Source organism: Micromesistius poutassou (assembly GCF_964030765.1).
Source record: "Micromesistius poutassou genome assembly, chromosome: 2".
Taxonomy (NCBI): domain Eukaryota; kingdom Metazoa; phylum Chordata; class Actinopteri; order Gadiformes; family Gadidae; genus Micromesistius; species Micromesistius poutassou.
This window is the reverse complement of record NC_140272.1, coordinates 12,709,815-12,778,409: the sequence shown is the minus strand read 5'-3', so window position 1 is coordinate 12,778,409 and position 68,595 is coordinate 12,709,815. Positions and strand designations below refer to the sequence as shown.

The 68,595-nt window shown below is 42.3% G+C and overlaps 6 protein-coding genes across 10 annotated transcripts; 5 read left to right on the top strand and 1 right to left on the bottom strand.

Moving 5' to 3' along the window:
• Positions 1 to 4,816: 4,816 nt before the first annotated feature.
• Positions 4,817 to 12,367, bottom strand: wdr1 (WD repeat domain 1). Its single transcript, XM_084464074.1, has 15 exons — positions 12,262 to 12,367; positions 11,603 to 11,724; positions 11,426 to 11,516; positions 11,173 to 11,320; positions 10,004 to 10,184; positions 9,446 to 9,523; positions 8,699 to 8,779; positions 8,180 to 8,413; positions 7,933 to 8,020; positions 7,463 to 7,619; positions 7,283 to 7,370; positions 6,980 to 7,090; positions 6,716 to 6,889; positions 6,158 to 6,302; positions 4,817 to 5,705 (listed from the first exon to the last, which is right to left on the bottom strand). The coding sequence occupies exons 1-15, from the start codon at positions 12,353 to 12,355 to the stop codon at positions 5,599 to 5,601; spliced, it is 1,899 nt and encodes a 632-aa protein (XP_084320200.1). The 5' UTR covers positions 12,356 to 12,367; the 3' UTR covers positions 4,817 to 5,598.
• Positions 12,368 to 19,643: 7,276 nt separating this feature from the next.
• Positions 19,644 to 26,289, top strand: idh3b (isocitrate dehydrogenase (NAD(+)) 3 non-catalytic subunit beta). Of its 2 annotated transcripts, none has more exons than XM_084464019.1 (11): positions 19,644 to 19,702; positions 20,306 to 20,479; positions 20,583 to 20,703; positions 20,915 to 20,975; positions 21,083 to 21,215; positions 21,343 to 21,476; positions 21,587 to 21,689; positions 21,833 to 21,979; positions 22,420 to 22,514; positions 22,863 to 22,923; positions 25,895 to 26,289. In XM_084464019.1, the coding sequence occupies exons 1-11, from the start codon at positions 19,661 to 19,663 to the stop codon at positions 25,970 to 25,972; spliced, it is 1,149 nt and encodes a 382-aa protein (XP_084320145.1). In that variant the 5' UTR covers positions 19,644 to 19,660; the 3' UTR covers positions 25,973 to 26,289. The 2 variants fall into 2 exon arrangements, with proteins under 2 accessions (XP_084320145.1, XP_084320144.1); XM_084464018.1 differs by lacking the exon at positions 25,895 to 26,289 and adding an exon at positions 24,314 to 25,582.
• A 438-nt stretch (positions 26,290 to 26,727) lies between these two features.
• Positions 26,728 to 52,019, top strand: ptpra (protein tyrosine phosphatase receptor type A). Of its 4 annotated transcripts, none has more exons than XM_084464415.1 (22): positions 26,728 to 27,087; positions 34,948 to 34,994; positions 35,262 to 35,343; positions 35,893 to 36,354; positions 36,467 to 36,481; positions 38,443 to 38,539; positions 38,834 to 38,907; positions 39,450 to 39,586; positions 40,918 to 41,008; positions 41,436 to 41,512; positions 41,627 to 41,663; positions 41,767 to 41,864; positions 42,143 to 42,262; positions 42,617 to 42,919; positions 44,637 to 44,786; positions 44,905 to 44,998; positions 45,260 to 45,336; positions 45,571 to 45,705; positions 46,484 to 46,609; positions 47,161 to 47,312; positions 48,015 to 48,150; positions 48,564 to 52,019. In XM_084464415.1, exons 2-22 carry the CDS (start codon positions 34,974 to 34,976, stop codon positions 48,636 to 48,638), a joined length of 2,559 nt encoding a protein of 852 aa, XP_084320541.1. In that variant the 5' UTR covers positions 26,728 to 27,087; positions 34,948 to 34,973; the 3' UTR covers positions 48,639 to 52,019. The 4 variants fall into 4 exon arrangements, with proteins under 4 accessions (XP_084320541.1, XP_084320544.1, XP_084320543.1 ...); XM_084464416.1 differs by lacking the exon at positions 26,728 to 27,087 and adding an exon at positions 27,731 to 27,828; XM_084464418.1 differs by lacking the exon at positions 36,467 to 36,481.
• A 1,490-nt stretch (positions 52,020 to 53,509) lies between these two features.
• gnrh2 (gonadotropin-releasing hormone 2) lies at positions 53,510 to 54,227 on the top strand (the record flags this gene model as incomplete). The annotated part of the gene is made up of 3 exons (XM_084463816.1): positions 53,510 to 53,647; positions 53,964 to 54,047; positions 54,189 to 54,227. The coding sequence occupies 3 exons, from the start codon at positions 53,510 to 53,512 to the stop codon at positions 54,225 to 54,227; spliced, it is 261 nt and encodes an 86-aa protein (XP_084319942.1).
• Positions 54,228 to 54,792: 565 nt separating this feature from the next.
• zmat1 (zinc finger matrin-type 1) lies at positions 54,793 to 60,658 on the top strand (the record flags this gene model as incomplete). Its single annotated transcript, XM_084464457.1, has 7 exons — positions 54,793 to 54,925; positions 56,393 to 56,493; positions 56,584 to 56,670; positions 56,948 to 57,086; positions 57,397 to 57,639; positions 57,770 to 57,860; positions 58,018 to 60,658. 7 exons carry the CDS (start codon positions 54,793 to 54,795, stop codon positions 58,961 to 58,963), a joined length of 1,740 nt encoding a protein of 579 aa, XP_084320583.1. The 3' UTR covers positions 58,964 to 60,658.
• A 1,294-nt stretch (positions 60,659 to 61,952) lies between these two features.
• On the top strand, positions 61,953 to 66,168 carry cd8b (cd8 beta). Its single transcript, XM_084463942.1, has 6 exons — positions 61,953 to 62,168; positions 63,844 to 64,182; positions 64,929 to 64,997; positions 65,301 to 65,393; positions 65,617 to 65,650; positions 65,803 to 66,168. The coding sequence occupies exons 1-6, from the start codon at positions 62,078 to 62,080 to the stop codon at positions 65,825 to 65,827; spliced, it is 651 nt and encodes a 216-aa protein (XP_084320068.1). The 5' UTR covers positions 61,953 to 62,077; the 3' UTR covers positions 65,828 to 66,168.
• The last annotated feature ends 2,427 nt before the right edge of the window (positions 66,169 to 68,595 follow it).

The following is a 68,595-nucleotide window of genomic DNA, read 5'->3' as shown; positions in this document are numbered from 1 at the left end:
GTTTCAATAGGGACCTTGCCATGTTTGGCTCGGTCCCTAATAATAGGAAAACGTAGAATAACAATGGTTGTCTCGCAGCTTCGCTGCTTGACCCCCAATTAAGCTGAATTATGACACAGCGACTCCAAACATTTCCAAAAGACCTGGAATTTTATTATTTCCATAGTCCACAATCATGCATTAATAGTTTAACGATTTTTTTTGTTTTGTTGATTTTTTGAAACTCATTCAAAAACATATTTGCACTGTGAGAAAATGTCAAAAACAGAGATTAAAGTGCATACAATTAAATAAAAATCTGATTATATGAGAATGTTGGAAACATCCCCATCAATATTTTTAAGACATGGACAGCTTCACAAAAAACATGTGAAGGCCATGCATACAGGCCACTTGCAACAATATTTTAAAGATTTTCTACTCTATTACTCACAACATAGGTTAACAAACTATTAATTGATCCCATTTCAGAACACTGCCTTCAGTAACTAATGTAAACATATTCGCACTTGGAGGAAATTCCCAAAACAGAATAAAGTGCAAAAAAAATCTGTAGGCTAGGCCTTTAAATAAGCAAATGAACTTTATCACCCTCATGACACATTCAAATCAACATTGTTTGTAACGACATGGGTTAACAGCTATATTAAAATCATGTAGGACTAGGCTACAACAAATAAACTGAAGCCTACCAGTTAGTGTGATCCCTGACCCTGCTTGGCTTGGCAGGGTGTCACACGCTTTTGCCTGCTTACACACGCTCACACGCCACACATCCAATTTCTCACGGACCAAAAAACCCGAGTCGCACCCCCCCCCAGTCAACATTGCATGTAATGCATTGTATGCATTACAAGATTCTACAGAATCTCACTCCGGCCAAAACCCAAAAGTTGGCAGCCCTGCAATAGTGTGGCTTGCTTTGCAACCATTTCAAGATTCAAGATGTTTTATTTGTTATATGCACAACAATTACAGACGCAGTCGCTCGCAATTAAATTTTGAAGTCTCAGGCTCCTTCAACAGTACAATATAAAGAAAAGTAAAAGTATAAAAGAAACACAAGTAAGAGAGCTAGCCTAAATAGATAAATAAACTACAATACTGGACATGAGTAGTTAGAATAAAATAAAAATATAATAATAACTGTAATATATAATAATAACTAAGGTATAAATATATGCAGCATAGAGTGAAATGTAAACAGAAATGTAAACAGACATTTTTATCAAGTTCTCTAGCATTGTTAACATTATAAGCGAGAGTTCAGAGCAAGCACAGTCGCATTGTTTACCGAGCATGGAAGTGTAACCCCCCAGATGATTCTCTATATGTGATCTTTAAATTACACTCCTCCTGCCATCTGGGCAACTATTTTTATTTAACAATTATTATTATTTAACAATTATTATTATATTTTTATTTTAGATTAGTTTGGCCCTTTTTGCCCTGATAAAGAAAACCACCATGATACCGTAATGCACTCATTCTTTGTCTTTGGATCTTTTGAATAAATGGATCAATAAATGGTGAATCAATTCACTACGACTCCTTTCAGCTGCCCACCCCTCCTTCTCCTGCAAACAATAAATAAATAAAATGGCTAATAAAACGTTTTGAGGTGGCGTTTTGAAAAGAGAAAACTTTCATTTTATTAGTATATGGACTAAAGATAATTATGAGCCTTTGATTAATATCCAGAATTTTTTTGCGGAGACACATTCCTGTTCCCCGCTTGTATTGGAGTGAACAGGGATATCTACTACAGGGATATCTACTTCAACTATGAATCGAGGGACCCATCCACAGCCCGCTAAAACAACTGCAATACCAGGCTTGTCCACTGAGCACTGGTGGATTGCGGAAGTAGGCACTGCTCCAGGGGGCGACTGTGTTTTTCGTAGGCGGAATCCGGAAAAAGTTCCGCCTCAAGCGCTAGGATTGGACAGGCAGCCTGTCAGGCAAACTCGCACACTGACTCCTAACCCTAATGGTGTGTTCACACCGCACTTTGTCCCATTTCGCCTATTCGCGCGAATAGGCGAATGTTGCCGTGCGACAAATCATAATCTGTCGCTGTGCATTTTTGTGTGCATTCGCGGGGCGAATTTTTTTTTTGCCTGACAACGGTCATTCATGCCATTCTCATCAACCATGGCCGAGATGTGTGTCTGTACCTGTTGTGGAAGAGGGAGAGCCCGTCGTTTATGGGTTAATAATATAATCCGGAGGCGCACACCGCTTTGTGCCGTGATATTATATATATCGTATATATTATATGATATAGATATTTATATATTATATGTAGATATAGAGCGGGAGTCGCAAACGGCAACAATCACTTTCTCCTCCAAGCTGCGGTTCACTGAACGGTTGAACGGTGATTGGCTGTTTTACGTTACTTCACCCAGGGAGTGAACTGATTGGCTGTTACGTGACGTCACCCAGGGAGTGAACGCTGATTGGCTGTTTTACGTTACTTCACCCACGTTACCCACAGGGAGTGAACGCTGATTGGCTGTTTCAACGCGAATGCCGCGAACAAGTTGAAATATTTTAACTTTATTCGCGGGGGCGAATTATTCGCGGCGCGAATCCACGTGAACGCGCTCGCCGTTCACGAGGAAAAATTTCGCGCTGTCAATCAAATCTTGTCGCGCGTATCGGCGAAAAAAAAATTCGCCCGATTCGCGTCTCCACGTTCACTTAACATTGAAACGTGTCGCGGGGCGAAGTGCGGTGTGAACACACAGTAACGGTGTGTTCACACCGCACTTCGCCCCGCGAAGTGCGGTGCGAAGAACAGCCAATCAGCGTTCACTCCCTGGGTGACGTCACGTAACAGCCAATCAGTTCACTCCCTGGGTGAAGTAACGTAAAACAGCCAATCACCGTTCAACCGTTCAGTGAACCGCAGCTTGGAGGAGAAAGTGATTGTTGCCGTTTGCGACTCCCGCTCTATATCTACATATAATATATAAATATCTATATCATATAATATATACGATATATATAATATCACGGCACAAAGCGGTGTGCGCCTCCGGATTATATTATTAACCCATAAACGACGGGCTCTCCCTCTTCCACAACAGGTACAGACACACATCTCGGCCATGGTTGATGAGAATGGCATGAATGACCGTTGTCAGGCAAAAAAAAAATTCGCCCCGCGAATGCACACAAAAATGCACAGCGACAGATTATGATTTGTCGCGCGGCAACATTCGCCTATTCGCGCGAATAGGCGAATGGGACAAAGTGCGGTGTGAACACACAGTAAGGATTAACCCAAACCCTAACCCTAACCCTAACCATAACCCTAACCATAACCCTGTCAGAGAAATGCGTTTGACTAACATTAGTTTAATATACATTACAATTGAAGTTTCCTACTTAATGTGTCCCTTAATGTGTTCCAAAGCGTACATTTGACATGTTGCAGTGTGGGCTCCATGGTGGATATATAATACTATATTGCTATTCATTGTGTTTATTTATTCATGACTGGGAACTGCAAACTGAATTGTCCACTTCTGGGATAAATAAAGTTATCTGAATCTGAATCTTTATTGAGAGACTCGCGATTCATGCACGCACAAGATAGCTAGCAAAGCCTTGCTGCCACTGAGAGTCCGGAAAAGCATGCTTCTGACTTAGAAAGACTCTGGTTCCTTCACTCAATTTTCACAATCGAAAATATATTACAATTAACAATTACAATTACAATTAATTTATTAAGTTATGGCTGATTTATGAAAAAATAACATGCAAATTATCCGCCATTGTTCAACAAATCACAAGTCCACCAAGAGGCCTAGAATTTGGTGTGCCCATCAAGGACCATGACCTTAGTTCATTTGAAAAGTTTTGTTTTGATAGCTAACAAACGAAACAGCACCACTCCTTATTACGGGCTAGTTACTTATAAGTTAGTAGTTACAGCCCACTGCAGTATGCTTCATTGTTAATCCTGATGATCATTCTTAAATAGTTGTTATGTTAAAGGTGTTAGGTGTTATAAAAGTTGTGCTTGACACAGAGAACCGGCTAGAAGGACTGGCTTAGGGCAAGGTCCAGTTCCGGTTTTGTTTTGTCTTACTTTTTTTTTTTGCACTACAAAAATTAGACATTTTTTGTTCATTTATGATTTGCTGTTGTCATATTTGTCACATCCCGGCTCCTAGGCTATGACAAATACGGCATAGGACCCAATAGATGGCAAGAAATTTATTTATTATATTAACTTCGACAACTTTTTTTTTTCTTTTTTGATTCCACTTTTTCTCCGATCAAGTTCAAGTTCATGTACTTGCATCTGGGTACTCACCGATACCGATTTGAGTACTTAATAATACCATTAGTTAAAAAACCGCCACCCTTTAGGAAAGATGGGGGGCGTGCTATTGCCATGGTTACGGTCCATGGCAACTTTCTGATTTTTTTGTACCGCTGTGCATAAGCGTTTTAATGAGCGATGGTGGATATGAAATGCGCCACACACCGTAGTTATATACTATAGGTGTCCGGCAAGCGGGTTTTAAGTAAATCGCTGCTCATCCGCCCCAGTGATGAGATGCACGTCCCTGATAAATACACATACAGACATGCTGGATAGATAGATATCGGTCCATTCAACAATTCTCTACTGTCACCTATTGAGCAGAAGGGGTATTTGAACGTTTAGTCTGATAATGTAGTCTATCCTTAGCATACTCCAATTGATTATTTGATTTAATGAATATACTCCCTTTCATTAAATATATCATATGTATTGATGAAAAGTAAAAGAACGGCAGATGTATATGGAAGAGAATGCATCAAAATTATTTTTTATTATGAACCATTTACACCTCTACGGAAGGCGATACATCATCAAAGCAAGATGAAAATATTGGGCCCAAACAAACAGAATTTAAAAAAGGTAAGCAACAATTCAAGAGATCCATTAAATAGACAGCATTTCAATTTTAGACAATTGTTTCATGTTTATTTATTCCTATTATTGCACCCTAGTCTTTCGGAAAGCACGCCAGATGAGAGAGACAGTATCGCGCCAAAGAAGAAAAAGAAAATGGAAAACAAAGGCAGAATAAGACCCCCACCCCTCCCCCCCGTTAACTCCCACTACACCTGCAGGTAACCGTAATTGACAGGCAAACACAGTAAGGGCCACCGTTCTGTACATTTTAGGAATGTCACCAAAATGTTCTCAAACCAGATTTAGCCCAAAAAACTCATATCGCTCAACTGCGCTGTGCCCAATACAGGCATATTCATTTTAGCTTGAACTAAGAAGGGCTGGCCAACGGAATGTTGTGCGTACACGTTCCCCTGGTTCTGTGAAGCCACAGAAAGAGCTTCATTCACAAAGTGCTTACCCCTCACTCAATGTTTACTCTTGTGTTGTACAGGTCACAACTTGGCCATTTCATTAATGGGAGCATATCACCCTCCCCTACCCCCCTACAGTAATGGCCATTCAGGAGGTGTTCGCAGACAGAGACAAATCATCATATCGATACTGAAAAAATATTGTATTAGACAGAAAGTTGTGAGTTCTAAAAAGGGATCTGAGAGTGTGCGTGTGTATTTCTCTCAGTACAGGATAGTCCACTGCTTGACACAGGCGTCGTATGAAGAGGTCACCAGGGTGTGGTCGTCCACCCAGGCCAGGCTGGTGACGTGATGCAACCGATGGGCATCTGTGGAAATCAAGAGAGAAACACATGGGTGACCAGGGGGAGGATTGATAAAGGCAACAACAATTCATCACATTCTATTTTCTTCTTCATTCTTCTGGGAGGACTTGCAGTAGCTTTGCTTATCCTCCAAAAGACTGGAGAAAAGAGAGTCTCACTTACTTCCACCTCATTAGAACATTTTTGCCCAGTCCCAAGGGATGTAGCAGAGGTTCCTGCCTGGTTACTTCCCTTACCACTGCGGCTACTCCGGAAGTCATTTAAAATAAGGGTGTTTTTATAGAGACTATAGATGCTGTCTAAACTAGCCATTAACTTTTAACACACACACACACACACACACACACACACACACACACACACACACACACACACACACACACACACACACACACACACACACACACACACACACACACACACACACACACACACACACACAAAGCCCCACCCACCTGGGATCTTAAGCCTCTTATCAGAATCAGAGATTGTCCAGATGTAAACCATCATGTCCATGCCACTGGTGGCTAAGTGCTCGTTGTCAGGGGCCCAGGCCACAGAGACTATTTTAGCATGGTGACCATAGAAGTCATCCTTGATCTGGGGAAAAGAAACAGGGAAGATTCAAGAAATGGACAAAACTCAGGAATCAAAACTAAATCACACTTTGCAGTTTGGATGTCAAGGCCATTGTCATATCAGAAAGCACTCCAGATGACACAGTATTGAGCCGGAGGTAAAAGAAAGAAAACAAGTTTGAATGCCCACCTAACTGAAACGTTAATCCATGTCATGCCAATCAAGCAACAGGCAACTGTAGTTCAGGCCATTTTTCCCCTTCCAATTTCAGGATTGTCGGAAAAACTCAATGACACTTTAACAGCCTAAAGTAAACAATTAATATGCTCCTTCCAATGTATTGTACGCCAACACCTAATAGCGTTTCCCGGCCATTGTATCGAGTGTGAAACGGATACAATTTAGCGACATAGGTCACAAAAGAGCCAGCGTACCGCGTAGTCATCTGCCACCGTGAAGATGCGGAGGACCTTCTTCTCGTCGGTGACGGCCAAGTGTGCTCCGTCATGGGAGAAGGCCATGGCGGTGACCCGTCCCGTGGCCTCCAGGGTGCGGCCCTCCTCCTTCAGACTGTTGCCCTGGACGGAGTACAGACGCACCTTGCCGTCCTGGGCGGAGCAAACAGACATACAGGGATTTGTATTCGCATTGTAGTTACGGCAGGGTTAAACTTCACCACCCCCAAAGTCTACACTTACGGCACCCCCGACAGCTGCAGTAGTGCCCCCAGGATGCATCGCTCCGGTCTCTGGCTCGTAGTCCAGCTTTTCCAGAGTGAAAACTTTCTTTTTGTCCTTCAGCAATACGATCTGTTCGCAGTAGAGATAGGACACATTTCAATTTAGAAACCAAAACATTACAATAAATACCAGCAACAATGAGACTGACCTCTTAATACTAGGTTTGTAAAATGAAAAGTACCGATGTGCTAGCTGGCATTATGGAAGTTGATTTGAGAAACGAGTGAGGTGAATTCAAAGTCACTGACTGAACTGGCTTACCAGGTCAATGCAAACTACCAGCGTTAAGCCCCCTGGTGCTATGGACACACACTTAGGCTGGGCGTCCATCTTCACCACATCAGAGGCACTAGAAAAATAAAGACATTATTTGCCGTAAACCCATTGGTACATTGATGAACCCAAGAACAACGTGAGCAGAAGTTTGTGTGCCCATAGTACCTGTATTCCTTGGTTTGGATGTCGGTAAAGCGCACAGTGTCGTCCATGCCGCAGCTAACCAGCTGGCCGGCCTGGTCAACCACCATCTTGTTCACTTGGTTGGTGTGGCCCTTCCCCTGAAGGCAGTCATTCTCTCCAGTTTCCGCATCCCAATAATGTGTAAAGTGTTAAAGAACATAAATAGGGGTAATTGCACCTCTTCCAACAATTAAAAACAATGTCCCTCACTATGAAGGACGGATATAAAGCTGGCCGTAAAAAAACAAAACAAAAAAAAAACTGTAAACATCCACAATCCGACACTACATTTGATTAAAAGATATATGGCAAAAGTGTATATCAGGATGGTCTCAGGAGGCTAACACTAATGTAGCTTCAGATACAATCAATAATGCCGATAGAAAACACACTGATAACCCTGTTTATTACGAGCAGCCCCTGAAGATGAGTGAGTGCAAATGAAAGGATATTGATGTGTCCATCGTGACTTGCAGAGAAGATGGTTGCCTTCCCGTCACTCTTGTGAACCGCCACACAATGGACGGATTTACTGTGACCCTGCAGGACAAATAAGTTGACCATACATTACGATGACTTGTATTCCTTTCGACGATTTATAACAGAAACTAAAGCAAGAGCTTTTAGTAATGTGAGCAGATATGGGCCTTTGAGCATCAGAGGCATCAAGCTATTAAGGACACACACACAAACACACACCTTGATGACGCGGAGGGGCTTGTCTGGGTTGTTCCTGTCCAGGTAGTTGATGTTCCCCGACAGGGAGACGCTGATAAGGTGGTCCTTCTGCCACAGGCATCCCAGCTGCTGGTCCATGACATCATTGCCCATGTTGAAGGTGGTGACGGCCGTGCCCGTGCTGACGTCCCATAGCTTCACCGTCTTGTCCCCCGAGGCGGAGATCAGCTGGGAGCTGTCGGGGCTCCAGGACACCTGGTGGTGAGGTTAACAGACATGTCACGACGCAACAAATAACATGGTGCAGGCCGCCGGCAGCTAGGGAAGACCAACCCCAAGACTTGCTCAATGTTTGTTTATTTGCAGGGGTTTCGGAACCGGAGGTGAGAGATTGGCATCAAAAGGGTTGTTGGCACAACATAGGCTCAACCTGCCTTGCGTTTTGCCATTTAGTTGCCAACGTGCCATCAGTCTGAGCTTCAGGTGAGGAAATTGTATTTTGGCAGTATAAGAAGTAGAAGAAGTAAAAAAGACACTTACGGCGTAAACTCCTCCATTGTGGGCTTTCTCCCCCCCAAGTGCACAGACTTTTTCGCCGGTCTTTCCATCACATATGAGGATCTGTGAGGACACAGAAAGAAATGAAAAATATACTATAGTGCAACGCTGTTGCCAGTAGTAAATGAATCGTAAAATCACAAATCGTTACTAAAGGTCTAGTCCAAAAAGGATGTGTTGTATAGAAACAACTTTGTGAGATAGAGAAAGAGATAGAGATAGATTGATAGCTAGATAGATATATATACACACACAAATTATTTGACCCATTAAGGTTTAACAATGATGGTAGGCTACAAGTCAGAAGTCTAATATCAAACTATCAATACAAATTTAAATCAAAATTTAGTAAGTAAGTAAATTAAATATTCTACAAAACATAAAAAAAACAGTTCATAATAACGAAAAATGATTGGGTCCCAGTTTAATTACTGCAAATTAATAATAGTTTATTCTGCCCGAGATATAATAATTAGTGTTATAGTAAACCTGCACCTTTGTGACGCCTGCTGGAGAAAAGGTCAACTTTCACTTAAAAAGTCGCTAAATTGCCTGTAACCTTTGTTTCAGATATAATTTCTAAATGTTAAGAGCACACATATTTAAAAATAGTCATGAAAGGGCAATGCTCCCCCACAGCAGTTCTAGTGTTTAGCGTAGGGCAGGACATCATCAGCACATCAGTAAAGCAGGGTAAGCACATCAAAAGGTTTAAGGTCTTCTACTTACCAGCCCATCAGCTCCTGCTGTGGCAAAACGGTTCCCATCAGGGGAGAATCGCACACAGTTGACAAACCGGGTGTGGTCCTGATAAAGGAAGAAAAACAATAAATATTTGGAAGGTGCAATTCATGCGAGTCGCCATTACTGTTTCCCATCCATAACAATGTAAAAGAGCTCCCATGTTTAAAATCCTACTTCTTCACTTGAAGCTAAACTGTCTTGTACTGTAAACATTTTAGGCAATATCAGGCCACAAGAGACAAATTTACTTTAAATATGTTTTCCTCTACTGTACACTCCTTTCAAGGGGAACAAGATCATAAAACACAGTCTAAAGCAAAAAAAAATAAAATACAGCGCAACACAACAGAGATGACTCTAAATCAATCAAAAAGAACAACTAAACTATCCTCATAAAATAAACCAGCAAAGATGTGTATCGACGAGGCTAAAGAGAAACCATCAAAGCTAGGGGAGTAATCCACGATTTCCCTATGATTGTTCAGCAAGAGTTTGTTTACACTGGCACACACCATGCCCCGCCCTTAAGATATGAGTCAACACCTTTAATGTGAACTTGAACTTGAATGGAGGCCCTTCGGAGAAAGCCACAGTCATGTCGTCACTGCCAGAGATGAGGCGGTAAGGGCGTGAGGGCTTGAGGTCCACAGAGTTGATGGATTTACTGTGTCCAGCCAGCTCACCCACTGACGACCCAGAGTCCCACAGGAACACCGCTCCAAACCTGAGAGGAAGGTAGAGGAAGAGGAACGGTAAAAACAACTCTATGGAAATACATGTCACTCCAACCATGTATACACTGTGCTATTACAATTTAGTTGTACAGTTCTCTCACACACCCCAAAAATGTTCTTAGGCTTGACTCCAGGACAGTTGCTTATCCAAGCAACTGTCCTGTTGGTTCAGGACAGTGAACCAACAGCACATGGTTCAGTCATGTGCAGCAATTCATACACAATCAAAAGCTAATGAACCACTTTGGGCTAGGGTTAGGTTAGGTCCCCCATCAGCAAATCTCCCTCATTTGATCAGCCTTGTCTTAAAGGGGACATATTATGAAAACAACACACATACAAACTTTGAAATAACTCCTACATCCTTTTTTGAGTGAGATATACATTTCTGAATATACCACGCCTACAGTTTCCAGATGAGCGAGTCAGACTCTTACGTAGGAAGCAGGCACATTTGAATATTACAACCCACTTCCCCATCCCCCTCCCATCAGAGAATAAATAAGATTGTCTGGACCAGCGGACCAGCGCTGGGCAGAGATTAGATGTCTAATTTGTCAATTTGTCATGTGATTGCCTGGCAGGGGGTCCGGCGGAACTGCCGGACTGCCACCGGAGCTCCCCCGGGGGAGGGAACTCCGGCGGCAGTCCGGCAGCTCAGCTTCGGGAGTACAATCCCTTTCTCCTCCATGTCACGGTTCAATCTGGACTTAAGAGAGTCAAAGCAAAAGTTCCATTCCCCCAATTCTTCTCACCCATGGCCGAGATAACCCCTATTACAAGTCTTTACTTATTGTGGAAGTACCAGAGACATCAGATGCAGTCTTTTCATAATATAATCCGGAGGCGCACATAGCTTTTGGCCGTGATATTAGATATTATATTATATAGATACCTATATTATTATTATTATTATTAAATGATATAGATATGTCACCTTTAACTGTTGTTTAAATGACTATATAATAACTGACTCACTTCTCGCGTCCCTCACCGACCACGGCCATTCTCTTGCTGTCCTCAGTCCAGGCAATATCACGGATCTTCCCGGAAAAAGGTTGGTACTCGTACTTCAGCAGGTGCTCCTTCTGGGTGGTGTCCCAGATACGGATCTTTCCCGACACATCTGCGCAGATTTAGTTTAGTTATGTTCTAGAATAACTAAGCAAACTTCCGATGATGGGGTTTGTTAACATTGGTGAGTGAGATGTACGGCTAGGTGGTAGCTTACCTCCAGAGGCTATGTAAAAGCCACTGGGTGCATAGCAGGCGACAGTTACTTGCTGTGCATGCTCCGTGTAGATGTCTGCTATAGATGGATTCTGTAGAAGATGAAAGACATTACATATCAGTAGGAGTGGAAAGACAATAGAAGTTGGTGGTAAGATAATATTAACTATTGAATTACATCAATGTTCCTGATGATAACAGTCTTTCCATTGGCATAGAGAAAGTTGTTCCCTTTGGGATCCCCGCCAAGTACTTTGGACACTCCCCTCTCCATCTGCGGGAGACTGGCAAACGTGTGTTCTGAAAGGTGGAAGTAAAGAGAATGACACATGTACTCATAAGCATGGCAATAGACATAGGGTCAACATAGTATAGTGATGCATTTCGAAAGTGATGCTAAGGCTTTATATTTCAAAAATTTTTGTAGCTGCTAAACATGGGAAAAATAATCACGACCAAGCCACTAAAGCCACGGCGAGGACACGAGTATGGGTATGCACATGTCAAAACAATGCGGACGTAGCCTCCGAGAAAACCAGGGGCAGATCTATAACATGCCATTGCTAGGTAATGCTAATGCCCAAATCCTGCGGGATTCTGCTATTCAGCAATGGTATATGTAATCGTACATCTGCAAAACACGAAACGACAATTTATCTTGGAGGGTCGATTTCATTCTATTGCACGAAATGTCAAAATTATCAATTGGGCGAGGTTAGTTACGTTAGCTGCCAAACTGCTAGCTGCCTAGACAGCTCATTGTCCCCTATTCTCCAAGAAACAACAGTGCTTTCTTTCAATATTCATTCTGTAAGATCACATATAATAAATACTTACTCGATTCATATGACATTTTCGCGATTGCTTTTTTGTTTAGGCCTCCAGATGAATGAACCAGTGCACACACCCCGGCTACAGACAGACTGATCATACAAACACGGAAGCCAGGGTAGCTCGCGGAATGCCTGTCTATGACCATATATAGTCATCTCGGCTCCTACGCGGCAGCTGCCTGCTGGTGAGGGGATGACTACGTGCATTAAATATACAGGATATGGTCAATACAGATCAGATCATCATCAGAACGGGTTGTTTCTCTTGTATGTCTCTATTTTAACCACGGTGATGTCCAACTGTGCATAATAATCAAACATGGAGATACCCAGCATCACCGTCACCCTGCCTAGGAATAGGATGGATATGGGGAAATCCCTTATGAGCTCAGTGTAATTTAGCCTAGCTTCTTCTTCTGTTATGGAGAAGGTCTTGAATGTGTTGGTGTCCCCTTGCCTTGCCTTGTCCCCTCGTATGTGCCATAATAAGAAATGAGTAGGTCGACGATGTCCCTTTATTGTCCTTAAATTCAGACGCTTTGTATTTTTGTCATTAGATCATAGCTGATCATATTGGTACACGACCATATTCTAGTCATGTGATAAACAACACGAACAGTTGTCGTAATGGTCTGATACCTTGATACCATGACACCATATATACGGAATATGGAGTCGCGATGACTGTTGTTTCCTGTCTTAACTGTATATAACAACTTAACGATAAAATCACGGTATCTTGTACTGCTGGTAACGCCAGAAGCGGTCCAGTCTTGATTTAAAACAGTTCAAACTATCACTCATGTTCAGGGGCGATTCTAGGTTCTGACTTTTGGGGGGGCTCAGCCCCCAGGAAGCCACAGGGGTATATGAAGTATATAAAGGGGGGGGGGGGGTTGAGTATTTCATTCCAGAGGAATGGATTAATAACTATATATTTATAACTTAACCTTTTCTTAACCTTCAATGTAGTATTATGTAGTATTATATTATCCATGATTTTTATTTTGACCTGTCCGAGATTCTGTGACCTTTATTTTCTTAGTTACTAGAAGCCAAGAGATTCAGTAAACTGATGCCTATATTGACTTGTTCTTTCCGTGCTTAGCTCGAAAGGCACTTGTAATAAAATATAGGCTAAATAACACCAAACTAACAATTTCTAGTTGAATTCCAACAAGGTCCACAGTCCACACAGAGAGGTAGAGAGACAGAAGACATGGAAGGAGGGAGGGAGAGAGACTGGAAGAGTTTTTGGAAAGGATCATGCCATTTAAAGATCCCATGGCATGCTACTTAATGAATGCTTTTATATAGCTGTTAGTGGGCCCCTAATGCAGTACTTGAAGACATTCAAGAAATTCAGCCTTGGTGCAGAATTACAGCAACTACGAGCCAGTCCCACAATGAGCTTTCCACAAACGTGCCGTTTTTTAGAGGAGGGTCAAGGTTGAGGGTGGGGGTGTGGCCCTGAGCAGCTTGTGGCCATGGTAGGTACCATCAGAGCCCATCTACGGAGAGCCTTGGCACTCTCTATTGAGCCCCATTGTATCGAATTTGTTGTTGGCCGTACACGCTAGCATTCTGCTAATGAATGCTGATTGGTCAGGGACGGACTTGCGACTGATTACTACCAGAGACCCCTCTTGATGGCATCTGAAGCTGAACCAGAATCAGAAACATTATCTTAAGGAGGACTTTCTGTCAAAGTTAATTGTTATATGTATATATATAATATATATATTATATGTATTATATATAGGGTTGGGTACCGAGAACCGAGAACCGAGTGGTACCGGGGGCAACATGGTCGGTTCTACCCAGACCGAATGACTACATTTCTTTCAGTGCCTCGTTTCGGTGCCGCAACAATCCTCTCGCCCTCTTGTGGTCGGAAAAAATGCAGAGCACTTTCCTCTCCCGCTGCCCAGCTGTAGCCATCGTGTCCAAAGTAAAACGCTCTAAAATATGGCTAAAATATTACTTTACTAAAACAAAAAATGAGCAGCACATGCAAGTGCAATACAACTATTTTGTATAAGGGGGGAAATACCTCCAATTTGATGAAACACTTAGTGTTTGGAATAACGCCATTTCAAATAACGGCGTTAGGTAATGCCGTTATTTTTTCAGTAACGGGGTAATCGAACTAATTACTGTTTACGCTACAACGCCGTTACTGAACGTTAAATGCGGTGCGGTACTATGAATTGATTGAATAAACTGTGTAATCCGAACGCACCCCTGGCTCCACACACAAACTGCTAGGAGACCGGGTGGGTTAACAATGAGAGAAGCGATTATGATTGGCTAAGGCAGAGTCATGTTTCATGGTAGCCAATCGGAGCCAGTGTTTTTACACACAAGCCAGGCCACGCGCAGTAGCGCACCACACACACACACACACACACACACACACACACACACACACACACACACACACACACACACACACACACACACACACACACACACACACACACACACACACACACACCAAACAGATTCGAAGAAGCAGCAGAGACGGCTAGTCCGGAGCAATCTGATGAAAAGTTGGCATTTTCAAGGTGGAGATATAAGCACTCAGTGTTTCACACACATTTGTGGCGCTGCGCCACAAATTGATTCCGCTTTTCTTATTTATTTTTACTTGAGCGCGATTTTTAAATGTAACTCCGCCAGCCCGTAGAAAGAATCAGTGTTGGCATGGCATTTCTATAAAAAAATATTAAAGTATCGATTTCGGAACCATTTAGGAACCGGCATCGGTTTACAGGAATCGAAATAGAACCGGAATCGAAATATTTCAAACGATACCCAACCCTAATTAGCAGTGACGTCATCATCCTTTTGAATGGATTTTTAGAACAGTTAAGTGAACTTTAAAAAACGCAATATTCAGAGTGTATTCTTTTAGCCCCCCTTTTGAATGTGACTCTCAAATTACTTGACAAAAAATTACACCCTGAGAAAAGTGGAATTTGAGGGTGAAACCCCGTCGACTCCCTCATTCTGCACTCACTGGCGAGCCCCCTTGCATGGACAGAGATGTCAGTTAAGAAACCAGAAGTCACCAGAGAGTGCCAGTTCTCTTCATATCAGACATTCTCTGGTACCGTGCGCTGGTGTTTACAGTGGATGTATCGCAATGGCGAGGCGCACACAGCTTTTGTCCATGTTCTGTAAATATTCTATGTATAAATATTATACATAGATATCTATATCATGTAATATATAATATATTATCACGGCCAAAATCAGTGTGCGCCTTCAGACGATATTATGAATCTCAAATGACTGCGTCGGAGACTGACATCTCTGGTTCTTCCACTTCCACATCAATCTGAAGTAGACTGAACCGCAACATGGAGGAGAAAGGGATTGTTGCCCACGATTGTCTCCGGCCGGAGCCCCGCTGCCCAGGCACCACCACCTCGGCAGCTGGCGGTGCCTCGCAGTAGCGGGCAGCACCGATGATGCCTCGTGGCAGCGGGCAGCACTGGTGGTGCCTCGCGGCAGAGGGCAGCGTGGCTCCAGTGGGAGACAATTGCGGGGAACAATCCCTTTCCATGTCCCGGTTCATGTACTTCAGGGAATCAAAGCCAAAGTTCCTTTCCCCCCAATTCCATCATAACCATGGCCGAGATAACCCCCACTACGAGTGTTGTTGTGGAAATACCAGAGACGCCAGAGAACCGGATGCAGTCTAGTCTTTTCACCAAATGCAAGCTTGCCTTATTGTGTTGCGTGTTATGTGCCATAACACCAACAGCAGAACGTAAAAGTGTACAACACTTGCGTTACAGTGTGTATTGACACACGCACGCACACGCGCACATACGTCACGTGGCGCTCGCACGGTCGTAGCTCATTGTCTCATTGGCGGGCCGAATTCTCTGGGCGGGCAAAGCAGAGAAAGGGGAGGTAATTCCTCGTATGACGACATACATGGGGGAAGATCACACATCAGAGATGGATGTTCGCCTGCAGGGTGTGCTTGGCTCTCTGGTTGGCTCTTCAACCGATAGATGGTTAATGGGGGAAATAAATTCTGCACGTTATCTCTAGATAAGCTGAGTCCAGTAAAGTGCACTCTACTCTACTTGGATGCTTTAATCTCACGTCAGTGCAACCCGGTAGATTTCGTGCTCTTGCGCACGAATGTCAATCTTGACGTTTAATCTTACGTAACTTGTAACTTACGTAACTTACAACTTTACGTAGCTTACGTAAATTACGTAAGTTACGTAGCTTGCAAGTTACGTAATTTACGTAACTTACGCGATTTACGTAATTTACGTAACTTACGCGATTTACGTAACTTACGTAACTTACAAATGATGTAAGTTACGCAACTTACGTAAATTACATAACTTGTAACTAAATTACAAGTTGTAAGTTACAAGTTGTAAGTTACGTAAGTTAGCCTGCAAGTTCTAAGTTACGTAAGTTACAAGTTACGTAAGTTGTAAGTTACGTAAGTTACGTAAGATACAAGTTGTAAGTTATGTAGCCTATGTTACGTAAGTTGCAAGTTACAAGTTGTAAGTTACCTAAGTTACAAGTTGTCAGTTACAGAAGTTTTACAAGTTGTAAGTTACAAGTGTAAGTTACGTAAGTTATGTAACTGACAACTTGTAACTTAGGTAACTTACAACTTGTAACTTGCAACTTACATACGTAACTTACAACTTGTATCTTAGGTAACTTACATAATTTACAACTTGTAACTTACGTAACTTACAACTTGTAGGCTAACTTACAACTTGTAATTTAGTTACAACTTACGTAAATTACGTAAGTTACGTAAATTACAAGTTGTAAGTTACATAAGTTACAAGTTGTAAGTTACGTATGTTTCACAAGTTGTAAGTTACGTAAGTTGTAAGTTACAATTGTAAGTTACGTAAGCTACACGTTGTAAGTTACGTAAGTTGCACGTTGTAGCCTAAGTTACGTAAGTTGTAAGTTACGTAAGTTACGTAAGCTACAAGTTTTAAGTTACGTAAAGAAGTTAGGCAAACTTTGTCACAAAGGCAGTCTGCTGAACTGATTTGGTCTGCTTGTCTTGATCAGTGATTGGGCGCACACTTCAAATGCATTGGCTGAGAGAAAAGAAGGGCGGAGATTATTAGCATACTAGAAAGACGTTGTTTTTTACATGCGTTGTGATGTATCACAGCGCATGTAAAAAACTGCGTCTTTCTAGGTTTTGGTCAAAACAGCGTTTTTTACATACGCTTTCGAAGGAGCGTGTGTGTCACATTTTGTGGCGTTTTTGCCGTAATAAAGGTGAAATGTGATTGAATGAGGTAGATTTCTGGCAGTGTTGGCTTTCCATATACCCGCCGGTGGATATGCGCCATATGTTAGGTTAGGTGCACTCGTGCTGCATTTTTGGTTTTGTCAAACAGGAGACGCCCACCCACCAATCAGAGGTAAGAGTTGTAAGAGTTGTACCCACTGCAGGCAGGTTGCGCTCAATTTCACTAGCCCATTTGAGCGTGTTCATTATTGTACTGTACAGCATCCATCCTTTCATTGCTTGTTTAAAAAAAACTGTAGAATATTAGATTTGAGGACGAAACGATAGGGTGGGCTAAGGCAAAAAAGGTCTAGCTATGCCACTGCTCATGATCACATTCTCAGGGAGTGTGTTCCAATCAGCTACAATTATTTGGCTGAAGAATGAGCCTAAACTGCTGCTTGTAAATCTTGACTGACTGTGGCCCCTGGTCCCTGTGTGCTGTGATGTCTGTCTGGGTGACATTCGTTTTCCCTGCATTGACTGTATATATTGGGCTATTCCAAACTTATTTTAATTGATAAACCCTGATATTAAAAAACGGTTATTTGGGCTTTGTATCATTGTGTGGCTTACTCTGATCTGAATAATATAATGGCTCACCCATTGAGTGTGAGACTCACGCAAATTAATGTCTTCACACACTCTCACACCACACCTCACACCTCCTATTTCTCACTCGTCAATTGCCTTTGATCGTCATGAGATATAAAAGGTGGTAGTGGTAGGTCATTAAAGGCCACGGTGCAATACTTTTTATGGGGCCCCCTACTACCCCATAAAAATGTATTCTAAAATATATATACCGATCAAATTCCAATTTGAACAAATATACTTACATAAAAAGAGTGTGGTTTACTTTAAACGAACAAATTGATTTGATTTACATTCAACAGATAAATAGTTTATCAAATAAAACTTTGAAATGTCTTTCTAGTCAACCTTTTAAAGTGTTAAAGGTTGACACTGCTAACACCGACTTGCTTTACAGAGGACATTAGGTCCGGATTTCAAACATATTTTTTGCTGTTTGTAAGACATTCACATATTCCTATTTTTTTTTTTGGCTGGGGATTTCAAGAGATCTGATAGGCTGGGTTTTAGGCGATTTGATTGGCTGGGTTTTTCAGGCGACCTGATTGGCAGGGGTTTTAAAGCAATCTGATTGGCTGAGTTTTCAAGTGATCTGATTGATTTTGGATTTCGAGCAATCTGATTGGCCTGGCTTTTCGGGTGATCTGATTAGGTTTTCAGGCGACTTTGCTGGCATTTTCAAGTGGTTGGACTTGCCGGGGTTTGTGAGCGATCGGACTGGCTACGGCTTTCAAGTGATCGGACGGGGTGGGGTTTTCGAGGGATCTGATTAGCTGGGTTTTTTCGAGGGGTCTGAATGGCTGCAGTTTTAAAGTGATTGGACTGGCTGCGGTTTTCAAGAGATCGTACGGTCTGCAGTTTTCGAGGGATCGAATGGGCAACAATCCCTTTCTCCTCCATGTCGCGGTTCAGTCTGTACTTCAGATTGATGTGGAAGTGGAAGAACCAGAGACGTCTGCTTTTGGCCGTGATAATATATATTATATTATATCGATATAAAATATGATATTATTTCGATTTAGAGCTCCAGGACTCCCACCGGAGCACCCAGAGTGTTCTAGAATATTTACAGAACAAGGCCAAAAGCTGTGTGCGCCTCCGGATGATATTATGAATCTGAGCCATTGCAATACATTGTACAAACTAGCTGTAAAAACTAGCGCATGGTACCGCACACCCTCCAACTTGACCTGCCTCTAAAAAACGTTTGTGGAAAGCTCATTGTGGGACTGGCTCGTAGAGGCTGTAATTCTACACCAAGAATGAATTTCTTGATCTGTCTTCAAATACTGTATCAGGGTCCCACTAACACCTTTATAAAGCATTCATGAAGTAGCATTCCATGGGACCTCTAAAAAAAAAAAAAAAGCAAATGCATTACCAATGCATTCCACTATGGGCCGCTGATGATATAGTAGGATGTTTACTTCGATTTTTCGAGTTATACACCAACGAAGAAGATCCTTCCTCACGTCACCTTCACTTGCTGCATTTCTGCGTAACGATGGCCGCCGCCTTGAGAGGGAGTTTGTTAACATTGGTCAAGGTGAGTGTTTCATGATGCTTACACGCATGATCTATGTTGTAAAGACATCTGAATTGAATCTGTTACCGTGATTACCATTGTAGGAGGACGATACTGGTAAATATAGAAGAAAAAGACAGGATACACGAGTGTGTTTAACTCCTGAGCCACTAGCATACAATTGCTTATTGAAGAGGGAGAAATGAACAGCATGTCAAAAGTGACTCAGATGACAGCAAACAAATTAACCCTATTTCCACGGAATTGAGTTTGTTTGATATAACGTTCCAGCTATTAATTGGCTAATTGTCTAGTTCTCGTCTTGTTCGAGTCAGTATAAGCAGATTGGCTAAATGATCGAACTATCATGTTATCATCATCTATGTTCTTCCGAATGAATCACCCTGATTTTGACAGCCGCGGGGATTAAATGATGGTGTCAATGGCTGCACAATCGAGATGCTTTATATCTGCTTTGATCACACACACACACACACACACACACACACACGAAATTGGACATGCAATTGGACATACCATTTAAATATATACATATTATACTTGATGGATGCTAAATACCCAGATTTGTATGACACTGAATTGTGTCCTGTTTCTTGTCATCAGGGTCTAGCTGGCCCCAGGTGGCAGCAGATGCCCCTGAGACCTCTCAGTGTATCCGCAGGTCTTTGTGCCCCAGAAACATCCCCAGCCCGGGCTGATGCCACCTTCAAGGTCACCATGGTGCCAGGTGACGGTGTGGGGCCTGAACTGATGACCGCCGTCAAAGAAGTGTTCAAGGTATTCTTTTAACCCACCTTTAGATTGGGTATTATAACTTAAAATGAATTATACTTTTATTTTTAAGTTACTGTCATCAAATTGACCATATCTCAATCCTCAGGCAGGAGATGTTCCAGTGGAATTTGAGGAGTTCCATCTGAGTGAAGTACAGAACATGGCCAGCGAGGATAAGCTTGAGCAAGTGCTTACCTCCATGAAGACCAACAAGGTGGCCATGAAAGGTACCTTGTTGTTTTTCTACCCTCCACTTACCCTCATGTTTAAAAAGTATTAATAAAATGTACTCTTATTTGGTTTATATTTAATTCTTTATTGTCATCCAAAGAGTAATTCTCTGTACTAGACCTTAGTATTTAGTGTCACCTTGTCAAAGCCCCTGGTTTAACTGGCCTTTTAATGAAATGTTCACTAGTCCTTTTTGTGTATTCCTAGGCAAAATTCACACACCAATGGAGTACAAAGGAGAACTTGCTTCATACGAGATGAGACTACGGTAATTGTAGCATTATGTTGTGGATGGGAGGGATTATGCTTATGCCGTCTGGCTGTCTTTTGTTGGTTTGTTCTGTTCCGGTAACTCTCCCTTCTGTCCACTTGCAGGCGTAAATTGGATCTGTTCGCCAACGTCGTGCATGTGAACAGCTTGCCAGGCTACAACACACGCCACAACAACCTGGACCTGGTTATTATCCGTGAGCAGACGGAGGGGGAGTACAGCTCCCTGGAACACGAGGTAGACATGATGACCAAAAGGAGATAGCTGACATTTATCTCTGCAAATGTGATTCCATTCATCAATCCTTAACCAACAGGGATTTTTTTGTAACTTTTTTGTAATTCTCTGTTTTTACTATTTTAAGAGTGTCCCCGGTGTTATTGAGTGTCTGAAGATAATCACCAGAGTGAAGTCTCGGCGGATCGCTAAGTTTGCGTTTGACTACGCCACCAAGAAGGGAAGGAGCAAGGTTACCGCTGTGCACAAGGCCAACATCATGTAACTATATTTCCTATGTTTTAATTGAATTCTCATTTCCATGAGTAGCAAGTCACATTGGAACAAACTTGGAGCACATTTAAAGTTATGCATACACCATTTCATTTCAGGAAATTAGCTGATGGCCTCTTTCTGCAGTGCTGTTCTGAAATTGCAGAACTGTATCCTAAAATCAAATATGAGACCATCATCATTGACAACGCTTGCATGCAGGTATGTTCAGCACTACATCTGGTTACAAGGTGTAATTATAACAACGCTACATTTTCTATGATATACAATATTGATGATGCATTATTTTATAGGTCAAAATAAATGTTGTCGAGTCATATTGTGACATTTGTTTTGTTTTGCAGCTGGTGCAGAACCCCTACCAGTTTGATGTGCTGGTGATGCCCAACCTGTACGGTAACATAATTGACAACCTGGCAGCAGGCCTGGTGGGCGGGGCTGGGGTGGTACCCGGCGAGAGCTACAGTGCAGAGTATGCTGTCTTTGAGACCGTAGGTTTTTTTTAATTTAATGTTATTTAGCTTTGTTGTTAAGTAGTTTCAAGAGCTCAAGTTATTGATTACATAATGGCTTTGCCTGGGATTTAGTCTTCTCCATGTAGCTTGGATGGTAAAGTAAATCGATTGTCCATTCACTTCCAACACAGTTTGCTTTTGCTTATATTGTTTGTTACAATTTGGGTTGTTGCCTTTTCAGCAGAATATTCATGCTTTCAGTCGCCGACAGTGTCATATTATATTGTGTCAGTAAGATATTGGGATATCTAATATCTTTGCATATTTATCCAAAGGTATTATTATTAAAGGTCAATGATTTCCATATTAACAATATGAGAAGCCCAAGCGATGAATAGTCTGAGCTGGTCATATGTCCCGCAATCGTTTGGTTGACTGTCCTTGTCTCATATCCTCCTCATTCGTCTTTGTGCCAGGGTGCCCGTCACCCTTTCGCCCAGGCGGTAGGCAGGAACATCGCCAACCCCACCGCCATGCTGCTCAGCGCTGCCAACATGCTCAAGCACCTGAAGTAAGTAGTGTTTTGTACTTCACAGGTCAAAAAAGCAACCACATAGCATAGGACCTTCCCATCAGGACTATCCAGGCATTGAATATCCAAGCCTTTTTAAGTGTGCACTTTATTAGGCACGTGTACTAGATGGCTGTGGCGTAGCTATCGGTAAGCAGGTACTCCTGTCGGTAATCCCGTAGCCCCCCCCCACCCACCCATCAACAATTCCACCCATGTACCCTGACATAATGTAAGTATTATAAGATTCTACAGGGCCCGGGCCCGTTTACGGGCTTACGGGCCCGTCGTTGGCTTGTTACGCCACTGCTAGACGGCTTACTCTTGTCTGACTGCATTTTCTTGCAGTCTGGAGTATCACTCCCAGATGGTGTCGGACGCTGTGAAGAAGGTCATCAAGCAGGGCAAGGTAAGACTTTGTGGGCTCAACGGTGTCTTTTTATCTATGCCGGATCATTTTGGCGCCGGATCCAATGTCTTCATAAACTAACCCTACCAGCATGACCTCTAGGAACAGTGTCTGCCTCCTGCTTTGGTATGGTTGGCCATTGGATTTTGAAATTGTCAGCAGCCCGACAGCTGACTTGGGAAACCTTTCTTCCTCCTCTTCTTCTTCTGCCTTGTGTCCCCACACCTATAACGCACACCTCTAACGCAACTCTGACCAGAACCGCGTTTTTCTTTATCAATCTAAACTCTTTTTTTTTTTTTTTTGCATCTGCAGTAGCTGCTAACATTTCTGAAACATAACATCTAATCAACATTTTTTATTTATTACATTTTTCTATATAAATCCTGACCTTAGTGAGGATGGGATGTAGACCTAGGCAATATGGATAAAATATCAATACAATTGTCAACAAAAGTTATTCTGGTACTACAATAAATATAATCTATTTTTAAAGATACCATGTATGGAGATATGCTATAGCCCCTTACCTTGCTATGCTGAGATAAACTGATTGTGTTACACTTTGCTAAGATAGTTTTTTCTATTCCTAAGGGAATGTACTAATTTATTTTCATCCAATGAGCCAGACAGCACTGAGATCACTCATCCATCTGCAACATGCATGTCACTCGCATGATAATGTGAATGTCCATTGTCTTGGAACCCCGCGGTTTGTTTTTGTATGCTCTGTTGAGCTGTCAATACCTAATTCTGTAAACCAATTACTGAACCATCAAATACTAAAAAAAAAATACTAACAAAAACAAAAAAAATTGGAAGTTGTTTCTTTTCAATAGCCTGGTCCTACAGCAAAATATAATGAAAAAGCTTTGCATGAGACATTTACATATTGAGCATGGAAGTAAGCTGATCTCTAAACACGGGAGACGTTATTTAATAAGAAAATTGACTACAATCAGTATCAGGCCCAATCTAGTCCCTTTTCTTCATCTGGATATGACATGGCAGGTCTGGACTTACACCTAAAGGGCTTAAGGTTAAATGTAAATCAGCAAGGATGATATTTTGAATCATTTCAGTCAGCCTCAGCATTAAAGTTTAAAATGTCGTTATTCCAATATAAATATTATATCCATTCATATTGATTAATGGGTCAAATTGGCCCAATGTTGCAGTGCCAATAAGCTGCTAATCAATTGTACAAATGAAAGAGGTGAAAGAGGACTGTTAAATAGATGAGGAGAGAGAGAGATTCTGCCTGCAAGTTGTTTGAAGTGCCCTACTTTTTCCCCTTTCCTTTACTCTTCCTCCCTCGAACTTGTGTGCGTGTGTGTACGTGCGTGTGTGTACGTGCGTGTGTGTGCGTGCGTGTGTGCTGCTGTCCCAGGTGAGGACAAGGGACCTTGGCGGTTATTGCACCACTGGGGACTTTGTGCATGCCGTAGTGGATAACCTGCGTTTCCGTCCTCGCTACTGAGATGCTCTCACCCCCTTTTTATGTTAAATGTTTGTTCTAAGTTCTACCCAAATGTTAAAACATGTATGAGGGTAAAACATTAACGGCACCAAATGACTCCACCACCCTGTTTAATGGTTTGTTATTAGATTACTAAAAACATCTGCTGCCTGTGCGTGGTCTCACACATTTTTGTTCCGTTTTTTGTTTGTTTTTTACAGTCACAGCTTATTTACATTTAGATTTCATTAGCTGTCTCCCAAATTAAATCTAGTGCTAAACTGTGTCTCAAAAGATTGAATGCAAATGATTTGTTACTTTTTTTATTTTTTTATAATTTGATGTACATGTTTTTCTGTCATTTGTTACGTCTTTGTTGAAATATTCCATCAAGGTGTTATTTGTGTACAGGATCAATCTTATGTTCTCTATATCCAGGTATTTTTCCACAGCAGATTAAATGTCGCAGCAATGCATTCTGGGGTTCTCATTTGCCTTTAGTTGTCAAAGGATTTTTTAAGTATGCCACAGCAAGTTTGATTTATTCAAATATGAGGTTGAAATTAAAACATCTTGTGTGGAAATCCATTGTGGAAATAAGGACATTTATCTTTGACCATGCGTGATTATCCCAAAACTCATCCAAAGGACAAATTAATTTGGTTCAGTGAAACCTTTCACAATGCTTCCTGTGGAAGGTATTAGCCATCACTTGTTTAATCTTAGTGTAACCTGGAAAAACCAAAGTGGGAAAAGTATACAGAATGAACAAATACAATGCATTTATTAAATTGTTCAAATATGACATTCCTGGTAAAGTGATTAACACTGGACCTTTTATGATCCTAGTTTTAATTATTGGCATATGTTATCGATGTACGTGTATACCAACCCAATGATGGAAACAATCAAATGTTGGCTGCTCAATTATAGTTTTACAAATTAACACACAAATTCAACATTCAGTTCAACTTACATTTTCTATTGCAATTCTTTGCGATGATCATAGAGATGTCGGACATGTTTGACACAACATGTTTGGCTTGAAGAATCTGCTCGGGTTCAAAGCAAAGAACATTAGAGTTGGGTTTTAGACCATGGAACATGGCCCAAAATACTGACTAAATGTTTCCATGCAATAATAAAATCAGACTGGAACAAACTGCTTGACTAATGGCGACATCGTTTTTTTTTTTTTTTTTTTTTACTGTTATAGTGAATGTCTGCTTTACCTGCTTTTTGACCATTAATCACTGTATAAATGTTGCAAGGGGTCAAGTGACCTGAGGTCTGCTGCTATGCAGCGAACGGTATTGATGACACTGTGCACGGGCATGTCTTTACAGAACACATGTCTATTTGCAATGGATATACATACACGTGCATCTGTCTTCAGAACTGATGAACTGCTTTAATTGTACAGCCATATTAAAGGGAGTATTTTAGAATGTGAGGACAAGTGTTGCGCAGCTGTGGGTGTGTGTAACACATGGTTCTTGTGTTTTACAACAGGTGCGCACAGGCGACCTCGGAGGCTACGCTTCCAGTGACGAGTTCACCCGGGCCGTCATCGCTAGCATGGCCGTCTGAGTATTCTGCGTACAGAAGAAAAGTTTCCGCCGAAAACACGCACACACATGTTTATTTGTGGACCATGAAACTTAAGTAGAGGTATATTCCAAAACAATGACTTTCTTTAAGAATACAGGTAAAATATTAAGCAATGACTATGGTGATGTTGGTATCTGCATTCAAGACATCCAGCTAAATTAAATGTATAGCCTATGTAACACAGGTTCTGTTATATTATAGGTCTTTGTATTTGCAACATAAGGCTTTGATGCTTAGGTCAAATATCAAGAAATATGCATAATCTGTCATGTATTATTTATTCATTAAACATTTTAAACACAAACTGCTTGTTTCTTTTGAGCACTAAAAGGAAAATAAGATTGATTAAATCATATAGTTCTATAATATAACAAGACTGAAACATAGACAAATGAAGCACTTCCCTTTTCTATTTGTCAAGAATAATATGTTGTGTTTATTAGAGATAGTGATCACTGAAGGTGATCACCAATAATCTATAGGGTTCAACTGCATTGTCTTTAGGTATATAGTTTATTTTCTTCCCGGACATGAAAGCAAAAAACGGACCCATTCATAATAACACAGACCATTGCAGTAAACAGTGGCACATTGACTATACTTATCTGGCACTCACGCCCATGGCCAGCAGACGTCGCACCATACTACGGATCGAAAACTTGGCGCTGGGGCCTGGCCAGGGAATGTGCTGCTTGCTTCCCATTCTTCCAATGCAGACATACAACATGGCGGACTAGAATGATCGTCTGACGCGCCCGGATACTGAGGATAAACGCTGTTCCATTTTTTCCTCGTATAATACGGAAGACGAAGAAACTACCATCTGTAGTACGCCTTTGGGATCGCGTTGGGAATTTCAGGGGGCCGCCCTAGCATGTTAAAATTAACAGAATAGTGGCTCCTCGGATTGGAAGTACGAGCACCAGATCATTCCTATTGCACAGGTCGTCCCCCTCTACCCACCCCGCTCACACACTCTTATCCTGGGGTGTGGAGACTGGGGGCCGGGGTTGAAAACGTGGAACTAGCAAATATACTATTTCAACGCCTCACCTCATCTCCAACATTTCCCCTCGCCCTGCACTGAAGTTGGGGTGAGTTTGTTTTTGTTGCGCACGCTTTTCACACATTACATTACACGGGGGACTACGGCATGTTTGGTTCTGGGGAAACCTCGGATCCAAGTACTTTGTCCCTATAGCTCTATGTAGAACTGACGGTTTGCCAGTGCAGTCAGTTCGAGAAGAGACCTGGAAGCAAAGTCAAGTTTTCATTCCGTGTTACTTCTGTGGGCCGAATCCAGAGAGCTTGATTGTGCCCATTAGACGGTCTCCTGTCCCACCACGGTACGATACACGGTCTCGTTTCCGTTTACAAAGTGCTTCTTTTTACGGTTTAATGAGGTTATAGGATGGGTCGGATCTCCCGAGAGCCAGTCAACTTTGTGAATGGTAAATCACGGGGGAACTCAACCCTGATTGGAACAACATGAACATTGTAGAAGTGGCAGGGAGGGACATTTTGGCGAAGGGGATTCTCCAGTACAGGGGGATATACGAGTGTGACAAGGTTTAGCACATTCAAGTCGGGAAAATTTATATTGAGCATGCTGCGTTTTGTCCAACTATATCCCATTATACACCCCCCTTTCCGTTGAACGAATCTTGAGGTTTCGGTCACCCTGGGAAATGCACTTTTATCAGCCGATGCTTTGTTGTTACATGTTTTGAGAGGGTGTGGAGCGACCCGGAGTGGGTGGAGTAACTGGGGGCTTCATGAGAACCAGGCCAGCAAGAATACGGGATCGCTAACATCTTCCGTCCAAATCCCAGCAGGTTAAGAGTTTTCTTAATTCTAATCCTTGAAAGAAAGTAGCCCATATCTAGCCCATATCTATTCCTCTATACAAAGACTCTTCTTATCCAAAACTTGCCTTTATACTACCAAAAGGTCACTGAGAATGTAACCAATCACACCATATCTCGTGAGTGTTTAGATTTTACTTGCTGTCAGAGAACCTGGCACAATAGTTGTGTATACATGGCCTATATTTGGTCGTTTGCTTTAATTGGTACAACGATTTTTAGATAATGATGTGCTTTTCTGAAGGGCAGAAGATGTAAATGGCTGATGATTCATCACATGATTCAAACTAAAGGTGAGCTGGATCAATTGCAGCAGTTTGATGTCATGATGTCATTCCACAGCCAGGATGCAGCGTGTCACATCAGGGATCAACTGCTGCTTCAATCCTAGCCTATCGCTAGCCTCAAGCGTTTGGCAAGTAGGGCTACTTACCGCATCTGTCTCGATCCGGGATGCATTCTCCGCTTTAGTGAGGTCCTCATGTTAGGAGTCAAGATCATCCACGTGCAAAGCTCAACCTTGTTACGTGGGGGTGTTTAGTCATCCTGTCAAAGGCTGCCAGCAGGCCTACATTCGGTGGTCAGGTCTGCACACGTTACCTTACCTCCTCTCAAAAGTTGTATGTCATCCACCCATATTAATGTTAGTTGGGAATCGCACAGCAAAATGCAAATCCACGTAGTTAAGCAGATTGACTCCAAAGCATTGCTGTTGCAATATCAGACAAAAAGGCAGCAGGCCTAATCGTCTTATCTTACTGAGAACTATGTATTCCAACCTATTTTTGGATCTAGGAACTATTTATGGATGGCCGTTCTGGAGTTGATTTGATGTTCTAGTGTTGTGCATTTAGCAATTGACTCACCTTTTCAAATAAGCAGAGCTTTTAATGCCTTTCTTGAAAACTTGGCACCATTGAAGTCTAAAATAACTCCTGCTGGGGTATATTTCAAAATGTTCAGGCCACTGACAATATATTCAGTTGGCCCTTGAGTGAGCCAGTATAACTTTTTAGTTTCCACCTGTAGATATACATATTTTGGTAAATGAACACTGATTCAATGGTAATTCAACATGGTAATATTATGAGGTTATGTAGAATTGCCTAAAGGAGTTGGCCTATATTGAGTGTACTGTCATTTATGTCCTCAGTTACAGTGGAGAATCCCCCAGGACAGTAAGCAAATCCTTCCGGTTAGCTATATTTCACTTTCTTCTAGCACTGGTGGACTAAACCAATCAGATAATGTATTGCAATGTTTTATCTTTAGCTTATAAATATTTCATTGTTATAGGCTTATTTGTGGGCTAATGGTTATGTCGTATCAGATGGACCTCGGTTTTAGATAAAAGGAGGAAACTGCATATGGAAAAATAATAATAATAATAATAAGACGTGAACCATTTCTGGTCCAGGTCCAGACAGACCAGGATGTAAACTAAAACATGACTACCCGAAATTTGGAAGTGTAATATTAATCAACCAGCTTTAATAGCCTATTATATCTGAGGTAAGGCTATGTCAATTTGTTTCTGGGAATATCCTTTTATGATATCACCTTAATTCAAAGACATGAGTAAAAACCTCCATGATGTCTAGGTAAAACAAATCTGTTTCATATTATTGGACTTTAGTGCTGCCATCCCTGGGCTCAGTCTCCGAAGTTTTTCTCTCCATATTTGAAAGGCTTTATATTTCAGGAAAAGGAGTTGAGGGAAATCACATATTTAAAAGCTCAGTTTTCATCTCAATTGGAAGAACCAAGCATCATTAACCACACATTAGTAGTGTGGTGCTTGGGTTAGAGCTACAGTCAACAATAGTTTTTCCTCTCATTTTAATGTGCTAGTTAAAATGTACATTTGATCAGGAAGCCATTCATAGTGGTACAAGGCTAAACTTACTTACTATATGGGAAAGCAAAGCATACAATGCTATCGCGTTGGTGTCCTTGCACCCTGCATGGAGGGCAGAGAGAGACTTGTATGGAGAGGCCCCTACAAGCGCCTCCACATCCTCTCTCCGTCTGATGTGGCCAGCCCTGGTCGTCCTCTGGCTTACTCCGTGGGACACACACACACTCTGTGTCTCTCTCTCTCTGCCAAGAGTGGGCAGAGTTCAACACCTCTCTGATTGAACCCTACCCTACCACCAACGGACAGCGCGGTTGGCCGTGCCCGTGCGATTAGCCACAATGCTAATTCCCAGCATGTGCTGCACGTCTTTTCATCAACTCAACACCCCATAAATGAAAACCAGCAGGAAGTCAAACCACACCAGTAGAGTGTAGCAGGCCGTTAGAAAGGGAAGTCCAGAGGCTTGTGGCTGGCCCGTGTGGCGTTGAGGACATATAATCTGTGGTCTGTGTCAGAGCATAGAGTCCTGGCGGCCCTGGGTTTAGGCCTGCACCAGCCTCGCCATGAAGAGATGCATTCACTGTAATACTGTTTCCCCTGAAACGACGGGCCCCTCCCCGAGACATAGAAACTGTATTAATGTGCCACGGATAAGGACAGACCCCCATTATCCACCGCAGCAAGGTGCGCTCAAGAAAACCAGGGGTGGTTCCCCCCCCACTCCTATCCTTGCTCAATCACCAATATTATACCATTCCTGGTTGGATAGGGTCATGGTTCTGCTCTGGGCTCATCCTAGTAGGTGCCAGGGGGCACTGTATTTGAGACCATAGTGCCACCGAAGAGGGGAACTGTCGTGATTATGAAGTTAAACCCTGTGGTGTGCATTCATTTCATAACATTAATTTCACAAGAGAATCTTTTTTTTATGTTTAAGAATGAAATGGCAACAGCCAGGTCCACGGATGCAACAGTGATTAGTCTGAAGATTTACAAACGCTTTAAGCATTGAGAGAAATGCATGGTAAATAATCCATTGTCAAAGTAAATGGTTTAAATGACTTTGCAACGATTGAGTTATCGAATCACTATCAAATCAAATAATTCTTATTATTATTACTATCTTCTACGGTGTAATTACATATTTGCTCTGTTTTGAAATACATATATTATATATATTGTGTATATATTTATATATTGTATATATATATTGTAAACTACTTTTGTATTGTTTCTGTGCTTGTATTGGATCCTACTTATTTTATTAAGGTAATCTTCATTCATGATGAAAGGCGATGCTGCATTTGCGGCATAACAACATATAATAAGGCCTATCTATTGTAATATGACCCCAGACTCTTCCCTGGATCCAGCTGAATCCCTGGAGGCTATGAAAGATTGTCGATGGTTGGAAATTTCTAGAGGGATTGTTTTGTTTTCATATTCGTTTATAGACGCTAAGATTCAGGTATGGAATTAGAAATGATTATTATTAGGCCTCGGTATTACCTCAGAGATTTTAAAGTTTAGCAACGATGTTAGAATTATAGGCGGAGTAAGAATTTGGGAAGTGCTGCGATTATAAATATGGGTGGCTGAAAATACACTAAGTTGTTTCTTCTCTCTTTACATGCATTTCTGGTCTTCCTTGGGATTGTTTTTCCTATTCAAGGGGGTTTCGCTTGATCTCCAACTACACAGTACCTTACTACCACATTTAATATGTTTACATGGTGGAATTGTACTGTAGCTATTCAATGCATTTGTTTCGTAGAAGCGTACTTCTATATATAACTCTTTGTTGATGGTGGAATCACCAATGTCTAGGGCCAAAGTTGCATACTAACTTAAGAAAGCTTAAGAAAAGGTTACACGTTAATGTGTACTTATGAAGTATCAACATGTACAATGTTTTAGAATAATCATATTAAATGTATGTTTTTTTTTACCCCCTTTTAACCCCTTTTTTATTTGGAGTTTGTTGTTATTTTGTTTGTAATCATGGTTTTGCCTCTTAGAATTCAGCCTGATAAGTCAGTTGATTGTTCCGGCATTACACCTATGTCATAGAATTCCTGAAGCTGTCTGGCTGCTCTAAAGGGCCTGCTTAAGCGATTCACTGTGAATCACTGTGTCTTCACATGAGTGCACAGCACCACTCCCAAGCCAAGGCAGTCGGGCTCCACCTTTTTTAGTTTCAGTGCTTGAAGAGGCTATTGAAAATTGGAGCTAACATGCTACATGTATGTTTCCTCAAAAGGGGATAGGATGATGCCAGTGAGGATGCTAATTCAACTCTGTGACAAAACGGAAGGGAAGAGTATGCTAAATGTAAATATGTATTACATAGTTGGACGATAATTTGTGCATTATGATTTGGAACCAATGGTGCCGGTTGTGAGATAAAATCAATGAGGCACAGGAAAGGAACGTTTATACTTTGTTCTCTCCTGAAGGGGTAGGTCTTGGTCGGCTTTCAACAAAAGATGTTGAAATATGAGTCGAGGTTTACAAAAGGCATGTTTAGTATAAAAGTTCTAATGGAGTCGTATAAGGTTTTCAAGATGTATAAATAATGTTTCATGAATGGCCATCACCAAGCTGTGAATTTTTAATTTGATTTAAAAGTTGTGCATTATATTACGATAAAAGTATGCTTAATATGATTTAAATATAATGACCAATATGACCATGCAGCCAGTGTTGCTTGAATGTCCATTGTGGATAGTGAGATGGTAGTGGTGGTGTGATGGAGAGTTTGGAGGAAAATGGTACCAAGTGAATGCCTGGATTTATTTGAAGCACACTTAAGAGGGCCGAAGAGGGCCGCAAGTGGGCCGAAGTTAACCCACTTGCCTTTTGAGTAGTAAATTAATAATGACCTCTTCGCCATATATCGCAGAAACATGGTCGGAGAACCAGTTGGGTTCTCTATCTTCTTTGGCACTAAAAGCTTCAAACCTTCCACAGTCACTGACAATTATTCACATTCCATTCAGGAAAAAAAAGATCATTAATAAAAGCTTGACAATGATTAGATGCCGTTGACATGCAAGCTACACTATGGCGCTATATTTAACACGGGAGAAGGCAGGTGCCCCATGCATCCCTTTGAGTCAGTCGCTACCTGTGGCCCCGAGCTCCGATCCAGCTGAGTCACTTCCTCTAATAAGGTGGAAAGTCGATGAGCAAGGGATGCGCCGGTAGCGACAGATCCCTGTTGTGTGGGAGCTGTCCGACTCCATATCAGTTTACTCAGCATGAAGAAAGCTGTTTGGTCACCCAATGAATTATGTGGCCCAATTTCAAACTCTGCAGCTACATATTCATGTTGGCGTTAATGGGATAGACTTAACATTTTGTGTTTTTTGTCCATAGTTGTTAATCTTGTGGAAGCAATCTGGATTGAATCAAGATAAAAACAAAGCAACAAGCTAGTGATTTTTTTATAATTTGGTCTTGTTTAAACCAATGTGTGCAGTGGGCCAAGTTGGATTGTTCCAGCCCACTTATGATCATGGCTAATTAGTTTGCCATGTGGACGAAAGCAGGTATGTTTTTTTAGGCAAGGTCACACGGGCGAGTTTAGAAACCACACTATATTTAGCCTATTGCAGATCATCCCTGACGCCCTACTTGAAGTCGAATGGGATCAAACTTAAGAGGAAAGAGCAGTTTGATGAGGGTAAAATTCAGTTCAAAAGATGCCATGATTGGGAGTGCTGTAGGTTTGGTTGGAGCCAAGGAGGTCAAGCGTTTTGTTTAGTGGCTGGATACCGCACCGACGGCATTACTCAGCATTCATGTGCTGTTTTAGGCTCCAATCATTGCCAGATAGAAACGGTATTGTGCAGCTTGAATGCAAGTGCTGGAATGGACAGGCTCTGGTGAAAACTCTGCGTGTCCACAGATTTTTAGTATGCCTAGACAGAGGAACTGGCAATGCTATTGACTTTTGCGCCCAATTTGTGCAGGGCCCTGATGTAGTAATCCCTGATGCAAAGTGTGTGTGTGTGTGTGTGTGTGTGTGTGTGTGTGTGTGTGTGTGTGTGTGTGTGTGTGTGTGTGTGTGTGTGTGTGTGTGTGTGTGTGTGTGTGTGTGTGTGTGTGTGTGTGTGTGTGTGTGTGTGTGTGTGTGTGCCCAATGCATCTCCTTTTCCTTAGGGCCAAACATGCAGGATTATTGCTGGGTCAAGAGCATCGGATTAGCCCCACCAGAGATTATCACAGCTCACTCAGTGAGACAACAACTTTTAGGGCTTCTGTGACTGGAGCAGAAAACGGTCAGTCTGACAGATTCTAGTCTGACAGACTTCCTAACTCCATTCCCTCCTTCTGGTCGCTATTCACAGTGGGCCTAGTCACTTTTGCATGAATAGGCAGCACTCAGCAGAGGACCCATTCAAGTCCTGTGGTCGGGGGGGACTGATTCTGTTAGGCCTCGGTGATGATTTAGCGAAGGCTGGCCACAGTTTTATTACGATCAGCAATCTGTTGCAGAAGTTACACGTAGGCCTGGGCCTTTTTTCACACAGAATCTATGTATTGAACTACTCATAGCTATATCTATCAACCAGGATACCCATCATTGTGCACTAGTAGAGCTGATTATAGATTATTTTGTACTGCTTTAGTCTATACTATACTCTATCTACTGTGTGTGTGTGTGTGTGTGTGTGTGTGTGTGTGTGTGTGTGTGTGTGTGTGTGTGTGTGTGTGTGTGTGTGTGTGTGTGTGTGTGTGTGTGTGTGTGTGTGTGTGTGTGTGTGTGTGTGTGTGCAAAACACTTAATTTCCACATTTTTATGCATCTTTTTCATGCCTTTCTACATCAATTCATGGTGGAACTATTCAGATTTATGGAGGGAAACATGAATTTCAGACATCGGCTGATGATTCAAAATGAAATTGAATATACCATAATGCAGTCAGGCTCTCCGGAATTCTGTACTGCTTTCAGATATTGATGTGCGTGTGTTAGGGAGTAAATAATGCGCTGCCTCTGTCAGAGGAATTGCTGTGTCTATTAACGTTATGGTCTTTTTTCTAAATAAAATGATTTTGTGGGGAAGGATGGACGAATGCACATGTTTTAATATTGAGGAGAGGGGGACGTATCCCTTTAATCCCAGCTGAAATCCAAGCCTATGCTCCGGTCATGATACGTATGATAAAGTCTGCATGTTGTTGTTCCATGTGCTGTATATTCATTGTCCTCTCCCCCTGACTCAGGACCACGCTGTGCGGATGAGTAATTGATGCCAACACCGCTCCTCAAGGTAAGGGGATCTCTTTGTGAACACACCCATCAGTGTGTGAGTACTCCATTTTGGTTTCAAAACAAGATTTAGACACATTTCTTGACATGATAAGCATGTTGGATTCTGCTCTAGAGGGGCCAGGGGCTCCTTCTGTCCCAAACAGTGGTTTAGTTTAGTTTTCAGGTCACAAGGCTGTGGTTAAGATGTCATTGCGATGGGATGTTCTCTTTGACTCATGGTGGTGTGTGTGTGTGTGTGTGTGTGTGTGTGTGTGTGTCTCTGTAGGGCAGAATGGGTGTGTGTCCCCTGCTCCTTCTGCTCGGCCTGGCCCTAGGGGCCTCAACGCAGGACCCCCCCCTCACCACAGGTACCCCAGAATGACTCACCCTTTTCCATGTTCTGTACTTTTACGCTTGAGCGGTGTTGTATGAATAAAAGTGATGGAGCAGAAGCTATCTTAAAATAACCATAGCATATCAGAGTATATGTTACCCTGGAAATGTCAAAAAGTGAATTAATATACATCTCAAAGTCAGCTTATGAACTCAGTCTTGGAAAGACGCAGCATTGTAGTGGCATGGTCAGATTCCCCCTCCCCCTTGCTGTTTGTGTTGTTTGTACTTCCTCAAGTTGTAGACACCGTAGCTTCATTCAGCTGTACCGTTGCCATAACACTAGTGTACCATAATCGCTCACCCGCTTGGCTATGTAGCCAGGAGGGAAAATACAGCCATCAAATCGGCTCAAAGGAATAGAAGGAAATCCACAGACTGAATTAACATGAGATTGCCATGATGGATTGGAACATACTTTTCTGATGCTAAATTGAACTGATGCTTATCTGATTATCATTATCATGATCTTGTAGTCGCCGTAGCAGCAGCCCTACCACCCTCCCTCCCTCCTCTCTCTCCAGGTCTTGTGGGTGTCATCACTGCCCCGCCTACTGAGCCCCCCGTGGCCCCCTTACTCAACTCCACAGCTCCGCACACCCCTGCCCTGACAGACCCGCCCATCGCCCTCCCCCCCGTCGTTGCCCCGGAGACGACGCCTGCAACGACGGCGGTGGCCCAAGATGAGGGGCCTCAGGCCGCGCCCTCGGCGGAGCCCCAACCGGCCCCTCCTCTGCCCCAACCCGAGGCCCCAACAGACGCCCCCAGCGGACCTCCAGCCGCCCAGCCTCCCCCACCGCCCCCGCTCTCGCCGAACAGCACGGAGCCAGTAGAAGATGGAGGACAGGGCAACGGGACCACCGCGACGGTGACGCCGGACGTCACTCCTCCACAGGCGTTCTCGGACGATGTCACCGACGACCCCATGGCAACGGAGGCGGCCACGACGCCAAGTGGGGAGGACATTTTCCGCGCATTGCCGCCAAGTGAGTTTGTGTGACTGAGTCAGCCGCTTGTTACCCACAACCTGACAGTGGGCGTTGCTTTAGTTGCTGTTAGATGCACCATAAGTAAACACCATCTTGTGTCCTTCTACAGATGGCCAGGATCCAGGTGAGACGGCCTCAATGTTTTTGTTGTCTGGGCATGATTCAGTGGGTCCTGGTTTTTGAGTGGTGATGTCTAAATAATTATAATAGGCATGCCTGCCCATTTTTTTTTTATCCACAATATTGGAGGCTTGAAGAGGGGAAATGGTAATGGAGATGGCATGCCTTCAATAAAATCGATTGATTTTTCAAAATAATATACATGATGATCATACATAATCCAAACAATGATCCATATTGCACAGCCGTGACTTCATGGTTCTCTGCGAAAATCCCTCTGCTGGATAAACAGGATCTTCCATTAGCGTTTGTGCATCAAGCTCTCAGCAGTATCACTGTTTGCTTAAGCGTGGCTTCACTTGACACCAGTTTCAGGTTTACACCCCCCCCACCCCCCACCCCCACTGTTTCCTGCTATGTGATTGGATTTTAAGGAGGATTTGATGAATGAAACGGGTCTAGTGACAAACAGGCCTCAATACACTGTGCCAGTTGGGAAGGGTGGCAGATGTCACCGCGGGGTCATATGTTGGCTGTATAACTTGGATATGTGTGTATTAGTTTATCCTGCTTTAACCTGATAATCTATATGTGGTCTGTAGTCCAACCTGCGAGAACTTGTAGCTGGAATTTGCGCAATCGGTGGCGTGTTGCACTCACATGATGTCCATACATAGGCTATTGTGATGATGCACTCCTAAATGTATTCATTGTCTACAGGAAAGTGCCAGAATAACTATGGGAATGATGCATCAACATTCACAGCATACTGGAGGAGCTTCCTAAATTTGCCACAAAGTTAATGGTGGAACATGTGATCAAATGATTCCCTCTCTGGGCGACCAGTATGTTTCAAAACTGACACATTATATACTTTTTATTCATTATTAATGCATGTTTTGTTAGCAGAAGAAACCTGACCAGGCAAAAAGAAATATGTGGCATTAATTACATACCCTATTCATGAAAAGTTTTTCTTTTTAGCTTTTGTTTATTTTTATTGTTTAAAGTTATTCTCCAAACAAGTTCTGAAGAGATTAGTCAATCCACATAAATATTTAATGTTATTTATTTATCAAATTCAAAACGTTATAAAACATTGTTTTCCCTGGCTACAGAGCTACAGTTTGTCAGCCTAAAGACTTTGGGCAATGCTATTTTGAAGTGGCCATTTGTCAACATCCACAACATTTTATGACAGAGTAGTTCCACCGACAATGGAAATAATCCTTAACTGCAGCCCTACTTTGAATAACCTAAACCCTCACCACAACCCAGTCCAATCTGCATCTGTGGACGTCTACCAGGTAAAAACCAGAGTTGAGCCGTAGGTTGACCCTACAGCTCTCGTAAGTTAAATAGTGATGTATCTGCGCATTCTGGAGTGATGGTTTACGCAGACTAAGGATGAGCTCTCCACAGCTCTCACTTTATCCAGCCAGGCTGAGATGTCCTCCTCCGAAGGCCAATGAAATATTTACACCAGACGGCCACCTTGGTTCCCCCTTATGCTTGAACACTTGAGATGGAGGATGCATGGTTGGATGGTGTAAAAAAAAAAAAAAAAAAAAAAAAGCTCAAACCTCAATCCCTCTTGACCTTCAGAGTTTGACTGCTGAGTCTCCACATCCACACGGGTTGTTGTGAGAATAAACAAGACTGCGCCGTCATTCGGTTTGGGGAATTCTGCTTCAACGTCAATAATAATAATAATGAATACATAAAAACACATGCATAAGAATGCATGGCTGGTAGACGGATTTTGACCATATATTTTAGATCCTGCTAAAAGGTTAACATTTAGTGGGCATGTTTATTTGACTCTTGGTACACAAGTGTACAGGTTAACTCCCATTGCGGAGCTGTCTCTTGCTGCCTAGTCTGTTTTTCTCCCCCCTCATCCCGCTGTGCTGTACATGCGGAACAAACCTTTTGTGTCTTTGCTTTTGTCCGTCGCCCAAGAAGACAACCAGGCGGACGAGATGCCCATCATGGCCGTCATGGTGGCCGTGTCCTCCTTGCTGGTCATCATCTTCATCATCATCATCCTCTACATGCTCAGGTCAGACAACAACATGTTGGATGCGACTGGGTTCAAACAAAGTGGGGCAATCTACATTGAGTGATTGTAACATTTCTGATCATGGGGAAAAAACATAAAAAGCAGGGAAGCCAAGGAACACTTGCTAGGTTCTTTATGGAGCCAAGAAGCCTGTGGAGAGGCCCCAAGTTACAGCTGTTACTATGGCAACAACCGACTGACATTCTGCAGTGAATCTGGGGCGAATATATATATGGATGTGTGTGTGTGTCAGTTTGTAGATGTGTGCTGAAATGCTTGTCTCGTCATTGACAGGTTTAAGAAGTACAAGCAGGCAGGAAGTCATTCCAACTCCTTCAGACTGACCAATGGTAGATCAGATGATACGGGTAAGTAAATAAGTGTGGGTATCTGTCTTTCTGTGTGTGTACGCGGATGTGGTTGCGTGTGCTTCCAGTGATTGATCTTTGTGTGTGTGTGTCTGGGCTCATCAGACCGTGTAATCAAGCATTGGTTACTGTTTATTTTTGGTCATATCAACGAGTTGGTGCTGTTGTACATCAGTCGACCTGTTCCAACTTGCCACAACGAGTTGATTCAGATAAGACTGGATTGATCACGCTCCCGTTACTAATATCTGTTCCATTGGCTGGCCGATGGCAGAGGCTTTTGTTCAATGGGATTACCTAACTCTTAGGTTAGCCCATTTATATGGCGGTGTTGCGCAACACTGACCTCTGGTGGCCTGTTTGAACAGTTGAATGTATAGGGTGCAATCAAATTTGATGTATTTTTTTTCTCTGTTTCTCGGTATCTCTCTACCTCTCTCGCTCTCACTACTCCCTCCCTGTTTCTGTCCCTTTTTGTTCCTTTGCTCCTCTCCCATCTTTCCTGATCTCCTCTCCTCTCCTATCTTTCTATTTTCCTCCAGAGCTCCAGAGTGTGCCACTATTGGCCCGCTCGCCCAGTACAAACAGGAAGTACCCGCCCCTTCCTATCGATAAGCTGGAGGAAGAGATGAACCGGCGAATGGCTGACGATAACAAGCTCTTCAGGGAGGAATTTAACGTATGACTCACTCACACACACACTATACATTAGTCACAGACAAGAAAAGATGTCAAACCTGTATCCCCACAGTCTGAGAAGCAGACATCTTAAGCAATGAACTGGTAGTGTCTCACATGATCCTGTGACGAGAAATGAGTTGTCTTAGCTGTTCCAATGCCCTGCCATACCACACCTGAACCAAGGATCTTATGGCCCATTTCCACCGGAGGGTGCCGGTCGGTTCAGTCTGCAAAGGTGCGGCACGGGTCGCGTTTCCACCGCCAAAAGTGGGCGTGACCCGGAGCGAGCCGTATTGAGCCGTGCTCGTCTCACAGTACTACTCCGTTGAGGTACGGAGACGCCTGAAAGGGTCCCGGGAAGTTTGAGCTACACACGCCGTCCGTTGATTGGTCGACAGAATCGTCCCTTCCGTGCGACAGGGGGATAACAAACAAACACAGTAACCACGAGGTATTTCTGGACAACGGCAAAAGCTTTGTTTATTGAAGAAAATGTCGCGCAAAAGTTTGACGTCCTTCTTGGACGTCCTACATTGTTGCTTGCTCTTTGTTCATTGTGCGCGTTCTACTTTTTCCTTGGATTTATTAGCAGGCTACACTGTCGGGCTGAGATCAAATGAGATCACTCCATGGCTATCGACGTCCGGCTTAAACCCCGCCCACCATAAGGGTACTGGCGGTGGTGGAAACGCGTGCCGTAACTGAGCTGGGCTATACCACACCCTCACTACTCGGCTGAGGCATGCTGGGTCCGAAGCGTACCCGCCAGTGGAAATGCGCCATTATTGTCTGGCTTCCCAACCCTCTGCTGAGAGACTGGGACTGTGTTTGAATGCAATTGGACAATAATGAAATGACCCAATCGAAGATCAGCGTAGCTAGAGCACAAAATGACAGGAGGCCATCAGGAACTGAATAAATCCCTCCAAGGGGGACATTGAACTATCTATGTTTAGAAATAACCACAGATTTTTTTTAAACCCTTTTTTACAAACATTTTTGATAGAAGTAAGTCTCAAAATCTCACTTATGAGATACCGTTAAGGGAGAGACTGGGGGGGGAACGTGGTTGTGTGTCTGATATCATACCGGGAGAGGAAAAGAGCCATAGGAGACCCAAAGAGCCTGGGTCTTAACCGCCACTAACACCACTACTGCAGTGCCTTGTGTTCCGGGTGATGCAATCAACACAATCGTTTGGTCATCACAGTAGTAGTAATCCAGGGTGAACTCCGCAAGGAGAGTACAAGATGTATACTCTTGGAATGATGTGTTGGGGAATTCAATTTCAATTTAAAACGTCTCTGCCTTTTTGTTTTTTTCGTTCAGTCGCTACCAGTGTGCCCCATCCAGCCGTCCTGTGACGCTGCCTCCAAGGAAGAGAATAAGGAGAAGAACAGATACGTCAACATCCTGCCATGTGAGTGACTGCATTTCCCATACACCCCCAGTACGACCACACAAAGCCAAATGCTTTTCCACCTTGTGTGGCCAATCAACTATGTACAATGCATATAACCCTGCAGAGATTCCTCTTAGATTTAATTGATTTATTAGATGGAGAACTAAACTGCACTCCAATAATTGAATGGAAATAGATCCAGAAGCCCAACATAATCAATAATAAGCATCACACCTTCGTACTTGATGGTATCGTTTATTCTTGCATGTCTTGCATGATATTCACTTCTTATGACAAATGTACTTATTGTAAGTCGCTTTGGATAAAAGCGACTTAGCGCTAAATGCCCTAAATGTAAATGTATTCCTCTGTCTTTCAAATTGTGAATCATATTTGCTCTTTTCTTTTCACTTATCTTCCCTGATTTGTGTCTCTGCCATTTCAGATGACCATTCAAGAGTCCACCTCTCATCTCTGGAGGGAGTCCCCGATTCTGACTTCATCAACGCCTCTTTTGTAAACGTTAGTATGAAGATTCCACTATGAAGAGTCGCCGTTTTGTTTGCTTTGAATAAGCCCAGACCTTTCGTATCTAATTTGTATTATTATGTGTTCTTCATTCGGTTTGTTTTATAGGGTTACCAAGAGAAGAACAAGTTTATTGGAGCCCAAGGTACATTTTTGGAATGAGAAAAAAAATAGGTCCAATCTGTTATTAAGAAATAGGTTTAATTCTTATATCTGTGTATGTCTTTCTTTTTCTGTCCTCCTCTCAGGGCCAAAGGAGGAAACGTTGAACGACTTCTGGAGAATGATCTGGGAGCAGAACACAGCCACCATCGTCATGGTTACAAATCTCAAGGAGAGGAAAGAGGTAGGCGATATGGAGAATGACACAATAGGTTTCATGTACCTCCATGTTGCACGTATTGTACGACATCATCCTGTCCATTATTTGTATTAATGAATTTGGTAAATAGGCTTTTCAATTCTGTTTCATTGTGCTACAAGATGATCTTCTTATGTGTGTGTTTGTGTGTGTGTGTCCTGATCAGCTGGTAGAGAGCCAGGTGATTGGTGGATCAGAGCTGAGGGGTCTCAGTGATTGGGCGGGGTGTATTCACGGCACTGCCTTTTGCTCTCTTCTCTCAGTGTAAATGTGCCCAGTACTGGCCGGACCAGGGCTGTTGGACCTACGGGAACATCCGTGTCTCTGTGGAAGACGTAATGGTCCTGGTGGATTACACCATCCGCAAGTTCTGCATCCAACAGGTACCGTTCTGCTGTACTGGGTCTAAGCAGGAGAGGCACAGGTGTTTTTTTTTTTTGGGGTTAAAGTTCGAGGGCTACAGTTGTTGTACTATTGCATGAATATAAAAATAAATATGAACAAAGTCACATCATTTAACGGACAAAAATGTACACTAATGCACATGAATTACTACAATTAATATAACTCGTTTTGACTTAATTCTGTTTTGTTGTCATCTTCTCAATGTTCGATCACACTTACCGTCGGGTGTCCTCCGCCGAACACCGCCAAAGGCGTGACCCCTGAACGCCAGCTCCAAGGGGCTCTTGTTTCTCCTCTTGACTGTCTGTCCGTCTGTCCGTCCGTCCGTCCAGGTGGGCGACCTGTCCGGCAAGAAGCCCCAGCGGCTGGTCACCCAGTTCCACTTCACCAGCTGGCCGGACTTCGGCGTGCCCTTCACGCCCATCGGCATGCTCAAGTTCCTGAAGAAGGTGAAGAACTGCAACCCACAGTACGCCGGCGCCATCGTGGTGCACTGCAGCGCCGGCGTGGGCCGCACCGGCACCTTCATCGTGATCGACGCCATGCTGGACATGATGACCTCGGAGAGGAAGGTGGATGTGTTTGGCTTCGTCACGCGCATCCGGGCGCAGCGCTGTCAGATGGTGCAGACGGACGTGAGTGGTCTTGGTTTCCCCCGACTCAGCTGCTTTTAGGGGGAAATGGACAGACGGACACTCAGACACACACAGACGGACAGACACAGACACACAGACGGACACTCAGACACACTGACGCAGACTGACACACACACAGACAGGCACACACAGACGGCTGGATACAGACACACAAAAACACACTTGCATATAGACACATAGACAAACAAGGACACAGACACACACACACACTCACAGAGCCATTGAAACGAAGAGAGAGCCGGTTTGTGTCGCTACTTGCTTAGCAGCGGTGTGATCAGGGTTCATATCTGGTTGGTCCTGTCCAGCCCCGTCGCTGATGCAAATATAAAATGTGACGATATGCAAGCACATACCGCTGAGGCATTTGTAGTCTGCGCTTTGCCCTCACGGTGCTCTGGACGGCAGGTTGAACATTTCAAATGTTCCGAGGACGAATCAGCATATGTACTGTGTGTGAGGGCCGTCATTACGTCATTTTTGGTTCAAACACGGCAAATGTATATTAGGCTTTAGGAGTTTGATTCCCATTGGAGATTAAAAATAAATATGCTAAGAAATGCATCACCGCCTGGTCCTGAATGGGTGCTCACACACACACAAAAAGCTACAACTGCAAACGAAAGCCGATGTCATGAGCTTGTATGTGCTTTGACGAATTAACGAATTAAAGAAGCCAAAACACGGCAGACGGTCGGGTCTCTGGGGTAAACACCAGATGGAGGAACTAGTGTGTCACTGTGGGGGTATGGCTTTAAAGGTGACACCCAGACCTACGAAACAGCAGAGAAGGCCAACACAAACAACATGTCATCCGTGGCTGCAAGGCAGCCGTAAACGCACATGACCAGCTAAATCACTGTTCACATGAGCAATTTACAAAAATGAAAATGCATTCTGGGAAAATCATGCCTGAACTGGTTCTTCTTCAAACTCAATACATTTTTGTTGTTGATGTCAAGTGATGGACCTGAAGAACTGTAAATTGCAACGGTCATATACATTCAGCAAGTCCCCTCAAACTAGGTACGGTATTCATTTAGGGTTTGGAACTTTAATTAGTCTCGCTCAAAGAGAAGTCTTGCTGTGAAAGAGCACCATTGCTGAGTTGTTGCATGAAGAGAACAGTGGACAGGTGAGAGAGAAGTGCAGGCAAGAGTGTATTGTGTTGGACTACATAAAGCCTAAAGCCTTGGAAAGATTTGGTTGAAGAAGAGTGGAGACTTTAATGATAATCTTTGTTGTGATGACAATTTTAACGACGACAAATTGTCGTAACGACAATCTTTGTTGCGACGACAATTTTAACGACAATAAATTGTCCTTGAGCATGACTCGGTTAGACACAATAGCAAACAGACCGTAAAAAAAACTGTTGTATATCTCTGTAGGGATCCTTTCAATAATGTTGTCAGACACGCATAATATCCGGGCCTGTCGGTGGAGAATTCAAGCTGTTTTACATACCTTGACGGGGCGCTCTCGCTCAATACTGGACCAATTTCTAAAATTGTTGTCCTCATTAGTCACTTTCACCGAAAACAATGGGAAATTAGGGTCCAGGTTGAAAATCCCCAAATGATCCCAATAATAGCTGGTTGTTTCCTAGAAGGGGATTTCCCATTTGGTCCATCCCGAAGTTGATGGAGCGTCACGATTCCTCTACAATCGCTCTCTATTTTTTCCTCTCCTTCCACAGATGCAGTACGTGTTCATCTTCCAGGCCTTGCTGGAGCACTACCTGTACGGAGACACTGAGCTGGAAGTCTCCTCCCTGGAGTCCCACCTGGCCAAGCTCTACGCCCCGTCCCCAGGAGCCGGCTGTGGTGGGCTGGAGACCGAATTCAAGGTAGTTAGGGCTGTGAGTCGTTGTGTGCATGTGGTATTTCCTGTCTTACTTTTATGCTGCAGGATGTTTGTGTGCGACAATCCAGAAAATGTGTCCTTTCTTTTTGTCTTCCTTGTAGAAGCTGACGTCTATAAAGATCCAGAACGACAAGATGAGAACGGGCAACCTGCCGGCCAACATGAAGAAGAACAGAGTCCTACAGATAATCCCATGTAAGTCTACTCCTGGGTTTTCATGTGTATGTATGTGCCTATGCATGTAATATCATTCTTAAGCAACTACTGACAGGAAGGGACCATCATAAATATACTCAAACTTAAAAGGGGTTAATGCATAACAGTAATTAACTAAGTAACTTTTTACTCTCCCAAAGACGAGGAAAAGGTTAGGGTTTTGAAACGGCTGTGCGACCATTGTCTATCCCTAACTCTGTGTATCAGTCTGCCACCAATGTGTCCCTCTATCTGTTTCAGACGAGTTCAACAGAGTCATCATTCCAGTGAAACGGGGAGAAGAAAACACGGATTATGTGAACGCATCCTTCATTGATGTCAGTCTGAAAGAGCATACTTTTGTTTTATGTTTGAACGCAAACGCACCATGCAGTATTTCATCACATCATTTTCTGTTATCGCTAACAATTTCATGTGTAATAATCCATAGATGCGCAACATTCAACTAATACCCATGTCTCCTTATGACTTGCATGCATTCTCTCTCTCTCACCCATGGTCTCACCCACTGTTGTTTCCCATTCGCCCTCCCCTCTTATCTCTCTCCTCAGGGCTACCGCCAGAAGGACTCGTACATCGCCAGCCAGGGCCCTCTCCAGCACACGCTGGAAGACTTCTGGAGGATGATCTGGGAGTGGAGGAGCTGCTCCATCGTCATGCTGACGGAGCTGGAGGAGAGGGGCCAGGTAGGATCAGGGAGACGTGGAGGGGGATTGCTTGATTGATGGTGGGAATAATATTGCAATTACTCAGAACTCATTCAGGAGGTTAATGTATCCAAAATACTACAAGTGAATTTGGATACAGCTCATTTAATAGCAGGAAGGGTGCTAAAGGATGCCTCCTTAGGTTGTGAAACATTGGGGGATACAACCCGGTCCCCTCTGGCTATACCGGGAGGAAAAGGTTAGGGATGGCAGACTGGTGCACAAAAGGAGTCGAGCAGCTCCCCTTCTCTCTGTAGTCTCCAGAGAGATGTGTGAATACGCATGCATGCGTGCGGCGGTGTTGGGTATCAGGCCAATAAGAGGCTAAAATAGACGGCTGTTAATGGAGAAGCTACTCAATAATACAACAGAAGCAGAGGTCCTGCTGCACGCAGGCGACCAGAGCCCAGCCATGACCTTCATCATCCCACTCCCATCCAGGAGCACAGAAATAACTTCCATTCAATTCACATGTATTGTGTCGGAAACCGAATGGCCGCAATAGCCACCCTGTAGCCTAGTTGATCTGTTCACCTTGTATTAATTTGTTTACTTGCAATTCCCAACCAATTACGACATTGTGCTGTAGTTCAGAATTGGAATGTGATTTGTGTCTCACGTAGGCTTATTTATTCATGGAGCGCGTCTCTGTATGTAAACATGGCTATTGCTACGGTTGAGCACATGGTACGGTATGATAAACCTTGTGTACCTGCTCCTATGTTCACCTGCTCTGTGTCTGGGGTGTCCATTACAGGAGAAGTGTGCCCAGTACTGGCCCAGCGACGGGGCGGTGGTCTATGGGGACGTCTCCATCGAGATCAAGAGGGAGGACGAGAGCGAGAGCTACACAGTGAGAGAGCTCCTGGTCACCAACAACCGGGTAAGGGATATCTGTGTGTCTCTCTATCGCCATCACTCTGTCCCTCTCCTCCTCCCCGCTCTTTGTATTTCCCTGTCTTCATACATACATTATTGAACATGTAAAAAATACTAGAAGCAAAATAATGGGCAAGAAAATGCAGGAAATAAAAAAAAAAAAAAAAATGGGCTCCTCAAGATCCTAAGCAACAAAGGCATAACGCAAATAATACAGTTCATGTTCAAAATGGATATTAACTGTATTATTTGATTTATGTATGTGTTGCTTAGGCTCTTGAGGATCCCATTTGTTTTGTTTATATTTTCATTTCTGAAAACTAGATGGATAGAAATAGTAAACAGTAATGACCTATTCCTTGGCTTAAAGACATCCACATTAGAGATCCTCTCCCCTCCCCTTGACTAGTACGTCCTCTATAACCTCTAAACACAACGGGCCGTCCTGGTGACCCGTGCTCTCCTCCCCTTGACTAGTACGTCCTCTATAACCTCTAAACACAACGGGCCTCCCTGGTGACCAGTGCTCTCCTCCCACTCCCCGGTTCCCTCCAGGAGAACAAGGCGCGCGCTGTGCGTCAGTTCCACTTCCATGGCTGGCCGGAGGTGGGCATCCCCGCCGACGGGAAAGGGATGATCAACATCATCGCCGCGGTGACGAAACAGCAGCAGCAGTCTGGGAACCACCCGATCACCGTCCACTGCAGGTTAGACACAGGCGCACAACCACTTTATGTTGCTTAGTGGACTTTATTCAGTCTAATATTTTGATATTCACAAGGTTTTGCTGCTTGTATCGTGTCCGAAATACACATTGTATGCTTTTCGATTTCCGATCGTTTTGAGATGAAGGAATTTGATTGCCATTTCGTTGACAATTGAATAATTCTTAATCGACCATACACTGTCCTATAAACATATTGGATGCAGTAAATACACACTCTATACAGCACAGTTAAATGCACACCCATAGACACAGTGCATAGATGCAGCCTCCCCTCCCCCGCCTGTATTCTATGCATAGGCCCTTGATGCAGAGAGCATCTGTTATTTATATCTGTCGTGTATGTGTGCGTGGAACAGTTAATGTATTGGGAAAAACACAAGGTCTATTTATGTCACAGGAACTCACTGCTTGGTTGGATTGTTCTCCTCTTCCTTCTGACTGGCTGGCAGCCTAAAAAAACTCACACAGTTACTGTTCATGGGTGTCTGTGTTTCTGGGCATAACAAACTTATTATTTACTCTCAAACCTACATTCATCTGTATGAAATGAATTACCATTGAAAATGTTGATTGTATACTTCTTGTAAACCACCCTCACTTTAAAGTTGCCTTAGATAAATAAAAGCGGCTTTTTAATGATGTGTGTGTGTGTGTGTGTGTGTGTGTGTGTGTGTGTGTGCAGTGCGGGGGCAGGCCGGACCGGGACGTTCTGTGCGCTGAGTACGGTCCTGGAGAGGGTCAAGGCAGAGGGCATCTTGGACGTGTTTCAGACGGTCAAGAGCCTGAGACTGCAGAGGCCCCACATGGTGCAGACACTGGTTAGTGCAAAACTGAAACCAAATGAGTTCTAGGTTGGGATAAGGAGAAAAATAAATTCACCTGCCCTTCACAGGGCCTAGGGGTTAGAGAGGGTGGGCTAAGTAAATTTTTTACATAAATGTATAAAGTTGTTGAACGTAGTTAGTTTTAACAATACGCTTTGCACGTGCTCCTGCGAATCTCCTCCTTGAACCCAATGTGTCTGATTTTTCTAAAATGTTTACTTAACATTTAAGTCTGTATCCTTTCACTAGAGGATTAACCGGATTATACCAAACCCATTAAGTTCTGTTGGTATAGCAAACAACATTGGAAGTACAGACTTTAACAAAAATATGGTTGTTTATTATTCATTCATATTCCGTTTTTGGGGCCCTTACAGTTCTCTCCCTCTGTCTCCCTCTCCCTTTAGGAGCAGTACGAGTTCTGCTACAAGGTGGTTCAGGAGTACATAGATGCCTTTTCCGACTATGCCAATTTCAAGTAGCGGACGGACGACCACACACAAACACACCGTTAAAACCAATATAAACACATCCACGTTCACGCACAGTTTGGCTCACCTGATGGACTTCTTGAGGTTCACCACCATGTGTTGTTGTGCTACAAGAACCTTCCCGGAGGAAAAGGGAACCACAGTCTCGGCACAGGAAAACAGAACCCAGAGCTTTCCCACAGGAAGACACGACAAACTGAAATGCTATCATGAATATTTTGTAATATTTGTCTTGTCAATACAGCCCTTTTTGTCCCTTTTAGCTTCCCGTCTCTCTTTAGAAAGTGTATATATACCGATCCTGAGACTTTTATTTTGTTCTTTTTAGACCATTTTGAGGTTGGCTACGTTTTAGGGTGGCATTTGTAACATATTTTATTGGAATATATATATAAATAATATAACTATATATGAATACAAATCCAACGCTTTATTGGCTGGTGTTCACAGTTAAGGGAAGGTTGTTAGGGGCTACGTAGCTGGGTTATTATACTTTTTATTTAGTTTCTACATAGGGACTAATACTTGATTTGTCTTCTTATGGCCTGAATCAGTGGCTCTACCTGACTGCAGTGATTGGCAGAACACGGGTTGATTTATTTATAGAATTATCCTGGATCGATTTTCTGTTTTGGTCCCACCCCACCCCATGTGCACACGAAGACCACACAACTGTTGAACACAGGAGTGTTTACCTGGTTAACGCATTATCCAACCAAACCATCCGTTAAGACTTCACCCCCTCCCCCCCCCCCCCCCCCCCCCCACTGACACTTCCAGTTTGGGTGTTTGAGTAACAAGAGTCTCTTGGCAGTTGGCATCAAAAGTGGTGTACCAAATTGTTGTCCACTTTGGTAACCCACAAAAGAAATGCACATGCATCCAGATACGCGAAAAGAAAGTGAGCCCTAAGCTGCATCCTTCCCACAGTGCCAAAGCCCCTGAATGACCTGAGCTCTGAACGTGGGAGACCACCTCGACAAACTGTCCAGGAAAAACAAGACAAGACGACGGCCTTCTGGTGCATGGATGTGTAATGCACCACACATTGGATCCCTGCCCCAACCTTCGAATAAATTTGTTAAAACGCGAGACAAGACAATCAAGTTAATTACCATGATAAACCATAGGAATCCAATCATGGCAATATACAAATTCTGTAGTTCATCTGTTTGCTTAAGGATATTCAGCAGTATTGATGGGAGAACACAATCTAAAGTATTTCCTTTCCGTATGAATTAACTGCTTCCCCTTTGTTGTATACAGGCCTTGCATCACCATGCTGTTTTGTCACCATTTTTTTTGGTATAAGATTGTATTATTTCACCAAGGTCACTGATGCCGAAGAATGTTTATTTTTTATTGTGTAAAACTATAAAAGCTGTTGCTTCGATTAATTTCCAAAGTGAAACTTTCTTTTCATGAATTGTACGAGTGTGCTCTGAAATGTTTGCAGTGGATTGTTATTTTCTACTTGGGTTTGCGACGCCATGCGTTTCCAATGCGGTCACCCTTGAAGCCATTCCCTTTATGATTGTAATGAAAGATGAATGATGTCAGTTATCCCCAGGGGTCAGCCCTGTTTCAACTCTGCCAACTCAGGAAATGACTACACACAGGATTGTTTCAATTTACTAATTCAACACAAGTCAATTTCCACAGTTGGCTAGAGTTCAAAAGGTTCACTCCTACCTGAAGATTACCGGAGCATAAATTGCCCACCCTTTTCCACAGTGTTCTTCAGATTCATTTTTGTTTTGTTTTGACCTTTTAAAAAAAGACGATTTATAAATTAATATTTAATTTGCACATCCCTAGTTCAAACTAATTTTGTCTGCAATCATCTGACTCTCCTTAATGCGTGTAAAACACACACTTGATTTGTTGACAAAGATTAAAAGGTTAGAATATGCAATTCTGTCATCACTGGTTTGAAGACTAATATAATGATGTGCAATTTGCACCCTCAAAAAAACGGAATCCCTTGTATGACTAAAAATAAATCTGAAAAAAATCTGAAATTGTGTAGGCAGAGAATTTTGAGAAGAAAAATTGGTAAAGAAATATTTTCATTGATGAAATACAGAGTAGCAGTGTCAAGACTCCGATGTTGTGACAGAGTGCGTGGGTCCTTGTTTTTTGAAGCAGTCGAGACCTTTCCCTTGGCTGCTGGCTGTTGCTGCTCTGTCATTGCCATTTCAGGTTAACTCTCATTCCAAAGCATTATAAGTGCCCATTCTAGTAGTTAGGTGCCACTGTGTTTAGTTACTTCTTTGTTATGTTTCCAACTTTCTCTTCAAGCTGCTGAGGTGGCAGAGGAAGGAGTGGTGTGTTTTCCCTTATGGCTGGTCTGTGTTTGTCCATTTAGTCCTGTTTTAATTACAAATGTTTGCTCAAGATGATCACGTCAAAAAAAAAAATTACACTGTGCCAACTTTTCAGACGAACGTTGCTTTGTTGTTATCTCCAAAAAGTGCCTCCATAGTTATGTTTTCCCCCCAAAAAAATGAATTTTAGCAATGTAATACAGTTCCCACAGTTTCCAGATAGCAGCTCCATGTTTGCAGCAGCTCCATCTATGTGGCCCTGCCCCAACTAGGAGTAAAATGAAATGCCGCTGTCAGCATAGCCTAGCCCACAGATGGAGCCATAGGGTTTTAGTTAAATTCACAATAAATCTTTGACTGTCTACTATTGTTCCAGCCACACTCACTTATTCCATTCTTCCTTAATGTGCCGCCATTTCACTTATTGGGTATATAATAAATAGTACACAGTAGGCCCCTGATTGTACACAGAAAAACAAAAAAAATGAGAGCTGCTTGATTGACCCTTTTATCTTAAAAGACCCCCCCCCCCCTAAAAAAATAGATTTATTTTTTTGTATCTCCCCTCTAGCAGAAAGAGGTATCAATGGATGGAGAGGGTCTCTGGTAGAGAAGTGGCGAGTCAGAGTGTTCATCCATGTCATGTTTATTTCAGTTTGAGAAGTTTACACCCCCCTGCTGAAACAGGTGTCCCCCTTTCATTCTCCAACCCTCCTTGATGTCCTTACATGACTTGCTCTTCTACCGGTTGTCAAAATGGTCACTACCTACTACCCTTTGTACATAATGTAAGGTTATTTATATTTCCTTCTTGTCTTCTTGCCTTGCTTTTTATTATTATTTTTCAAATAGATGTATATTGAACTGTATTGGGACCATTTCAAAAATGTATTAGAGGTTATTTGTTTTTGGCCATTTCTAATTTGATGTCTTATTCTTTTTTTTTCATTTGTGTCTGTCTCTAGGGTTTTGTTATTCAACATTTTAATATATGTATATATAATTATATATATGCTAACAAATTATATATAATTATATAATACCAAATGGCCTTTTTAAGCAAGATAATGTTCAACATAATAAAGTGCTTGAGATTTTAACATTACTGCCTCGTTATTTTGTATAATTACAAATGGTTGTTCAGCTCCCATCTGCAATGGGCAGAAATGGAGCAACTGAAATGGAGACAAGTCATTGGCTGTTTCACGTCATCCACATCCAGTGTTCATTATGGCTAAAGTGAGACAAATGGGTTTCAAATAATTGCCCATTAGTCTTGTGTGCAAGCATTCCTCCTGAGTATCAATCAGTGTTCAATCAATCCGCCAATAACCCCTGATTATTAAATAGTGATGCCTTCTTTTCCTTGTAAATTCTAAACAATTTCTCATTGGATGGCCCAGTATTACTGACCCTTGGGTGTTTGTTTAACATGCTATTCACTGTTTTCCTCATCCAGCGTTAGATGACATCCTCATGTGAGTTGGCAGGACCATGATATCAACCGTACAAAGCCATATGAGCCGCTTTCTGTATAGGTGTCCATCTAAAACCTGTTACTTCCTGTATAAGTGTTTGGATTACAGCCTAAACCTTGATGAGGCCCTGGTGGTCGTGATGCTTCAGATGGGATGGTAGATGTTGAACGGCCTTCCCAAGAGGCCAGCATATGCTCCTTGTCTTAGGAGATTATGTGATCAGTCAAATGCATTTTGTGAGGCTAATGGTGAAACCTGGGTGTTTAAGGGAGGAGTATGTGGGGTGGGCCACCCTCCTGAGTAATGTTTGCCCCTGATAATTGGAACAGCACCAGTGGTCCGCATCCCTCGTCTCCTTTGACCCCTGGTGGCGTCAAAGGCTCTCCAAGGAGCAGAGGGGTCAACATGGTGGGCGGAGGTAGAGGGACCACAGGGAAGAGTGACGTGGGATCTGGAAACCCCTCTCTGCAGGTACTTATACCAAGGAGGACCATACGCACTGGACCACCGCCTATACTTGTTCTGACTGCTAACTGGGTGGATACCTGTTCCTGTGACAAAGGAAGTATAAGGTAAGTTTGAATGTTTCTTTATGCCACACTGTTTAACTGTATCTAGGCATCATGTTTGTACCTGAATTGATCATTCTGTTTTAACTTTTCATAAAAAAAATTGTACTTTTAATTTGAATGTATCTATTTCCTTTCTATAATGCGGTTTAATGTGTATTTTGCATCGATCACTGTTCCCAGCAAGAAGCAGATCATGTTCTCGAATATGAAATAATTCTGAACTGAAAAAACAGAGCCTTTCCTTCTTGAGACATTATTTACTCAGTGTTAAAATAAAAGATTAGCTCGTAATAATGGCAATAACATGCAAATTCAATTCAAAGCTATTTTATGAAGTGCTAAGTTAAATATAAAATGAGATTTAAGTGTATCAAATCATACATCACATTTCCCCATAAGCCCTGTAGAACTTACTCATACTTCTATCTCCTTCTTTGTGTTTGTGAATTCCATCGTCTTGTTCTCTCCGTCTCGTGGCCAGGACCATGATGTATGTGTCTCGGCTGGTGCTGCTTCTGGGCCTCCTGCTGTGTCTGGGGGTTCAGCTCTCCAGTGCCCAGCACTGGTCTCATGGCTGGTACCCTGGAGGAAAGAGAGAGCTAGAGGCATTCACCACCTCTGAGGTAGGAATGGATGAGTGAACCAGTCTGCTTTTACTTTATAAGAACTATTTGGTCCTGTATTAGACACCTTTATCCAAAGCGCGTTATAGTTCAGTTTTTACCACCTAAAAAGTAATTTATGCATGTTATTCATGAGCAGGTATGGGTGAGGCAGATGACTGGATGGGTCGGTGTTTAAACTTGGAACCTTTTATCTTTGAGTCATGCACCCTCAACACTTGATTATTATATATCTTGTTTTTTTCTCCCATGTCACCCTTCACAGGTTATTTTGCTAAGTAAATATGTGGCTTCCCTCCTCTCCTCTCCCTTCCAGGTTTCAGATGAGATCAAGCTGTGTGAGGCGGGGGAGTGTAGTTACCTGAGGCCCCAGCACAGGGGCACCTTGAGAAACATATTTGTAAGTAAATGCATACAATATTCAAGTCAAATCATAACTAATCTGAGAATTCAACACAGATGCTTTGTTGTTTTTTGCTGTTTTTTTGTTCATTATTTTATCAATTAAGAGATTTATCAGGCTTAATATATTTGTCCACAGATGGATGTCCTGGCCAGAGAGTTACAGAAGAGAAAGTAGGATGAGAAAGAAGATCAGTTTGCACTGCTTTTCTAAATAGGGGAAATTAGTTACTTGACTAAATGGGCTTCATAAACATTTTCTTTTTCAATTCATTTTCTTGGCTCTCTGTGGTCTATAATACATTGCCAATTAAAGGTTCCAAACATCCTTTCCTTGTATGTGTGCACTTATATCCTATAATAAAGGATATATTTTGTTAATATTTGGTTTTTCTTTCTTTCAAAGTGATTTGTGTTGATAGAGGTGAAAAACAAACGTCTTGCATGTACAATAGTTAAAATAAAAATATAAACATTTATATTTAGCTGTTTGGTTGAATCTTTAGGTGCCATCGTTTCGAAAAATATAAAATAAAAGATTTATATTAAATGTTTCTTTGTTGTTCTTCGTCATGTTATCTTCTTTGCGCTCCGGCTACGGTTAACTGGCGTACCACGCCAATTTACACCGGAAATAGCGTACCAGTAGACCGGATAACGCCACAATGCATGACCCTCTCCTCTGCCTACTGTGTCACATAAAGCAAATTGCGGATGTGCGTATACTCACAATCTAGGGAAAAATGGAGGGGCGCGTCTGTGCTACGCAACTCGCAGAGTCAGATGCTAACACTTTGAGTAGTACCCCTTTCGCGGCCTCTTTAAACGATGGTGACAAATTAATAAACACTAAAATAAAAAGTGCCCAGACTAAAGGTGAGTTTGTTTAGAAAACGAAAATCCAGTCATGGCGTCCTAAGTGGAATGCTAACGTCAGCCTCTTGGCTAACTTGCTAGCAACGTCCTTACGTGGGTTAGCTAGCCTCTTAGCTAACTCGAGTTGTTATTTATTGCATTTCTTGCGTATGAGACTCGCCTGTAGTATAATCTCCCAATAAAACCCAACCAATATAAATTAAGCCCCATTAGAAATTAGAATAGCAACAAAACGACCCGTGTAAGGTTTCTTTCTGGTGGCTATCTAGGTAGTTAACAAGCTAACAAATTACTGCAAACGTAGTTCATTTTCATCCAACACACCAACAATTTCCACTTTAAGCCGGACCACCAACATCAGCATATGGATCGGAAATTTTATAGAAGGACCTTGTAAAGGGTTAAAAGCTGGACGATATATTTCGGTTATATTTGGCTTTAAATGGCAATCAATCGTGTCGGTTTTAGACCCCTCCCCATTACTATTTACGAGTATCAAAGAGCCACGGCGGTGTTGCTTGATTACATTTCTTACGTACATTCATCCGACATGTGAACATTTTCAGTTTTTTTCATTGAGCACTTGGAAAAGCTTGATATTGCGATAAGAAATTAATGGGCTGACTCTTTAATAGAACGGTCAAACTGGGCCTCAACGTATGTAGTCATTGTAGTATAAACAAAAAAATGGTTGGTATAATGCAACTTTTTTGGAAAGGTTCCCCTTATTAACAAGTCAAAAAACAATACAACTTATTTTGCGCTCATGCCAGTAATTTCCTTGCCTAGCGCTGCGTGGTGTCTTCAGAAAATATCCCCTAAAGTATAATCTAAATTGGGTATGAGGTACAATCAACTCCAGTAATGATCCCGAAAGTATCATTAAGAAGTGCGTAATGTATTTATTCATAAAATACAGTATGTTCTGACATGTTTGAAATGTTGAGTTGAGTTTGTATTCATTCAACATTACAGTACAATGTATGTATGTATTGTCATTTACATGAATCATTAAGGTTGAAAAAATTACAAAAAATAGTTAATTATATGATCTGTAGTAAGCTGCAAGTGAACCTGCTTTGTGCAAATAGACTGATGTAGTACATTTTAAGAGTACATGATACCTGCATTATGTCTGTGGCTCCTCAAAGTAGCAAATTAGCTCAAGGTAAGACCACATGTTGGATAATATATTAATGAGCATGTTAATATGGACATGGCATAAGTTATTACCTAGTAGTAGCAATGTGCAAGATGCAAGGACAAGGGAATAAACAAGAAGAAACAATAAACTGGTTATTGTTGGCTATGTAAAATGTAAAACATCAGACAAGACCAGCCGAATAGACGTATCCAGAAAGAGCTGTGGGCTTAATCTGTATTTTAAAATTATTATTATTAACGGTTAAGATGTGTATTTTGGGGGGGTCTATTTATTCTAACCTTTAACCGTTTTTGACCTGGTAGGAGACCCGAGTGACCAGGACTTATTGAAGGGTCTTCTTTCTGATGACTACTGCCATGTGTGTGACACTATGCTCTTCTTTGAGCCTCACAGACATTATGAGGTGGGCATTGCTGCATGGAGTTGAGTGAGAATCCTTTCTTGGTTGATAAATATTCGTTGGTGACATCTCCTGTGTTCTCCTACCCCTAAGGGAGAGAAGCACAACCAGAAAGTGAAGCTGTACCTGGAGAGCAAGAGGGCAGTGGGGACCATGAGCAAAGACTCAGGAGACCTCAAGGTAAATGATGCAACTGAATGAATGATACAATCATTTGGTGGTCCTCAATATGCAATCAACATTTTATCACAAATAACCTGTTATTGGTTCAACAGTTAACCATTGGAGGACACGACGCAAGTCGATTTTATCTTAAGATCTTTTAAGAAAAGAATATTCATAAGCAGCTGTATAAACCATGCTGGCATTCTGGGAATTTGAATTACTGGATTGTTATTTCCTATTCTTCTGTAAAGAAAATGATAAAAGTGAAAATAATTCCATGTCTTTTTCTCAGAAAGATGTGCCAACACACATAGACCTCTTCTGTAAGTTATGCAACATGGTGTTCCGTTCCCCGGTGGTGGCAATGTCCCATTTCAAAGGCAAGGTCCATGCGAAAAACCTGCGTAGGCAACACCTCCAACCATCCAAAGGCAAGTTTTTTAATGTCAAGGCCAAAACTTTTAAACTCATTCCTAAACTAAGTGTTGCCATGTTTGTACTCAGTCCATCTTTAAAGCATAGCTAGTATCACAAATCAGAACTTAAATTCATGTCTAAAGTCTGATGGCAGACAAGCTCCCATCTATGTGATTTCTTTCACTTCATATATGTTTTCAATCTTTCGTGTTGCTAGAGAAGGGGATTTGTAAGTGTGTAATTGGCCAGTGTCTCTAACTAAGTCTCTGTAAGGGTTTCACAAAGGAAGTGCTGTTGACATTCTGTCTTGTTTCAACCTCTCAGAGTTGAATCAGCCGGGCCTATCAACTCATTCTGGCCAGACGCAGGCTTCATACAGTGTGAAGCCCGCAGTCTGCTCCGCAGCAAACCCCGGGCAGGATCTGAAGGACCCCAATTACTGCACACTATGCGCTGCCCCTTTCAACAACCCCAAGATGGCCCTGCAGCATTATAATGGCCGCAAGCACCAAAGGAACAAAGCCAGGGAGAAGTTGATGCAAGGCCTCGGAGAGGATGCCCAGCAAGGTACTGCACAGAGCATGTCATTACATTACGTTTTTGGTCAGAACGTACTACAGTCTTTTACAGTTTGTTAGTGGATCCATCGCCCAAAAGCTCAAGCCTTTTGCATTTTTGTGACTCCTTTTGTCTGCAGCAAGGGGCCTGATCTGTCAGGTGTGCAATGCACGGTTCACCTCCGTGGAGATGTATCAGGCACACATGAAGGGGAACAAGCACCAGGTCAAGTGAGTTCCATTCAATTCCATCAAATCAAAGTCTCATCTACAATCGCTTTTCTAGTAGAAAACTGGACTGGTTTAGAACCAACAAGATTGTGGACTTAAGAATAAGAAAGAATAAGAATGAAATGGCACCATTAACCACTCCCGTTGTGTTGACTAGGGAGAAGAAGGTGATTGACCTGTGCAAGTCTCAACCAAAGGACTACAGCTCCTTTGCGGATGAACTGGCCGACTACATTCAGGTCCAGAAGGCTCGTGGGATCAACACCCCGGCAGCCAGTCACCTGACACCCCAGGGGGGCAAACAGAAGGACGGCAACAGCACTGAAAGGGATCCAAGGGACAGCATACATCACAGAATATATGAACTGAACTGTCCCCCAGTCATTGAACCCCCATCGTCCAAGCCCCTCTCTGGTCCGGGCTACCCAGCTGCTGGCTGGGGTCCTCCTCCATATCAGCCCGGTCCCTCCTTCCCTCACCCAGTGCTCTTCCCAAGCACAGGCGCCCTGTACCCCCCTAACCCTAACCGACCAGGGGCATGGAAGAGGCACAGCGAGCAGTCGAGCTCCTCGTCCTACTCCTCATCGTCCTCCTCGTCTTCCTCCAGCAGTGATAGTGAGGAGGAGAAGAGGAAGGGGAGGAGACACCGGAGCGGGAGGGAGGAGCGGTTACGAGAACGGGACTCTGATGAGGAGGTTTGGAGGGCACAGCGACGGAAGAGGGCGAGGTGCGACCGCTCCCAGGAGAGAAGAGGAGGAGGAGGAGAGGAAGGCGGGATCTCTCACACAGAGAGCAGCAGAAAGGGACATCGAGATCCCATTCGGAGGCGAAGGCCGGAAAGGAGTCACGAGGAGTCTGTGGAGGGTAAAGGAGCAGAAGAGACAGTGGCTGTGAAAGACTTGAAGGCCAGGAATCCGTCAGTAATGCAGAAGGAACTGGCGGTGACGCGCCCGGAGGCCCAGATTACCCCTGAGCAAGCAGAGACACAAATGGTCATGCCACTTAAACCCAAACCCAGGAAGGAGAAGAAGAAACAACGAGAGATGGAGGACAAGCGGACGGAGGAAGAGAAGCTGTGGGATGAGTCTATGGGCCTGTTTTAGACGTCCAGCTCAAACTTTTCATCAAGCCCCCCCCAACATTAACAATCTGACTAATTTCATGAAAAAGTTATTCATTTACTGCCGTGTAAGAAGATCCAGAAAAGATTGTGTTGGCCAAGCATCCTAGTTGGCGGGCTAGTTTATTGTATAATTTGTATTAATTAATGGAAAACCTTTGCAGCACACCTTATCTTGTCACTATAAAGCTATTTTTCTTTATCATATTAGTATAATTATCATTGATTGCACTTATTACTCATATGTTTACATTTTCTAATATATTCTTGGTTGTATATAATTAATATCATGTCAAATAGACGTATTTGCAATTATTCAGGGTCTTTGTGAAATCTACATTGCGGTTCCTTTAGTAGCCTGTAGTTGGCACTGTTCACCCATGATTTATGCAGAGCAGCATAACTATATATAACTGTCAGATTATACTGCTTGAATAAGCATGAAGTTTGGTAACAAAAACACTAAGATAAAAACGACGGTTCTGACTATTTTCGAGGCCTTTCGAGGTTTCACATACATTAAGCTCATGTACGTGTGCAATGTGCACGCTTTGCAGTTCGTTTGGGGTCAGACAGCTGCAAAGGTGACGACGAGGACACGGTAACGCCAACCACTGAAATGAACTCATAACTTTTTGGATAAAGATCAGATGAATACATCGACATTAACTTTTAACAATGATCAACAATGCAATGAGGTTGCCGGAAGGAAAATTATATAAGAAATGTTAACTTGGATAAATTAAACTCACAATATGTGAAATGTGAGCCAATGTTGGTTGTTATACAAATCATGTTGGTGTACTTGAATCACGAGATTTGGAAGATAATATATATACAATTTCTCTAACACTAGCATATCCCTTTCACTAGCCCTAACCCTACTACTATCACAAACTCTTACCCTACTACTAACACTTATTCTACTACAAACTAACCCTCTACTAACACTAACATTACTATAACCCAACTCCTTACTAACCCTTAACACTAACCCTACTACATCACTATCCCATCACAACTTACCCTAACATTTGCGCTAACAATACTACTAACCCTAATCATACTACTATCACTAGCTCTACTACTAACACCACTACTAGCCCTAGCCGTAACACTAACCCTCCTCCAACCTAACACTAACCCTGTTACTAAAACCCTACTGCAACTAACCCCACGACTATCCCTAACCATACTACTAACCCTCTTCTACTACTACTAATAACCCTAACCCTGTTTCTAACACTAACTCTACTACTAGCCATTTCACATTGTAGAACGCTGTAATAAACAACACTGCAAGGCCCACACAGAGATGTGTGAAGAGTGCCTCTGTAGCCGCCCCTCAAAGCTCCTGTTTTCAAAGAATCCTGCGGTTCTCTCCGCCTCACGCTCGCATCCACGACCCCCGCCAGGTTCTACCGGTACCCACATCCTCCGTGTTTAGGACTACCATAGGCTCTGCATATACCAGAACCCTTTTGAAAAACAGCCCACACATAGATCACAGGCTACGGAGTAGATTGTAGATGCACTAGGAATTATACACTATATTGTACAACATATGAATGCATTGCAAAATTACAGCCTGAGCTCTGATATCGTGGAAAGAAATGACTTTAGATAAGGTTGTGTAAAATGTGTTTGCTCTGACTATATGAATGGGTATTTAATCTGGATAACCAAACACATTCATACTTATTTTTGCTCTATGAATGAACAATGCACATTATAGTTTCAAAGTTTTCTTTACAGAATGTTTTTTCTATTTGGTATGATTGCAATTAAAAAAAAAAAAAAATGACTAGATCGCTTGGGCTCCATACATTACATGAGCATAACTTAATATTAGAATAGAGTGTTTTGATCAATTATGTAAATATTTTGATATTTGTGATAGTTTTTGTATTTACTCCCAAGCATCAAAATGTTGTCAATTGAATTTGCTATGATTCCTATCCTCCTTTGTTGAACACTCCGATAATATTTAGGTATTCAACTTAAGAATATTCAACTTAAGAATGTAAGGATGGAACTATAAGATTTAGCCCTTCTAATATATAACCTATTTTGGGCTACAGGCAATAATACAAGGAATAAATCATATTTATAAATAATCAGGATTATTTGTTGCTTAGAATTAGAATGATATATCCTTATCAACAACGGGCAAATATGTTTTCGCTCAAGGCTTAGAATGCTACAAGGAAGGTTTGATTGAGAAATATATTGAAAAACAGTAACATTCATGTGGATTGTGATGTGAATAGCTGGATGGATGATTGCTGGACAGATGTATTGCTTTACTAATCAAACCTACGACCCATTTCCAGTTTACATTTGTAGCAGCACATCAAAGTTGGTAAAGAAGCCAACAAGTAGAAGGCCTACTGCGCTCCAACCCCATGTGATTCCTTTTTTGCGTATACCATGTATACGTGTATACCATGGCAGGGTTTCTCCTACGCTTGCTCAACTAGGTTGTTAGTAGGCCCCTGAACCCCAGGTGTGTCGGATCAGAGCTCTGCCTAACCAATCCCCAGCTCTGTAGTAGGACATGCACTCTAACAGGTCTTCCCTGAGGCCTGGGCCACGCAGCTGCCTGGGCAGGGGTCCACACCACAACCCTGCACCCAGATGCTTGCGTGTGGCAGCTTTTTCTCTTTGTGGCGCGTGAGTTCTTTTGTTTGTTGTTGGGAGAAGAACATGTACCTTTTTTAGTCCTTTTTTAGTCCTAGTCATTTTCATGCACTCCCTATTTGATCGTCTTTGTACCCACATACTGTAGAATATTGTGTAAAGTCATTTTGTTATTTTGGGTGATTTGAAAATGATGCATTGAAGTTGTTCCTCACAGTGAGTATATAAAGAAAAATATAGATCTGATCTGAATACTACGACTGTACTCTTTTCAGTCCTGTTCTGAAAGGCCCTCTATGTGTGAATGTGTGTGTGTGTGTGTGTGTCACAGTTGGGGTGTTACCTTGACGACTAAGAACCCTGTCATCAGAGTTCCTCCCATCCTCTCTGACAGATAGACAGCAGGAAAAGAAACCATCCGACCCCCACTATCACCATCACCAACCCGAAGTCAGACATGCACAGACACAGGTGCTGCTGGCCGCCAGCCAAGATGACCTACTTAGTACTGGTGTGGACAACAGTCACATGTTTATGCTGGACATCAGGTAAGGCAGTTGAAAGTTGTTGTTGTTACGAAGCTTTGCGCAAATGCATCACGGTATTAAGTGTATTCCGGTGCATATGTCGTCTCTGGCCTTATGTGTACAACTTAGTTATTTTGTTGTTTATGACCCAGGTCTAGTCTAGCTTGTGAAGCTTGTCCTAGGTTTCCTGTAAATTATCATCTTTTACACAAATATATTGTTATAGTTATAAATAATGGTTAGATAGTCTAACAATGTCACCGTCATTTTGGAAACTCGTATCTCAAATGCTTTTACGTTGGTTTCATTCAATGAAAAAGAGAGAACTTACCTAAAGTATTTCCATGTGTATTTAATAATATAATTACCATATCGTATCTTGAGATTTTATCTAAGATGTTATAACAATTTTCTGACAGGACAACTACCCAAGTTCTCATCAAGGTCTTGTAATGTGTCATACATTGTTGAGACAATAGATCTAATCTATGAATTGTGCTTAAAACAGAGCTTTATTTGAATTGAGACATTTGGTTAATTTGTACCCTGTGGTATTGAAAATGGTACATATTGAGATTGTTACGTACATTTTGATCAGTGGCCGTAAACAACACCAAATAAAGAATGTTTACTGATATTGAATAATGTATATAATGTAATACACACTAAATTATTTTACAATCTTTAACAAATGAAAACAATCTGAAGCGACACAAGGACCTTAACACAGGGCCAGGTTCCATCAATTATTTTCAAGGACCATTCATATACTTCAACACGTATCTGGCTTAAAGTAAAAGTTCTAAAAATAGAGGAGATAACATCTCCTTTATGTCTTAAAGAAACCTTTAAGACATCTTCAATGTATTTGCAACACTGCATACAAGGTGAGTTGATGTCACAATGCTGCTTTTGCATCATGCCAACCTTTCTATATTTGACTGGAATCCTCTTCATGTGTTTCGCCATGGTTCAGCCTAATTTCCATTCTTGCTAAACATATATTTTGATGATAATGTGCCTCTGTAACCTATTGGTACATAGTATGATTCTTGTGTTTTCTGGTTGTATCTTCTTTATATTGACGATGTTCGGCCATCCCTTGATGGCCGAATGCATTTTTTGCGTCAGTTTCTAAAGGCGATGCCCACTAAGCCTCCGAAAAGTATTTTCTGGCCTTTGGGGGAAACAATCCTCTAATCGCTGAGCTTATGATAAACTTCCATTGAACCTTTATATTTTCAATGCACCATTTCAAAAGTCTGGAGAAACCCATATTGTCTACATCCACCGGTCATCAAAACAGACAAATCATGTTACAGTTATTAGTAGTAACATAATCAACCACACTGAAGTGTTGAAGTTTGTAAAGTCTGCGTTCGCAATCTAAATAGACGAAATTTCGCCTTCAAAATAAATTAAAAAATAAAAGCTGTTGCGTGGACGCTTTTATCGGAAGCATTTTACAGTGCTTTATTTCTCAGCATGGGTGGCCTCAGCGCCGAATTGAACCCCGACCCTCTCAATCCTATGCATGAGCAATTGAGCCTCACAGAACCTCAAGGGATCAAACTAATACAGATTCAAAGATAATCGAGAACAGCACTAGAACAATACATATTTTAGTTCTCAGTCCAATCCCTAGATCGATCTCCTTTTGACATCTATCTCCCCCCCCCCCCCCTCCCTCTCCAAGGTTCTGCTCAGGTCACGGTCCGTTACCCCAAGATCAACAGCAGCGAGTTGCGCTGTCCGTGCCACCTGGACCCCTGCAATCTGTTCCTGTGGTTCCGTAGCCTGGGGGATGGAACCCAGATGCAGTTCCTGGTGAGCGTGAACAACGCAGACCGCCGGGTCTACAACAAATCCTGGTCCGAACAAAACAGAAGCCGCTTCTATGCCAGTATGAGCACCGGCAGGTCGACGCTGCGCATCACTAATGTGACGCTGGAGGACAGCGGCGTCTACTCCTGTGTGTCGAAGGCCAAGGACACAACGGGCATGTGGAGTCCGGGGGTCCGTCTGCTGCCCGGGGGTCAGTAGTAGAAGCGCTGTGCCACTGAAATGATGTATTTACCCAAGTGTCTCCAAAGTTACTCTCCGGTACCCACACCACTGCTCCACCCGTCCTACACCCCTGCTGTGCACGGGGCGGGTGAACGTTAGGACATACGAACCGAGGTCTGACCCGTAGGCAAGGTCAAGCGTCAAGTCATGTTTATTTGTATCGATAGATAGATTAACACTTTATTAATCCCCCGGAAGGGAAATTATTGTATAACTGTACAGAAGCAGTGAAAGAAGAGACACAAGATATAAAACAAGAAAGTACACAGAAAGTAGCGCTAAAGTAATACTAAGGAAAACAAAAATAAATGTTGAAGTAAATGCTAAAGTTAAAGGTATCACACCTTTATCCCCTGCAACTGGTAGTTGTTTTGCGTTAGTTGAGAGTGTTGCGCCAATGTGCCGTTGTGTAAAACTTAACGACCGGCAGTACAAAGGCAATCCTTCTTTTTCGTCTGATTGAACTGTGGTGCTAGATAAGAGGGATCACTTTGTTTCACCTACACACAGCATCCACTTTGAAAACCATTGAACTAAATGTTCTTTTTCAAACTTCAGCCAATCATGCTCTGGCATGGCGAAAGGTTAATTATCAAACAGAAAACAAAACAAAAGAAACGTTCAAGGAAATGCCCAAATGTCTTCCAAGGAAGTGTTCTGTCTGTGTTGCTACTGTGTCGTAATAAGCTGTCTTTGTGGACATTTATCTGACAGTGACCCCTCCAACACCTAAACCCAAGGAGCCGGTCTGCAAGTGCCGGGAGAAGAGCCATAAGCCGCAGCGTAAGTTACCCAGGCTGGCCCCCCAGGCTGGCCCCCCAGGCTGGCCCCCCAGGCTGGCCCCCCAGGCTGGGCCCCCAGGCTGACTCCCCAAGCTGGCCCTACCAGGCTGGCCCCCGAAGCTGGCTCCCTGGAGTGCTTAAAGATGCATCATGTTTTGGAACAATGCAGATATAGAATTGTACCTTTTACATTTCATTTTGAATGCCCATATCATTCAATATCAGAAGTCTATGTTTTCAGTCTCACACGTGTGACAGGCTATGATGCTGTGTTAACCTTGAATGATATATTGTGTTTGTTTAGCAAAGGGCTGTGCCTCCGTTGTCTTGTGGCCACTGGTGGGCATCCTGGCGGGCTTGGCCCTGGCGCTTCTCTCCACACTGTACTACTTCAGCCGTGAGTAGGCCTCCCACTTTAATACAACAACAGTGTGAAGGTACTGTCAGCCTTCTTGATCAGATGCACAAAATACTGTTATTAGAGTGTCATCTAACAATTGGACCTGAGATGCAGTTTGTTTGAAAATGTGTTGAGGAAAATATTGCTGGTGCCGGGTACGATGAGTGGAGCGTGTTTAATACTGACTCTTATTTTTGTTTGTCTCCTACTTTTCTCACAGGGTTACCCAAGAAATGCCGCCACCACTTTGTAGTGTAAGTAGACAGTATTATATGAATTGCTTTAAGGATCGGGTTAGACTTGTCACTTAGACACTTTTGACTTGTGTACATATAATATGTATGTATCAAAGTCTGTCAGTGTCTTCCATGCAATATTAAACTTTTCTTTATTGTTTTCTCTATAGGAAAGGACAGATGAGGCTAAACTAAACCAATCAATCTAAAGCTTACATCAAATCGTGTTGGTTTTTTACCCCATGTATAGAATTCATGCCCCCCCATGTTTTTAAATGATCCTAATACTATGCTATGTGAGTGCGTATTAGACACTTGTACCAACTTTGAAAAGTGCCACTGAGGTAAAACAACTATACCTGCCAAGTTATTTCTCTATGTAAATAGAATGTCTTGTAAGTACAAAGAATGTTCCTCTTTTGTGTTGACACATTTATTAAAATATTTAAAATCACAATTGTAATGTAACTAGCGACTCTTTTTCTATTTTATTCATTGGTCTTGTTTGGGGCTTTTTTGTTCATTTAAAATGTGTGGAAGTGATTTGAATGAAGCTAAATATTTGATAAAGAGAGAGATCATGTTCATCAAGAATTTGATGAAGATAATTCATTGGCACTGCTTGTAAATCATCAATCATCAGTCATTGACAGTCATTTAATGTTAATAAACTACTTATAAACTTGTATTATTGTCCAATAAATCCTATAATGAATTACTTGTGCTGCGTTTTTTTTAACTCAGGGGGATGAAATTAGAAATGAATGCTTTTATTTCAGATAGATTTCAGATAGGATTTTTGCAAAGCACTTTGAACTGCCCTTCCGGATGAATCTATAGAGATGCTTCTGCTCCTACAGAACGAAGAACTGCTAGTTCACTAATGACAAGTAATATATCAAGAGAAGACGAGAATATATCACTCCAGTAAAGGCTGCTCATGTCCTCTGTTGCTTACATTTAGTTACCAACAAAACCTAAAATAGAGCTGGACAAATACGCCTCTAAACTGTGGAATACCATACATACTTCAAGGAATCAGGGAAGCAAGTTAACATCTTTAAGCGCCACACATACCTGAGGTATGTGTGGCGCTTAAAGATGTTAAAGATGTTGCAGGCTAAATCGAAGAGGTATGATGCCTCTTCGATTTAGCCTGCAACAAGCCTTTGAATGCTCCTTCAAATGCAAGTCAATTTTTATTCATATTTTATTACTTCTTCTATCACATTTCTTTCTGTCCTGTTTTTAATTGGATGCATCAGTACACCTTTATGTCTTATTTTGATTGATACTCATTACAATGCATTTGGTTCTGTGTATTGTTCGGCACCTTCCGATTCATTACAATGTACAAATTGGTGCCATTCAAATAAAATCGATTATTATTATCCTTGTTATTAATAGTAGGAGTAGTTGTAGTACTATTAGTATTAATAATGACCATTAATAATGGTGTGTTCCAGATGCCTCAGACACCAGCCGTACTCTGTTGCATTAACCTTAGCCAATCAAGGTTTGTGATGTCATCAACAACAGCCTACACCCTTACCACAGCAACCACTAACGCTAAACACTCCTCAGTGTAACACCAACGCTCAACCATTTGAGACGGTATACCTTACCTTAGCTATCCTATACCTAAAACCTCAACTTTTTAACCATCTCTTATGGATCGTTGAGAAAGAAAGGGTGCCAGAAAGTCAATAGTTGCATGTTGAGTTTTAGATGAGGTAACGATAAGGACGATAAGGTTGTTGAAACAAAAAAAATGTTGGAATTTGTAAGACAACCAAACAGCTCTGTGAAACTGACAATATATTGTTTTAATATTGTGTTTGAGAATTCCAGTTAAGAAACAATTTATAAACTGCTTAATAAAATTGAACATTGTACATATACAAACTGCATCTCAGGTCATATGCGTCAATATATTTTAGTGAGTGTAATTGCAGCACAAATGTATTTACATTCAACAGCAACAACAAGTGTAAACTATGGTTTAGCTTTACTTTATCTAGTGCACACGTACACCTGTGCACACATGCACGCACACACACACACACACACACACATACATGAATACGAGAAGGGAAAAGGCATCTGTTCTTTGGTTTTTCTTCTCGATGAAGAGAGGAAGAAAGAGAGAGACAGACAGAGAGAGAGAGAGAGCAATAGAGAGAGAAAGATGAGAAAATGAGAAGCCTTCGCTTGAGGTGCTATCTCTCTCGGCTGTCCGCTTCTCAACTCTGAGCGCCTCATGTTGTCTCTGAAACAAAAAACCACAAGAACACCACAGACCTCACCACAAACACTGAGACACACTCTGAGACACACACACACACACACACACACACACACACACACGCACACACGTACAGGTAGAAACAGTCCCACTGTTTCTTTGCTTTCTGTTTTCATTCAGTTATACAGTTAAACATATTTAGTTTGAATTCCTATTGAAGAGAAGTTTCTCTAAAGTAGGAATTCAAACATAAAATTTCCTTTTGATTCTGGGATTCAGTACTAGTTTGCCGTGTATCCACTGTATATGCTGTATAACTACCTTGGGGTACACAGCTTTGTAATAATACATTAGGAGAGCTGGGAAGGCAATATTGGTTTTTCAGGACTTCTATGGGCCTCCCCTGGGATCAATGGTTGTATCAAACACATACCACTACTACTACAGCCTATTTCATAGTCTTACATAGCCTACTGTACAGCCACAGGAATGTAGCTTTTGTCCACATCTTCTCTTAAGTGATAACGTTATTCACAGTTCATTATGCTGTTGACGGATGCTGAAGTAACCGTTAAATAAATATGACATAAATGTGATAAAGTAAAACAAAAACGGATGTGATCTTTCAGCTATTCAGAAGGTATTTTGCTTTAGACATCCTGTAGTCTAGATTCAGAATATAAAATATAGCTGTATACATTTTCTTTATGTATCGTTA

Bases quoted from the DNA above. Each gene is read 5' to 3' on its own strand.
- wdr1 (XM_084464074.1), bottom strand. From the start codon at position 12,355: ATGATCAGTCTGTCTGTAGCCGGGGTGTGTGCACTGGTTCATTCATCT. The intron at 11,517-11,602 runs GTAATTCAATAG...CATCTTCTACAG, and splicing joins TTATCATCAGGAACATTGAT to AATCCATCTATAGCAGACAT. The intron at 6,890-6,979 runs GTAAGTGTAGAC...TGCTCCGCCCAG, and splicing joins CTGCAGCTGTCGGGGGTGCC to GACGGCAAGGTGCGTCTGTA.
- idh3b (XM_084464018.1), top strand. From the start codon at position 19,661: ATGGCCGCCGCCTTGAGAGGGAGTTTGTTAACATTGGTCAAG. The intron at 21,216-21,342 runs GTAGACATGATG...TACTATTTTAAG, and splicing joins ACAGCTCCCTGGAACACGAG to AGTGTCCCCGGTGTTATTGA. The intron at 22,924-24,313 runs GTAAGACTTTGT...CTGCTGTCCCAG, and splicing joins AGGTCATCAAGCAGGGCAAG to GTGAGGACAAGGGACCTTGG.
- ptpra (XM_084464415.1), top strand. From the start codon at position 34,974: ATGCCAACACCGCTCCTCAAG. The intron at 41,513-41,626 runs GTTAGTATGAAG...TTTGTTTTATAG, and splicing joins TCAACGCCTCTTTTGTAAAC to GGTTACCAAGAGAAGAACAA. The intron at 44,999-45,259 runs GTAAGTCTACTC...TATCTGTTTCAG, and splicing joins AGTCCTACAGATAATCCCAT to ACGAGTTCAACAGAGTCATC.
- cd8b (XM_084463942.1), top strand. From the start codon at position 62,078: ATGCACAGACACAGGTGCTGCTGGCCGCCAGCCAAGATGACCTACTTA. The intron at 62,169-63,843 runs GTAAGGCAGTTG...TCCCTCTCCAAG, and splicing joins ATGTTTATGCTGGACATCAG to GTTCTGCTCAGGTCACGGTC. The intron at 65,394-65,616 runs GTGAGTAGGCCT...CTTTTCTCACAG, and splicing joins CACACTGTACTACTTCAGCC to GGTTACCCAAGAAATGCCGC.